The sequence below is a fragment of the Euprymna scolopes genome, chromosome 11 (genome assembly GCF_053919585.1).
Source record: "Euprymna scolopes isolate OS-2025 chromosome 11, ASM5391958v1, whole genome shotgun sequence".
NCBI lineage: Eukaryota > Metazoa > Mollusca > Cephalopoda > Sepiida > Sepiolidae > Euprymna > Euprymna scolopes.
This window is the reverse complement of record NC_136492.1, coordinates 115,344,426-115,416,514: the sequence shown is the minus strand read 5'-3', so window position 1 is coordinate 115,416,514 and position 72,089 is coordinate 115,344,426.

Genomic DNA, 72,089 nt, shown 5'->3' with positions numbered 1-72,089 from the left:
ATCCATGAAGATCAGGAAAATTTGTGGCAAAGAAATCTGCAGAGATACAGAGTTTCGCTGACCAAGGTGCTCAGAGAGGTTTCTATACAATGGAAATATTCGGCCCCACACGATCATAAGTGGACGCTCTAAAGTACTCGGGTTGGGCCACGACCACCACAGACAGCAAGGAAAACCGAGACAGGTAGAGGCCTCACATTGAAAACATCTTCACCGATGACGCCGACACTCCAGATGGTCTTCTGCTAATGACCCTGCAGTACCCCGACACTATGTGGTACTATCACCTTCCATCCAGGATTTCAACCTGGTGCTGAAGCGAATAAGTTCAGATCTTCAACAAGCCATTAAGCGAAAGCAAAGCTGCTAAAGCCCAGGGGTAGGTAATAGCAAAACGGAACACCTGATTTACGGTGACTCCGATTTGAGGAATCTTTTGAGGCTTGTCATATGAGAAATATATGAGACTAAGCTCTTCCCTAGTGACTTCCGCCAACACCATTACCTCTTTAAGAAATGGGACAGGTAGAAGTCAAACGACTACCGGGGAATATCCCTATTAAGCATCGCCTGGATTCTCTTTGATCGTTTCGTCATCTTCGCAGATGTGATACCATAGTCTTAGTTTGGCTTTCGACCTTCATACGAGACAATATATATACTATTCTGTGCACGACAAAAAGAGAGGTTTCTTGAACAACGACACCCCACCATGCTTTTCTGGGATCTGGTAAAAGCTTTCGGCAAAATACTGCAACCTGCGTCGAAAGGTCTAGTTGTCCACCAGATTTCGGCAAAATCGTGTGGGCCTTCCATGAGGAAATGGTTGGGAGAGTCTCCAACAGAACTCTCTCTTTCTCTCTCTTCCCAATTCCTCATTAACGGCGACCTGAAGCACGGTTGTATTCTGGCTCAAACCTCTTAACTGATCTAAACGGCAGCAATTAAATTCCCTTAGACACACTCTTGATTGACCTAGGATTCCGAATGAATGCAGGCGTTTTTAACCACGCCTACCTTCGTGCCAGAACCAATACTCTCTTGTATACAGTAAGTGAACTGCAGTATACAGACGACAATTCTACCAGAGGTCAAGTAGCAGAAGACCTTCACTAGTGGGCAGACCCATAAACTCTGCCTACGAAGTTTGGAATGCAGTTCAACACGGAAAAGGCCAGAACACTCGTCCAACACCTACTAGTGCTGATCATTAAAAATTTTTAAACAACAGAAAGCAACTGACCATTAGATGACGTGAAATAATTAACCAAATCTGGGAGCATCCTAACATCTTGTTTTACAAGCAAGAAGGACGAACCCGAACAGCCTCCCCCCGCTTTGTTCAACTCAACGGCTGTCTAACCACCAACACCGCACTGACAATTGCCCCAAAATAATAATATCCCGGAGAATATTCTTCTCCAGTTTCCTTTACTTGAGACGATACGATCTATAATAGCGATATGCAACATCTGGAACGCATCCAGCAAAGTAAACAAGGTATATTTTGAGAAAAACTGAAAGAGACTCGACACAAATATTTAAGCCCTAAAAATATCTCAGTGACCAGCGTTTAGGCCATCATTATCAACCACCACTTTACTGGTTAGGTCACGTTTAAAGTAATAAGAATTCAAGGCTCTCCAAGAAAATACTATGTGAGGAAATGGTCCAGGGTACGAGAACGCCAGGAGCTTCGAAATTACGCAACAAAAACCATCTCAAGCTGGCTCTAACAAACATGGACCCGTTCTCGCGTGAAGAAACTTCCAACGGCAGAAAGACGTGGAGACGTGCAGAATTCAATGGACCAATGGGCATTGAGAAGACCAGAGAGAATTAAGAGGCTAGGGGGTAAAAGAAGAATGACGAGAATAACCTCACCCTCCAAAATGCGGTTAAGTGTTAAATTCGCCATGTTGTTTCGAAAACTCGCTACCCCAAATCTCGACACTCTGCTATCAAAACCTCCACTCCAAATCTTAGCACTCTACTTTTATAACACTAATCTAGAACACACCGCACTTGCTACTCTGATATCCACATGCAAAATAAACCCTGTTTCTAACAAATTAAATTTTTATATCCAACTAGAAACAACTTATGGACAAGTTATGTGATAATATTACAAGTATTAAAGACAAGAGGCGGCCATTTTTTTCTTCACTCATTTTTCTCCACAGAACTCTATGGACTGCCCTCAATCAGGTTTGTACTATTTTTTAATCACACTACACCCCTTGCAAACATTGCCCACGATTGTTCCTCTATAGACGCAGACTTTTCAGTCACATCACACATAAACATCCATCCCAAAAATAGGAGACTCGTGACAGACATCGGGACCCAATACTCGGACAGGAGTGAAAGTCGACAACAATAAACATTGTTATATTCATGAATATACAGTTTTTGTAACGTTCATTTATTTTCGGCAAATCCAGCAGCCTCTGACTCTCGCTTCCATAATTCAGGCTTTTAGAATACCTTTTTCGCGTAGGATGTTTCTGACGAGGTTAAATTCATTAGTGTTTTGTCAGTCGAAACCGATGAATCAAACACTTAAATTTTGCTCGTTTCTTAGCTTGAAGTAATATTGTTTATCCTTACGTAAACTGGCTTCCTTGGAGTGATTTTTATTAAATGAATAAACAAACAAGCATCCCCTGATGTGCATGTATATAAATGCTAGGAAACAGGAACGACAACAGTAACAGCAAAATAACACAAGATAGTGTTAAGATATATATATATATATATATATATATATATATATATATATATATATATATATAAGCATACGCACAATTTCATAGCAAGTTCAAATCAACAATAACACGGGTTTACTGAAATATAAATGTACTTTTATATCAAAAGTCATTTCATGCAAATATTGTATTAGATTTTTAAAAAGAATAATGCATAGTATTAACACGGATATCACTTACGTTTCAGTATACGTTTGCCAACCGAACAAATATGTGATTAAATATACAGAGTAGACAGCTGCATAAGAATATTTTTAAAAGTGTGTTTTATCAGCAAATAATGTAAAAAAGATATATAATAAAATAACTTAGTATATTTTAATTGAACAAAGATTTATGAATTTATTCAGACGTTATATATATATAAAAAAAAAACAACAACAACACAGAAACATACTTCGGATAAAAATATAAAAAAATGTAAAAAAGTATATACCACATTAAATCAGACAAAAAATAAAAGTGATGAAAATATACACAAACAAGTGCCTAATCATAAAAGTGATGCTTATAGATTTTTGTATATCGATTTCACCTGATTTGGATTTCTTTTAGAAAATATTGAAAAAAAATGTTTAAGTACTCTACTGACCTGTTTAAACAGACACTTGGAGAATATCAATCAATGTTTGATTGTATAACGTGTACGGTTATCGTATATATTAAAAATTAAATATATTTAAATACATATAACTACTCTCTATGTAAAAATAACACACACATATAGATATATATATATATATTTACATATATATGTGTGTATGTGTGCGTTATCTTGATATATATATTTTTGTATATGTTTACTTTTTTATCTAAGATAAGCGTACACATTATATATATATATATATATATATATATATATATATATATATATATATCGGATGAAGGCGCCCGGCTCTGCCTGGTCGTAACCATCACTGCCCGTTTCTGTCCGGTCGTAAAATACGCTTAAATATCATATTTTAATTTATGCAGATTTTAAATATATCGTTATAGAGTCGTGATTTCAAAAGTTATATGGGCGCAATTAGCTAAAAGTGAAACCGAAAGAAACACTGCAGCATTACACGCTGGGTGCGTTAACACTGTACACACGTTAGTCGTATGTGAATTGATTAAAAATAAATTAATGTGAATGTCCAACATGGGTAATATTATTTTTTCAGTTTTTGACTTCCCTTTAATCTCTTAAAAACTATTTCATCCATGAAATAACGGTCAATATAAATCTAATCATTTGAGGTCCCTAGCGCCGCTTTGAGATTTTTGTTTCGGAATAGATATAGTTTTAAAATATAAAGACAGACAGACTGGCTGACAGCCATAGTAAGTTTTGTAAATTAGACTAGCAGACATTAGACAGCCGTTACATTCGCATAAATATTACATTTTTAGTCTTCCTGAGATTGGTCTGTAAATATGGGGACAGAAAGACAGACATAGCGAATTTTATAAATTAGATATATGAAATCGGTACCAATAAAAATGATATTTCTTTTATGTTATTTTTGAAATCAGTACTCTATATTAATATATACGGAATCTGGACGAATGAAAATATCATGTTGAAGCGTATTTTAGAGCCCGGTAATATAATGCATGTAAATCGTCGTGGGATAGAATAATATGTATATATGCATATAGTTCCATAGATAAGCATATAAACATAGGGAATATTCATATATATATATATATATATATATATATATATATATAATCTGTGGAAATATGATTTGTTTTTACTTGCTTTAACTAATGAAGTACAATGTAAATACAGGGCATATTGAAACAATTGAAAAAAAAATTATATTCTGAATTAAATAATGTCGACCATCTTACAATTTACCCCTTTAATTACGTCGACATTTACAATTCTTAACAGAAACTCTTTCGTAGGGCAAAAACAGTCACTTAATTATTATATCAACCGATAAATATATTCTGCCTTTGACTTGTTAGAACAAATAGCTTCTATTAATTATTTAAAAAAAATGGAATAATAAACCACAACATACGTGTTTATTGGGAGTTCCATTCCCATTTTTGGATGTTTTAATGATGCCCAAATGTATTTTCTTTTCTTTTAAGAAGGGCAGATAAAGACAGATAGAGGTTTATTGATTTATATAATTATAAAATGAATGGCTTACGCTACGAAACATTTGCTGTAAATTATTCTTACACGGGTGATTTGTGATATAGTCAACATCCTGAAATATGTAATATACACTTGTGTCATATTTTGGTATATATATATATATATATATATATATAAATATATATATATATATATATATATATATATATATATATATATATATATATATATATATATATACATTCTTTTAAATAGCCTAGATATCAAACTCCATATAATGGATGTCAAATGATAAATTACATTCGATAATAAACATACATCAAAAGTTTGAATATTTGGGACTAGATTTTGAAAATGGCTGCATTATTAGACCGATGTTGTTTTTCTTTTTTTCTTTTTTTTTCAAAATAACGTAAAATTTTAGTGTCTGCTTTTGAAACTAGAAATGCTGTGTGTTTAAAATAAAGAAGTGGGCGTTCCAAGTGAATTTATTATTAAGTTTAAATGCATAGTGTTTAAAAACACGTATATTAATATTGTTTAACAGATCTGTGAAACTGAACGCATAAGCCATTAAAATAGTTGAAATTAAAATACAAAATCGGCAAATATTGTGAATTAATTATTTCTATTTTGGATCTACCGAACATGATACTCTTTTGACCTTAAAAAAATATACAAAAGAAAAAATATTTTCAAAATCGAAAAGCAATTATTCGTAGGTCGTCGGAATTTCGAATGCCATTTGAAGGATTTAATCTTTTAATTTGAATTTTAGTTTTTCACCAACTCCTAGTGTATTAAATGATTGATCAGCCTGTAATATTTAATATATATATATATATATATATATATATATATATATATATATATATATATATATATATATAAGAAATACTTACGAAAAATTCAATAAGTGAAACATAGAATGAAGGAAAGTTCAGTTTTTACTCTCCCATCCTCTCTCTCCTTTACACGCACGCACACACACACACACACACAGGCACACACACACATCTATGTATACTACATTAAAATATTTGTTAATTATTATTATACAAAAAAAAAAGATGATTCATTCACATAAAATTTTGGAAGGTTATATGATATACACAATACGGAGTGAATAGCATTTTAAAGCAGATGCTGGCATTTATTCAGTATTGTCGTGCCAATATTCACAATAAAAATTCATTTTCTGATTTTTTGACCCCCATCTTCCTCAGTGGCCACCTTCCAATGAAAGCAATATCTAGAAAAAAAAAACACTTAGTTGTTTTTCATGGATTATTTCCAATTTCTTATTGGGGAAATTTCTGCATATTTTTTGGACGTGCTTTGTATCCAAATTTTCTTGTCGTACTTCCATATAACTGAGAACTCATGTGCTCTTCATTTAAAAAATGAATCAATAGTTCACCCTCCACTTTAATCAAATGAGATCGATGAAAAAGAAGAACAAGAAATAGTAGGAAGTAAGAATTGTATATATATATATATATATATATATATATATATATATATATATATATATATATATATATATTAGTATATTTAGGCAGCATTTTTTCTTTTATGCACATTTCATTAAATAGCACAGATAACTCTTGCTTTTTTTTGTAATCCCCCTTTTCTCTTTGTCGGACTATTTCGCGAACGTTTTTTTCCGAGTGAAAAAAGAAATTCCCCATAATCGCGAACGTTTTCGACCTCCATTGGTCATCCACAGGCAGTAAAAAAAAAAAAAAAATTAAAAAATGAAATTGAAAGATGAAATTAAAAGACAATTAAAATATGATTAAAAGGCGATTAAAATCGCTTAAAATCATTAAAATACACAAAGGCACTTGAGCATGCCCTCCGTTTCGTTTTGAGTCCGGTTAATCGTTGTTTTTTTTATGTGGATTAACAATACCTCAAAGATCGGGAGGCGCACCTCGCAATACGAGACAGATAAAATGGCCGTGTTATTTACTAATATGTCTCTAAACTCATTTTCAGGGGTGTGGTAGGATATGCGGTGCTGATAGGTTGATCTATTCGGGAAAGACAGGTTACATGTTAAACGACGGGAGATGCTGGTTCTAGTCATGCAAATGTAGGAATTATTTTTAGAGACGCATTCTCCAATGGGATATTTAAACATGTACACGGCATATATATATATATATATATATATATATATATATATATATATATATATATATATATGCATATATATGTATGCATATATATGTATGCATATATATGTATGTATATATATGTATGTATATATATATATATGTATATATATGTATATATATATATGTATATATATATGTATATATATGTATATATATGTATATATATATATGTATATATATACGGATATATATGTATATATATGTATATATATATGTATATATATATATATATGTATATATATATGTATATATATATATGTATATATATATGTATATATATATGTACATATATATGTATATATATATGTATATATGTATATATATATATATATATATATATATGTATATATATATATGATCGAGGTAAATACTGATTACAAATCAGATGAAAATCCCTCATAGATATTACTTGACGTAATAATTGCAGGGCGAACCTAGCCAAAAGGCAGAAGTGCAATATTTAAGAATAGAGCAATATAAAAGTTTAGTGGTTATATTAAAATTCTGAAAAAATATGTATGTGTCTATGTGTTGTTTTTCAGAATTTAATTATTACTAATAAATTATATATATATATATATGTAATAAAAATAACAATTTGGGATTTTAGCGTCACTGGATTATTTATCTTCCACCAGACTATCCATTCATGTGTAATCACCTTTTTCTTCCGCTTTTTTGTTTTCAAGTAAGATCTTTGACTAACTTGTTGTTTCATCAAATACTTTTGCATGCAAAATCCGATCCTGCATTTTGCTAATTCCTACCCTCTGATGAGAAGGAAAGTATTTCTTCGAAACTCCGCGGATTAAGGACTATCCATTTATCTAGTGTTTCCTTTTCAGATTATATATATATATATATATATATATATATATATATATATATATATAGGCACCGCCAAAACTGGGGGGGGGGCAGGTCAGTACTTTTTGACGGACCGTCTTTTTAAAAATCTACCAAAAATCAGGTAATTATCCGATCAATACGATTTCAGCGATTATTAGGAGAAGAATAAACTTTATAACAGTGTACTTATTTTTCACAAACGATATTTATATATATATATATTTTTGCTTACAAAACCCACCCTTGTTTTGAAGTGGGAACAAATATGCTTAAAATAATCATCTGAAACTGAACAAAACATATTGTGTTGTTGTAAGGGACAGAATTATAGATTCAAAAAAAAAATTGTTTGCATACCTTATTTTGACGTCTGAATATCAGAACTTCGATTGTGTTTAATTATCCCGCTTTTGAGTTTTGAAGCGTGAAATTCGGTGAATATGTTAAGTAAAATAATTAATTTAAGTTAAGCAAAACAATTTTTTTTTTTAATATTTATACGAAAAAAGCCATTTTAAAATTTTTGATATGAAAATTAACAATTTCTTTTTAGCAAGCCGAATAATGCATGGCCATTATTAAACAGGGCATGCTTTGAATAATCGATACAAAAAAGAATTCGATAAATATTGTGCCCTTTGTGTTAAAAATAGCATCATTTTTTTCGATCCCGTTTGAAAACGTTTGCCGCCTTTCGGCTACGGTTGACCAAACGCGCTGAAATAATTTTTTTTATTCTGCTTTAAATCCCCCCCCCCATTTTGGGGAGCCTGGTCCCCACACACATACACATTAAAAACAAAAATCATACAAATGGTCACCCATCTGGTACTGCCCAGCCTCAGCTTAATAATACATTGAAATTTTCGTCATTGAAAAATAAGTTTTTTTGGCCTGTTTGGTCTTCCATAGTTTTCTCCTTATCCAACGAAAACGTAAACAGAGTCGATCTGAACTCTACGTCCACGCGAAATATCTAGTTACCTATATGAATAAGTGGAATTATTTGAAATTCAGGTACTTATATTTATAATATTAAATCTTAGTTAGACAATAAATAAATTAATTAATTATTTCAAAAACCCTTTTTTTATAAATATTTAAGTACGTTTTTTTGTGCAAGACAAAAAATGTCAATTGTTAACTTTTTGGGAAAATTTAACATTTAAAATTGAATTAAAAATAGTAGAGTTTTAAATTATTCTGTTTTCTATATGATAAAATTCAGGGTTTTATCTTTCTGGAAAAAAAAAGTTACTCAGAAATAATGGATTTTAATAAATGTAACTTAGTTTTAAAAAAACAAAAAACAACTTGATTTTTCGGCCATTTTTGGCGGTGCCTAATATATATATATATATAATTATTATCAATAGAAATCGTTACGGGGAAATAACTAGAAATATCAAAGATATGCATAAACTTCTTCATTGGCTTATAAAAAATGCGTATTAAAATACAGACAATCGCAATATTATGAGTATTGCAAAAGCAATTACTTGAGCGATAATTCAAACAAGCGCATATCATCATATAGATCCTTGTTTGAGAAGGATGGGAGGTTTGAAAGTGCATACCTATATTAACCAATTTGCCCCCAACAACGTATTTTAACAATCGAATCACATCAACCGTATTTAATAGCTTGATTTTTATTAACACCAAAACTTTTGTCTACCATTGCCTTCGTGGAAGGCGCCCATATAGTCTTACATATGCAAACTACCCCATTGTAATAGGTTAGAGTATATGTTTAGTTATCCATTCCCTTTTAATGATTAACTTGTAGAAACAAGTGAGAAAAGAAAATATTAGCTCACTTAAATAAATATCTTCATTGCTGAAGTGTTTAAGAATAAAACAGTTACGTAAACGATTATAGTACTTAGAAATACTAATATTTACTACAATAATACGAACAAAAAGTTTTAAGTACTTAGATAAAGCAATTGATAATTGATAACCCTTCACGTACTTGTCACTTTCAGACGAACTCCTAATGCCCTATCGGTTAAAACAACAGGCGGTAAAATTGTAGCCGCCATGATCTTTAAAATCTTTTTTTTATTCATTTTCTATGAGTTGTTTAATTTGTTTTTTTTTTATTTTGGATTTTATTTTCATGCTTTATAATTTTATTTCAATTTTTATTTATTTATTTATTTGCTACTCGGGCAGATTTAATTAACTTAACCACTGCACAACATCTCCACCTGTATTTACCTACAGCTTAGGCGCTTAAGCTTTTTCTATCTCTAGGGAAGACCAGATGGTTCAGGCATACTTACAAACATGCGTTGCTATCATCACTTACGCCTTACCCCCTTTCTTGTCTACTCACCCTCAACACGAGTCACGAAACTTTTTTTTAGACGGCGTATGAAGTAGATTCTGGTAAGGGCTGGGTGGATAGGTAATTGAAACAGTCGACAGAGAGTTGAAGAATACATACAGAGAGTGAATGAGAGCGAAAGAGAGCGACAGAGAAAATGGAAGACGTAGAATAAAGGCAAACAGAAAAGACAATGTAAGAAAGAAAGAGATCTTACAATTAAATCATCAGCTACATAAGAAGAGCCGTTAAATAAAAGTACAGAAGGCAGATAAAATAGAGCAGGAAATATATCAGACTATAGTACATATTTCAAAGAGGAAAGGAAGTAAAATGAGTGAGCCATATAGTAAGAGAATCTAGAAAAGTAAAGCATAAAAGCGCGAGCTAAATCAGAAAGAGTGGTCGCAAAAAAGAAACAAAAAATGGCAGTTTAGAATGAAAATGATATAGACAATTAACAAGGGAGAGATTAGAGATACACTACGAGAAAGAAGTTGATTGAATGTGAGGGGGGTGATTCGAGAAAAAAGATTATCTAAAAAAAGAGAGAGACGCGGGAGATAGGTGGACAGCCAAAAATATGAAGTGAAATTTAGAGATGAAAATAGAAAGATCATGAATAGGCGGGAAATTAATATTCAAATAGAGAAAAGAAATGGGAGATATTCAAAGTTAAAAGTAGGAAGGAATAATTAAGGAACCGCATTGATATGAATCAAAAAGCGGTACCTAGTAAATATCTTAACTCGAGAGAACGTTGACGGAACGATGGAACAACAACAAAAAAATGAAATATGAAAAAAAGCATGATTAATGAATGAAAAAATCGCGACATGACACAGTAAAGTAAAACACAAAGACAGAAAAAAGCGCAATAGAAACAAAGAGAGTAAAATATGACATCAATTTATATTAACAACACAAATACGTACAGCGCGAAATATTGTAGAAAAGGAAATACATGTACAAGGAAACATTTTATACAGAAATGGAAATACGATAAAAGAATCAAGCAATATATATGGAACTATTAGTTAGGTATAACAAATAAACCAAGTAACGCGTGCATGGTCTCCCGTAAGTTCACAGTGTACGAGGCATAAAATGACCAAGTTCAGCATTGTAACCCCTCCCCCAATTTATCCCCAATACTTCCGAAGGGACGTACAAATCCTGGGGAAAATGAACAAACAGTGCAGTTTTAGGCCTTAACATATGTAAATTTGAGTTATGAACTATGCAAAAAAAAAAAATGACTAAGCCCATTAATCCCGCGATTTAGGTCCAAAAGTCTCAAAGGCCTAAACATATTACAATTTAATTTCAGTTCTATGCATATCTGGTAAATAGCCATACACAGTAAATTTTGGAGAAATATGGCAAAATATTCCCAAACCTGGCAAATTTTTATTTGCCTTAAAAGAGTATCTGGGGCGCACCCATGAGTTATCGCGAAGTATAGACGAACAAAATTATATAGAAATCAGTTAGTTAAAAATTTTGAGAAAGTTTTATAAAAATTCATGGCGTCAATTTTTTTTATAAGCATAAAAGTATAAATTTTAGCCATTTTTACCACCAGGCACACTTAGCGGGCAACCGCAGTTTTCTCAGAAAAAAAAACGTTCTGTTTCTTTGTTAAAAATAACATGTATAATGTCTGTGCACTTTTCTAAAAATGTCATGGTGTAGTTATTTAGAAAAGTGCGGACAGACGAACGGATGAACGGACAAGGTTGAATTTACAGATCAACCCTCCGTTTGTCTGGGGAACAAAACATTTGGATATATATCAAATATAACAAATATAGCATCAAAACTCTACATTGTGGTGTGCAAAGGTTTTTTCTGAAAATTCGAAATAATAAAATAACGAGAAGTACAAAAAAGAAAAGAAAAATATCAATTGAATGTAAGAGAACTTTTAAATTAGATATTGTAGTAATAGTAGCATTAGAATAGACCATGGTTGGAGTGCAAGGAAAAGTTGAAAAGAAAGTAGAAAGAGTAAAACTAAGTAATTTACAATAACGCAGAAGAATAATAAAATATATAAGAAAGAGATAAAAATAAATATGAAACAAGGGAATTTTGTAGAAATATTAGTAGGGAGAATTTAGAGAAGAGAAGATACAAAGTAAAAACTGCTGGTAAAAAGAGAGGTATATCAACTTTAATTATAGAAAAAATACCCAAGACATATAAAACAAATCATAAATAACGAATGATAGGTAATGACTAAAATACTGTCATCTAAGATATTTCCCATGATAAACTGTAAAATAAAGTGAAGTAAGTAAGACAGCGGTGGGATGTCACAAAATGAGGGTAAGAAAGGTACGTAATTGGATGACAGCTTGGCCGTAAATTACAATAGATTCTATCATTACAGAATATTATTAAATTGAGATAAAGAGAATGAAATGAAAGCTGACCGAATTTGACTAAATGTCAAATCCGACAGAGGAAATCAACTATATAATAACATCGATACAACACCTGAGTAAAAGAAAAAGTACAGTTAAAAATGTCCGTGAAAGAAACAATCTCATATTTATTATGACTATGCAAAAACAAAGCAACATGGACAAGCATCCTTAGAGACAAGGCCTCATACATTAAGATAATACATTCACAAATTAATCAATATATATATATATATATATATATATATATATATATACATATGTATATATATATATATGTGTGTGGGGGTGCGTGTGTATGTATGTGTGTGCGTGTTTGTATTTGTGTGTGATTGTGTGTGGGAAATCCACTGCTGTAAAAGCATTAGTACGAGCAAGGTTATCTATCGGTGAAAATGCAAAAAGTTCTTTCACTAACCCGGAAGTAAATAAAAACCTACCTCGACGCCTAACACTGCACAACGTCGGCTCTTTTGCAATCTTTAAACATTTACAAAAGTACAATTGTTCCTTACCTGACGCAGACGAGATAGTCCAAAACACAAAAACAATAGGCACCGAAACAAACACATATAAAAAAGAGGAAGTACTCAAAACCACCTACAATAACCTTAAAATTATACAAGTAAAATAGTTGATTTTGACAGTAATAGTTTAAATCGCTTGTTGTATCATATCATGCGACCCAGTACCTAGGCCCTTCGGCCTAGTTCGCTAATGGCCTACCATACGAAAACTTAGCATTATCCAGAGACAAAATGCTACTAAAAAAGTTAACCATTGCTCCCGTTAATTCCTAGAATAATATGCATACTTCCTGTTTACGCATAAATATAAATATAAACTATATATATAGTATATATATATCATATATATATATGTATATACATATACATGTATATATATACATAAATATACATATCTACATATAAATTATACATATACATATATAATATATATACAATATATATATATATATATATATATATATATATACTATATATATCTATATACATGCAATATATCTATCTATATATACAATATATATGCATCTATTCTATATATACACCTATCTATATACTATTTATATACTATAGATATATATATATACTATATATATATCTTTATATATATACTACATACTAAATATATACTACATATATATAATATATATACTATATACATATATATATTATAGATATACTATATACATATATATATATATTATATATATACTTGATATATACATATATGCTATACATAATATATACACATATATATATATACTATATACATATATGAATACATATATAGTATATGCATATATACTATATATATATAAATACAATATACACTATATACTATATATATATACTATATATACTATGTATATCCACACTATATGTATACTACCTATATCTGTAATCCCTATAGATATATATTCTCTCTCTATATATATCTATATATACTATACATATACTATATATATATCTATATATACACTATATATATGTCTATATATACTATATTTATGCATATATACTATATATATACTCTATATATAAAATATATATAATATATTTACAATATATACTATACATAAACTATATATATATATATATATATATATATATATACTATATCCATATCTTCTATCTATATATAATACATACTATATACTATATATATAATATATACCATATCTATATATACTACATATAATAAATATACTCTTTCTATATATAATATATGCACACTATATGTATATATACTATATGTATATTATATGGATATATATGCTATATATATATTATATCTATATATATTTATATACTATATCTTTACCTTATATACTATATATACTATATATACTTTATATATTATACTATATATATAGTATGTATACTATATATACTATATATACTATATATATACTATATATACTATATATATATATTATATATACTATATATACACCATACATATTATATATATACACACTCTTTAGATACACTTTACAAAATATATACACTATATATACATATATATATATATATACACTATATATACACTATAAAACACTATATATACAGACAATATATACACATAATATATACACACACATACATATATATATTTATATATATACATGTATATAAATATATATATATATATATATATATATATATATATATATATATATATATATATACTCACTTACTAAATAGCGCAACCTACATAATGATCACTTCTGAAGTAAATAAATTTACGCATAAATTCATACTTTCGTATATTAATTTTATGTGAGTAAATGAAGTATATATATATATATATATATATATATATATATATATATATATATATATATATATATAGGTAAATATTTACATGTATCTACTATATATATACCATATATCCACTATATATTTATATATGTATGTAAATATATACTATATATACACTATATATATGCACTATATATACATACACTATATATACACTATATATATTTACACTATATATACATACATTATATATACATACATTATATATATACATACATTATATGTACATACACTATATATATACACACACTGTATATACACACACTATATGTACACTATACAAACTATATATACACATATATACACTATATATACCCTATATATACACTATATATATCCACTATATATACACACTATATATACACACTATAAATATACACTATATGTATACACTATATATATATACACACCATATATATATATACACTATATATAGACTATATATATATACACTATACATATATGTATATACATCTAGTAACTTACTAACTAGCTCTGCCTACATACTGAGCACCTTTTAAATAAATACTTAAATCTGACGCATAAATTTATCTTTTCGTATATTAATTTATCTGAGTAAATGAAGTAGTTGTATATACATATATATAAAATATATTTTAGTCATCGACATACAGACCTGTTTCGTTGTATCACAACTCATCAGTGCCGCTAGACTAACACCTCTCCCAAGCCGAGGATCGAACCTAGAACCGTCGTGATGACAGTCGGCAGTCCTACCCACATGACTACGGAATCGGTGGCCGAAATTAACCTATCCGAACGATTATTTAAATAAACATTCGTCCGCTACTCGTAGAGGGCTCAAACGTTTGTTTGTAAACAAATCGCGAGCTTCGCATTATTTCAGCTAAATTAAGCAGCGAGTAAGATAATTTACAAGAGTGCTCTACCAAAGAGGGGAGCTTTATAAAATATATTTTAGTCATCGACATACAGACCTGTTTCGTTGTATCACAACTCATCAGTGCCGCTAGACTAACACCTCTCCCAAGCCGAGGATCGAACCTAGAACCGTCGTGATGACAGTCGGCAGTCCTACCCACATGACTACGGAATCGGTGGCCGAAATTAACCTATCCGAACGATTATTTAAATAAACATTCGTCCGCTACTCGTAGAGGGCTCAAACGTTTGTTTGTAAACAAATCGCGAGCTTCGCATTATTTCAGCTAAATTAAGCAGCGAGTAAGATAATTTACAAGAGTGCTCTACCAAAGAGGGGAGCTTTATAAAATATATTTTAGTCATCGACATACAGACCTGTTTCGTTGTATCACAACTCATCAGTGCCGCTAGACTAACACCTCTCCCAAGCCGAGGATCGAACCTAGAACCGTCGTGATGACAGTCGGCAGTCCTACCCACATGACTACGGAATCGGTGGCCGAAATTAACCTATCCGAACGATTATTTAAATAAACATTCGTCCGCTACTCGTAGAGGGCTCAAACGTTTGTTTGTAAACAAATCGCGAGCTTCGCATTATTTCAGCTAAATTAAGCAGCGAGTAAGATAATTTACAAGAGTGCTCTAACTACTATATATAGTGTTTATATTTACAAATTGATATACTATATATATGCTATATATACACTGTATATACTATATATATATACTATATATACAATATATACACACATTATATACACACTATATATACAATATATATACACACTATATATACACTATATATATACACACTGTAGAGATATACGCTATATACACTATATATATATATATATATATATATATATATATATATATATATATATATATATATATATATATAAATATATATTTAATAATAACTTACCACCATTAATGTTCATCATAGCCATGATACCCCTGAACAATATACTGTGAAAGTGGCAAGCCGGATACACGTTCTCTAACACGGAGGACAAAACTGAATCACCTGATGTACATGGACGATCTTAAACTCTTCACGAGGACCAAAAATGAACTTGAGACATTAATACATACCACCAAGATTTTCAGCCAGGATATCCAAATGGAGTTTGGTACGGAAAAATCTGCACTACTTGTTATAAGAAAGGGCAAACTAGAGATGACAAAAAGCATTGAACTATCCAACCAAACGTAGATGAGACCGCTGGAGGAGGGGGTAAATAAACCTATAAATATATAGTAGTACTGGAAGCAGACACCATCAAAGAAACAGAAATGAAAGATCAAATTGGAAATGAATAACTCAGGAGAACAAGAAAACTCCCCGAAACCAAATTATATAGCAGAAACAATAATATGCATAAATACATGCGCAGTATCACTAGTAAGATACTCTTGACCGTTCATAGTGTGGACTAAATAAGAACTGAGACAACTCTATCAGAAGACCATGAGATTCATGATCATGCACAATTCACTACATTCGAGGGACGGTGTTTACCGACTCTGCGTAAAAGGAAAAGACGGTTGCAGGTGACTGGCTTATATATAAGACTGTGTGAATAACAGAAAAATAGGATTAGAACAATACTTAATGAATACTTTACATCATCAACATTCTAATCCACATCTGGCATCAATTGAAATGAATGGCTCTCGTCTTCAGGAGGCCTCAAGTTTTGACAAGCTTCTGGGCTTGACCATTACTCCTGATCTTAAATGGAACACGTACATCAAATCTGTTACCAAGGTCGCCGGAAAAATGGTGGGGTCTTCCTATCGATCCGGTAAATATCTCACTGCTTATTCTATTCTCTATCTATATAAGAGCCAGGTACGTCCAAGGATGGAATACTGTTGCCACATCTGGGCAGGAGCTGCTAGAAAGGACTTGTCCTGCCTTGATAGAGCTCAAAATAGACTTCGTAGCCTCGTAGGAGATGTCCTTCTCTCCTCCTTGCAACCTCTATCTCACAGAAGAGATGTTGAGAGTTTGTCTCTGATGTATCGTTATTTTCATGGAAAGTGTTCGACTGAGCTTCAATCTATGGTTCCTCCTGCAAAACTTTCACAAGAAACACTCGTCTAGCTGTAAACACTATCAATAATTCCCGTCCCACTCTTTATCTGTGCCTAAACCTAAACGTAGATTCCATGAACAAAGCTTCTTTCTTAGAACTGCACGCCTGTGGAATTGTCTTCCGTTTTCCTGCTTTCCGGCTGACTACAATATGGTTGTCTTCAAGTCTAACGTAAATAGGTTCTTGATGAGCCGTTCCATATAAGTTATCAAATTTACCAAATTTTCATTACTAATGATTACTATATTGTCCAATTTCTACTGTACACTCTTTAACCCCTTATCCTTCAGTGACCTCTTGGCCTTGATAATGTGGTGATGCCTATGTAAAAGAAACACCGAAAGAATAATCATAGCAGCGAGAAACACGGAAAAAATCAATAAAACAGAAAACAGACAAACAAAGGATGAGACAAAAAAGAAAAGTGGCAAGACAAACAACAACACAGAAGATTCATAAGGAATGCAAAGGTGAAAATAGCGAAAATACTTCGACAAGGATGTGAAAATGAAACATAACTGCAACACAAGACAACTCGATAAGAACCAACACATCAAATGCAAGGATCGAGAAAGCACAAGAAAACAGCAAATGCAGATTCTGTGGACAAAGAGACCAGACGATAAACCATATTATAAGTAAATGCAGCAAACTTGCCCAAAAAGAGTACAAAGACAGACACGACCATGTGGGAATTGTAGTTTACTGGGAATTATGCAAACAACTGAATTTCGAACGAGCATACAAGTGGTAAAAAAATAAGCTGGCAACAGTACTTGGAAACGAAACTTACAAATTTCGATGGCCATGGACATACAAACTGATGAACTCATCCCAGCAAAAACCGGATGTCTTAATACTAAACATAAAAGAAAAATCCTGTCAAATCATATACTTGTTGTTCTAGCTTACCACAGGGTGGATATAAAAAAAGAAGAAACGAAGCCGATACACAGAGCTCCCCAGAGAGCTGATAGTGATATGGAAGATGAAAAAAAAAATCAAAATAATACCTATAATATGAGTAGAAACAGGAACACCCCCAAACAATTTTGAAAGTAGAATAGGAGAATTTGTAATCAAAGGAATGGCTGATAAAATTCAACGAACAACAATAATGAAAACAGCTGAAATATTAAGAAAAACTCTGGAATGTGGAAACAGGAGAAACAAGTGCGGGCAAGACAAAATTCTGCAAATAAAAACATGAAACACTACATAGAACCAAGAACACTAAACCCGCTTATCTATAAGTTCTCTTAACTTTACCCCATTTCCCCATCACTACTACTACTACTACTACTACTACTACTACTACTACTACTACTACTACTACTACTACTAATAATAATAATAATAATAATAATAATAAAGCGGCTTAAATCTACATTTGTATAATAAAACTAGCCTTACTTCTCGGGTAACTCATGATCCCATACTATCTAGTTTAGTCAAAAGTGTCTACGAAAACGTAATTGAACCTTATGTTTGAACAAAAGCTTGTTTAATAGTAATAAAATATATATGTTCTAAATCCAATTAAAAAGAAACATCTAAATCCTCAAAACTATATTAAAATCTTACACGCTTCAATGCAGAGAATTACATGTTGTACCAGTAACATTATTTCATGATATTTAACGTCAATTAGCTGTATAATTTGTCCTATATATATCTGGCGGAGCTGATTCTAAATTGTTAAAGTCCTTACACGGAACGCTGTGAACGTTTCCTTGGGGTTCAATCAGTTTTTTTGTTCGCAGCAATCATGAAATTACTCTGTTTTCCGCGCTCTTTTTTCTCTTCTATTTCCTATCCAATGATGCTTCGATTCCGAAACTAATACATTATTATTACTCATGAGCATATAGTTTTATCACAAAAAAATTAATAAAAACTGTAAAAATAAAATGACAAGGGTATTGTCTTATTTTAACAATGTGTATTTAGAGGGAAAATGCTGCTTAAATACGCATGATTCTTTATATACAGTCAACGCGTGCCATAGATTTACCTTCTGTGTGTAACTCTTATCTCATTAAGTATTATCATCATAACTTTTGTGGCATTACTACAAGGAGCTAACGATGAATTACAAATACTTGAGATATTTTAATATATTGATTGTTAAACATATACGTGTATAATAAAACTAGTAAGAATCAAATTATTTTCAGTATTTGATGTAATTTCCAATATTATACATTTCTAAATTAACTTATATTTAAAAACAAGTTTTCGTTAAATATATAAGATAAAACATATTTAAGGTGTCTCCACCTCCCACCCGAATATATTGTTACGAACGCCAAACAAAATAAATTAACGTTTAATTTGGAACATCTTATAAAACAGTCATGTACAGGCTTCTGCATGATTTCTGTCCAGTTAATTACAGCATGGTACCTTTATCTTCCAATGTAAACAAATTAATTTTTGAGCCGTCCTCATTATACATAGCATATCTAATTTACGATTACTACACTACACCCGTACATTATTAAAACTTATTCTCGAGGATCTTCGGGCCTTGATATGTTGAAAAACTCAAACAGAAAAAGCTAATATGCGGGATCAGATTTGGATTCTCTACGAAATAATTAGAAAATACGGTACTTTTTTTCTCTATTATTTAAACTTCTGATGCGATTGAGCAAAATAAAATGTTGGAAATATATCTCTGCATGTTGTTTCCAAGCTGCTGTTGGATGTATTGCTTACAATATTAGGCAGATTTTGAAAGTAACGTGACAGCAATAAGGTTTTTCCCGTACCTACTCCACGAATTTTTTTTAAATTTACTGTTTAGAAAATGTTGTGCGCAGAATCGCAACGTCTTGCCACGCTGAATTTTGCTTAAGCAGGCAACTCAGACGGGAATGTCTGATACTCTCATCCACAAAAAAGAAGTCCGACACATCAAATAAGAAAATTCAATTGTGAAATTAAACAATCAGGTAATAAAAAAGGCGATGCTAATCCATTTTTGTGTTTTACATATGTTATCTTCAAATTCACCGCGGATATACGGTGTTGTTCTCTTTACTAAAAGAAACTCGACTTTCAGGGACAGAGTATAAAAGAACGTGCAGTATTTGTTATAAAATGTAATATCTTAATTTTACAATCTCTGGCAGTGTTATTCGTTGTTCCTACGCTTTATATATTCAGGCAATATTTATCTCCGGAAGAAAACCTTCATATCCCAGCCAGCATGCAATCAGATTAGTCGGGGGATTGCTAAGCACTTACTTGCGGCGATATTTCTCGTGTCAATCAGGCTGCCTGGTTTCTATGCTATCTTATTTCTATCTTTACCTTCATATTAGCCATCGCCATATCAACCAGCGTATCACATGTTGATACCCTCCGCACACACATCTCGTATTTACAGAAACTATCAGTAAAGAATCGACCCTTGACTATCATCCCGGCATGTTTGGGGCCAGGAACTTTCCCCGTATCTGTATGTTGCCTGATTATAACCTAAAATGGCGCACTCTCCCAGGATTTGTTACCTTACTTTTTCTGCTCAAAGATTTAGCGTCGTAACAATATGTATAAGTAATTTTATGTACACTATTAGTCCTCAGATTTTCTGCTAATTTCCTTCACGTAAAATAAACCAGATATAACATTCTCCGCCTTTTCCTGTTACATCGCCGCTTGAGTTCCTCATAACTATATAGCTCAATTAGCTTCATATTGCCAGTGTGAACCCATTACAGATTTCCCTACAGCTAATCCAAATTACAAATGACAGCATACTAGTTTTCATCGGATACAAACGTAACCTCTATCTGGCCAAATTTACACTCCCTGGGGATTATAGTGCAGTAGACCCCTGGATAAGGGTCAATTTGTTGAGAGTTCTCTTTCACATTTGATTTTTCTCTTTTCCTGGGAAAATATTTATTCATCCTACTCATATGATGGACTTCCGGTTTCAAATTAAACGTGTCTCTGAATTGTATACATAGAATTCTATTTATTTTATTTTTTCTTGAAAAATACTAAGTAGTCTGGTATGTTTTTGTCGTCCCCAACGTATACACCTCGGCTGGTTTTAATATTCAATTTGATTTTATTATATATAACTCCGACGCAAGTTGAACTAAATACATGTATTCTGCTTAAATTTGATTTTCTATCACAGAAAGCTTTATGTGGGATTCTGGATAGAATTTCGTTGAAGAACCAATTGCTTGAATATGCAGCATTTATTAGTGAATACACTTATAGTTTTTTTTTTTTAGTTTCGATTTAATGAGTAGCATCTTGCCATTTCAAAAGTGTATGTCATGATATTTGAGCTGTTCGGTTTTGGTTTGAGTTAAGAGTCGATTTTTGATGTTTGATAAGATCCTTAATTAATAAAAGTTAAAGTAAAATCAGTGGATTCTGCACGATTGTCAGGGCGGATACACTACGTCATATTAGCAGGCCATGTCAGCTAGGTATTTTTGTTGCTGGCAAAGTGTCAAATTTGTTATTTAAAAAGAATATAGTGTTCCATTTTATTTAATAGCTAATAGAGTTCCATTCTGATACACTAGTTTGGATTGCAATTTGCATCTTCTTTAGTAACAGCTTTTATAAAATATATATTTTTTTTTAATTTGGAGATTAGAAGAGCCTTGCCCAGAATACTTAAACAAAGTTCACCTTTGTTATTCCATAGCGAGATTTTAGTATTGCCTCTCTTATAGACGATACAGTTTACTTTACGGCCGTCGGCTAGCTCTACAAAGTAACATTGAGTGTTAAAGTGTGAATTAAAACAGATAACATCCGATTCCTTCCTAATTACATGTGCCGTTCCCTAACAATCGACAGAAAAGTCGTTAGTGTTTGTTGAAATGTCAAACGTGCATATAAATAAGTATGTATGTCCACTAAGGAATTTCTCCACATGTCTAATGGAGTCTCCTTCAATAATCTTCCTTTTACATTGAAAACACTTGTGATTGGGTCATCCACAATTATAGCATATGATGTTTGTCGTTTTCTTAAGAGAAAAAAGGTTTTGGAAAAATTGTTGTGCTTATCAGAGTTATTGCGGTTGTAAATGGCTTAAACTTACAACGCAATCCATCATGGACCAGGAAGATTAATAGACTGTCGGTAATAACGTCGCCAGGCATTTTTAATGAATTTGCTGTTGTTTCGCCCTTAAAATGTAACCTGTAATTGGCTCGGTTTACTTATGTTTAAGAGATGTTAGTCAATTTATTCATATATAATTTTGGATTTAACTTTCGATAAATAATGCTCTCTTAATATGATTAATATATTGCAGTCATCGTCCAAGGCTTCTCACATTACCAGGAATGCACTTCGGTCATCATAGCACTGTTTTAATTCCGCCAGAACAGTTTCATTGTTTTCAATAACATTCGCGTTGCTTCTGTTTTTAGGATATGCCCGAATTTACTTGTGTCACTTTTGGATTTGTAAATATTATAAAACTGTACTTGCCACAATTACAATTTTGATTCTGATTCATCGAAGTAAAGAGGCTTGGCCTAGACCCTCTTGAACTGAAAGCCAAGTTTTACTTCAGAAATGTGTCCAATGGGCAGCTATTTTATACAAGTTCTGAATATTAATAATTTATAGTGGGTAGCTGTTCTGTACAGTCAATGTATTTTATAATTTTGCAAGCTAAGACCAAAATATCCTTCTCTTGCTAGCAAAAAGTTAAAATGCTAAAATATTCAATTTTTATGAAGCAGTTCTTGTTTCTGATTGGTTCCTAGAAGAAAGCTAATTAATTTTATTCGTCAGTCCTTATCGACAGCGTTTGTAAATATAATCTCTCACATTCCAGGGGCCATATCCCCATTATGCATACAATATAAATATTGCAACATTTACCCTTCGAATCATCTGAGCAAAAATCATATGCTTCTCTTTCAAGATAGTTTTATAATAGTTCTGGTATGGTTTTAGCAATTCGTTGTAGAATAATCGTGGGGAAGATTATGACGTGAAATTACATATCATAGTGAATGTCACTTCTGGCATGTAATGGCGACAAATTAGCATACCAATTTTCTAGGTAACCTTTTGTCAAGTACAACACTCAAATTCGCAAAGAAGAGCCGAAGTGCTTATCGTTCATGTTGCAGTAAAGTATTTAACTGAAATGGTCATGTTTTTATATTAAATATTTATCCCTCGTATCACATAGTTAATATTTACGATCTCTTAGCCGTAACCAGTCTTGAAGGGAGCATATCCTCTTGGTCATACACTGCCTCATTTTGTATAGCAAATAATTCGGTCAAGTTGTTAGCCAGGACATGCAACTCAGAATATGATGGTTATCCTTAACTATCTGTACATATGAGTGTAAAATATCCATAACATGTTTTAAAATACACAATTGGGGCATCTTACCGCCTCAGGAGACCAGTCCTGTAGCTCCGCAGATTACAAACGCCGTCATATGACTGATCAGCACGCCATGCAACTCAGACAAGTAGTACTTTTTTCCAAATATCTCGTGAGTCTTATCGAGCCTTACGTGACTGGTCTTCTCATGTCACTGCTTATAAAACTGAACCGTAATCTTTCGAGGCAGAGAAAATTTGGGTTTTTTTAAGTCATTTTACTGGAATAACACTAACCTGTTTACTAAACAACGAACCAGGATGTCTTGCCTGATTTACACCCCTATATACACTCACACACACATATGCATATATATATGAAGACTTATTCACATAAATACAGAAAGGTATAATTTTATATGTAAGTTCATCAGTATTTGCTATAACAGTGCTACAAAAATTAGGTATAGTTAGATAGTATGCTATGAAATATATATTGCTCACGAGAATTCTCACGAGAATGTAAAGTGGAATATTCAATGTAGCTTAATTGGAATTTATATTTTAATAATTAACTATATATGTATATATATATATATATGCATATATATATGTATGTGTATGTTTCTCTATAAAAACCTTTCAAGTAAAAAGAGTATTAAATTAATTCACCTTCACATTGTTTCATTCAAAACTTTCGAAAAGCCATAAGAAAGATATAAAAACTAAACACTTAAAAAAAACTGATAGATTTAGTTTTTTTATTTATTTTATTCACGTATTTTTCCGAAAAGTTTTAATTTATTTTCTTTTCAATCCAAAAACTGTATATTTTTGCATCATGGTTAATTGTTTGGCAAATTTATATAATTGAATGAAACACGTGTAAGACGCAACAATAAAACAATATAAATGTGAAATTGGTTAATATTTCTGTGATTTTAGAATGTTTAATAAACCTATATCAGTTCTGTTAGTGTTAATTTATTTCTACCGAGCTTAATTAATTGTGGTAATTTCGAATAGCTTTATTGAATATATACATTGTAATATATATATATATATATATATATATATATATATATATATATATATATATATATATATATATATAAATTTACAAACGTTCGTACATATGTGTGTGCGTGCTTGTCTACGTGCGTACTCATATCTATATATATCGTGGTATTTGATTTGTGAGGAACAATTTTACATGTAATTCACTTCCAAATACATTTCGGCTGCTGTAAACGGACTCGTTGTCTAATTAAAAAGCAAATATTGCTATTAAATTTCTTTTCGTGAACCCTAAAATGATATGCTTCTTCATATATGTGAAAACTTATTAATATCTTTTTACGTATGTGAACAAATAAGTTTTACTTGGCTAATATGATGCAATTTCTTACATAGTTAAGGACTGAAAAGCTTTGAAGTTCTGATGTATAAACACGTATATATAATCAGTTATTGTTTTCACGAGGAAAAGCAGGGTAAGAAAGTGTTTTTTTCCCTGAGCAACAAATGGACTTCTTTACTTTTATCAAATAAATTATAAGACATAAAGAAAGAAGTAAATATTGAAAACATACAGGAAAATTATGAAAGACAATAGAGAAACAAAAGACGAAAATATTAATAATGGCGGTAAAGAAAGAGAGAAAAAGAGAATCAAACAGTGACTGAGGCCAAAAAAGACGGATATATAGACGGAAGGAGACTTATAATAACCTTATATATATATATATATATATATATATATATATATATATATATATACATATCTATATATACATATATAGATAGAGAGGAGTTGGAGAGTGAGAGTAAGAGAAAAAAAGAAATTTCGAGAAAGAAATGTAGATCTATATAAAGATAGAGAGTACAAATGCGTGAAAAAACAAAAAAAAACGAATAGAAATGCGAGGGAAAGTAAATTTTTACCTGTCAGTTTATGGTTATTAACCCAGTTTCTTTGAAGTCGGTCATGTTGACAGTTATGTCGCGATACGGGCGTCATGACTCGGCCGCTTCTAGTCCAGGAAATGGTCATGAAGTAAAAAAGTAACAAAAGAAAGAAAATAAATATGAGAAAATATTTTTTTAATATGAATATAAAATGTTTAAAATATAACAAACTTAAAAAAAGAGCTGGAAAAAAGAACAATCACTGGATTCGTTGAGGACGATGGGAAGAAACGGAAAAGAAAACGGATATATATACTAATCAAAGCACACATTTACAACTGCCAATTAATCTTATTATTACTACTACTATTATTATTATTATTGTTATTATTATTAATATTACAAATAGTAGTAGTATTAAGAGTTGTAGTATTTATAAAATTAAGAGTTGTAGCAAAAGAAGGAATAGTTGTTGTTCATTAGTAGTAGTAGTAGTAGTAGTAAGAGGGAGAATAATGGTAGTAATATTACATATTCTGGTGTATTTCCCACATTTTTTTAATAATACAAATTTGGTATCTGACCCTGTGATGGTAAGATATACTATTTCTTCCATTAATTACGTCATAATTTTTGACTGATGGATATTTGGAATCTATCTGTTTGGAAACATCAATTGGAATCTATCTGTTTGGAATTAATTAATTAATCAATTAATGCAATACAGAATTACGTTTCAATATTATATTGAAGTTGATAGCACCGTACATATTTAATTAACGTCAATTACACCCGTGTCTGAAGTACCTTTTGGGGGGGGGTGTTTGGGTTTGGCACATTCGTGCATTATGATATTATCAACACGGTTATTACATTAGAATTTTCGGTGGTTATGTTTAATGTTTGCTGTTTTCCTGAAGACATTCAAGCCTCAAATATCATCATATACGGAATATTTTTATTATTATTATTATTATTATTATTATTATTATTATTATTATTATTATTATTATTTGCTTACAAAGAGTAGTCATACAGGCCATCATTAAATATTAATCATTGAGAACAACTTATCGAACATTCTGGAGTTGAGTTACATCAAGTCTCCCGAGATTTCCAGTATTCTTTACCTCTTTCAATAACCATTGCAGATTAATGTGCGTTTGGGAAACACTTGTCTACCAATGATTTCTCGTTGGTAGCTCCAATTGGTCTTCACGGCAACAAGCCTCCCGAAAGTCCCAGTTCATTTTTGCACTCATGCATGGAAGTTTTGTCTAGTGCATTACCTTTCGATATTCCCATTATTATTATTGGCTCACATGGAACTTTCATACAGGTCATCCTAGGTCTGATTGAACACCTGTAGTGTTCCTTAGAACTTTAGTGACAAGTTTCCCGAGACGCCCAGCACTCTCCACCTCCTTCGATACCGTTACCAAATAGATTTGCGTTATCTAACAGCTTATCAGCATTGATTACTCGCTGGCATCGGCCATTGGTCTGTACTGGAATTTGAGTGGCACTATGCCTCCCAAAGGTCCCAGCTCTCTTCGCGCTCCTACAGGCGAGGGTTGGTCAGACCTCTCTCCTCGGTCTTTCTCTCATCCTTGACCCTTATCGGCTATTTGGTCTCACACATTTTAGGGGGGGCGTGATGGGGCAATGGGAGGGTATTCGTGATGGGAATGTAGAACTTGTTGATATACAGCTTCAGTGTTTTTCATGTTTTGCCTCTGCAACAGTTTGTCTGGCTCACGCATGTGTTTCACGTGTATAATTCTCCGCATACAAGGATTTTCCTTTATATTTCATTATTGTTAGTCGTTGTATTCGTGCAGCCATTCCCCTGATTCCAATTTCTCCCAGTCTTTTTTCAAAGGTTTTCTGAATTGTTCCTAGTGTTCCTACTATTATAGGTGTTATTTTGATTTTCTTTATCCAAATCACTTTTAACTCTCGGGCTAGCTCTGTGTATTTGCTCCGATTCTCCTTTTCCTTCATACTGACATAGTGGTCAGCTGGGAGAGCAAAATCTACAACTTGACAGAATTTTTCTATCTTGCTAATTATTACATCTGGTCTTCTTGCTGGGATGGGGTTGTCTGTCTGTATATCCATTATGTCCATGTCCCATAGGATGTTGTGTTTCTCATTTTCGAGTACTGTTGTGGTTTACGCTTATATCATTTGCCTGTACGTTCAAAATGCAGCCGTTTGCACAGGTCCCAGTGCAACGCCCTCCCCACTTGATCGTGCTTGTTTTTGTATTTGGGGTGGGGCAGTTTGCTGCATTCACTTACTATATGGGTTATCCTTTCGTTTCTTTGTCCACAGAGTATGCATTTGCTGGTGCTACAGTTATTACAGATTCCGGTTCTCGGTTTATAAGTCCTTTTCGCATCCATTCCCAGGTGTTTGCGTTATTCTTATCTTTTGTAATCCTTAGGAATCTTCCGTGGAGTTATTTCGCTTCCCATTTTTCTTTTCTCGTTTTTTCATTTGTCTCTCTGTTTTCTGTTTTGTTGTTTTTACAATGTCTTGCTAATATAATTATCCTTTCAGTATTTTGTATTATGTATTTTTCTAGTTCTTTTTTGTGTCATTCACACAGTCTTCTATGGAGATCAGTTTTCTCCCACCGTCTTTCCTTTTCCCGTAGAGTTTGCCAATAACGTTCTTTGGGTGTAGTGCATGATGCATGGTAAAGAGTTTCCTGGTCTTCTGGTCAAGCTGTCTCAGTTCTTCTTTTGTCCACCCTATAAACGATCCAGAGTATCTTACTAATGATACTGCCCATGTATTTATACTTTTTCTTAGGTTTTTGCTCTATAATTTCGTTCAGGAGTTTTCTTGATCCCCTGAGATATTCCTTTCCAATTCTCTATTTCATTTCTGTTGCTTTCATAGTTTCCGCTTCCAGAATTCCCAAGTATTTATAGTCGTCTTGTTCCCATAGTGCCCTAATCTCCGTTTAGTTAAGTAGTTCCATGCCTTCTGTCGTTTTCAGTTGCCCCTTCCTTAAAACCAGTAGTGCGCACTTTTCCATTCCAAATTCCATTTGAATATGTTGGCTAAACATCCTGATAGTGTTAAATAGTGTCTCTAGCTTCTTTTCGGTCCTTGCAAAATGTTTCAAGTCATCCATGTACATCACGTGGCTAATTTTCCCCTCTGTATTTGAGAACTTATATCCAGCTGGGCACTTTTCAGAATACTATTCAGGGGCATCATGGCAATGATGAACAGTAATGGTGATAGTTAGTCTTCTTGCAAGACGCCTCTTTGCATGTTAATTTCTGTTATGTGTTGTCCATCAGTTGTCAATTTCAGTCTCCATATTTTCATTGCATTTTCTATTACGTTTATGATTCCGCTTGGTGTTTTATACATTATTATCCATGCTTGACGGATGCTGTCGTATAATTTTTTTCTAGTGGATCAATGTCACGGCTAAGTTCTTTCTCAAACGGTTCCCCTATTTTAGGATCTTTTGATCTATATATAGCAGATCATGTGCTCCTCCGTCTCTCTTTTTGAAATTCTTTTTGTTCCTCGGAGTATTTTTATTATTATTATTTTTATTATTATTATTATTATTATTATTATTATTATTATTATTATTATTATTATTATTATTATAATAATTTTTATTACTATTATTATTATTTTATTATTATTATTATTATTTTTATTATTATTATTATTTTTTATTATTATTATTTTTATTATTATTATTATTATTATTTTTATTATTACTAAATCGGACATAACTGCAAGGAACCCAATTAGGGAGTTTAGCACAAGATGAATTCACATTACACTTAACATTCTGCATGTCAGTACAGTCGGGGAAACATCCACCCGTAAGTGAACTCCAAATTCTGGATATTCTGAGAAAGAAACTATTAATGTAGAAGGCTTTCGGGCATCTCTTCTGTGAAGGGTGGGACTTTTCTGATTGTCAGGTTTGTCGGGTATGTTCATGCCGAGGAGATACAAGGCGAAGTTCAATGGATCATCTATCATTAAAATACTTGTAAACAGGCAGAAAGGTGCAACATTTCGTTGATGGGGCAGACTAAAATCTACCTGATAGTCTAGGACCAATTAGGTTGACGACTCTCTTTGAAATCTTGGCCAAGAGTGAGAGACTAGTAGCAGGTGCACTAGCCTAAATGTGACAACAATACTCCATACATAGCGAATGATTTCCTTGTAGAGGTACATGGTACTTTCAGCCGTAAGTAAAATTCTAACACGGTATGGAGACACCAACTTCTTTGCAGCAGTGACAGCAAAGCAATCGGTTGTATTTTTTCCAACTGATGTTCCCTGTTATCATTAAGCCGAGGAGTTTTAACGAAGTATTTCAGGTAATATATCATTTGCCATAGCTATTTGTGACTAAGACGGTCTTATAAAAGGGCAGAAGCTGAGGGTTATCAGCAAACGTATCTCTGAGACTATTTTATCAGGGGTTTATTTATGAATATCAGAAATCATAACAGTTCAAGAATATGCCCACATTATATACTATTGTTTAGATATACGATCAGCGGGGACAACATGGTTTCTCCTTTTTTAAGACGGAATTAATTATGTGTAGTATTTAAACATCTGATTTTCATAAGAAGACCATCGTGTCATACCAAAAACCTTCTCAAAAGCCTTAGATGTATCTGGGGTTACTGCCATACACTTCCTTGCTTTCTCCACAGTATGATATATACGTTCAGAGATTAAATTTTAGATATCTGCAGTAGAACGTGCTTGTCTAAATCCATATGTTTACTCGGACAAAAGTTTAGCAGCTCTAAGGTAAAGGAGTGGAGCTTCTTAATTATGGACTCAAGTATTTTGGCGAGGAGGAAAGAGACTAAGGCAGCGATAATTTAATACGTAAATTCTTTAAACAGAACTTTTGCACACTTGTATCACAGAAGAATCTTCCAGTAGTCAGGAAATTAAGATTCGTTAAGGTATTTGTTGAAAAGTTTAGAGAAACTGAGCAGCTCAGCGGAGCGTTTTTCAAATAATACAACCAGAACATGTGCTTCAATTGGCACTTTTAGCCACTCAGTGGTCTCAAAAGTGCACTGTTCTGAGAAAATATATTTCACATAGGGCATTTCTGATGAGATCGCTGATTGATTCGCAGTCGGCCTTCTCATCATACCTTGCCTTTTTGAGCAATGGATCTTCAGCTTTGGGTCGAGAGCTAAGAGTGATTTCTACCATTGTCACATCGTGAGTATCATTCCCGAGTGGGCTATCGGCATTCGTTACAAAACCATCGGGGAATGTCTTCAGAAATGCATCTAAAAATGGGGCTTCTTGATCTTGCTTACCTGGGAAACGTGTCGGAAACGTAACTGTCCGTTATAGGGACTGTGATATAGAAAAGCTATGTATTTTGCTACCTGCTACTTCTGTGTCAGTAGAGAAACCAAGCAGATTACTGTGGTCAATAGTTGAGTCACGAAATACATGTACTTGCGCGCTAGTAGCGAGGTAGAGTGATGTATCTATATTGACAGAGACTTGGATGATTAAGTCCAATCAGGAGCCGAGTGAGAACAGTAGAGAAAATATAAGTAGCAAACGCTATGTTGCAGGTTAATTCTAAAGGGCATAACGGCCTGATAATCTGATTCTACAGATTCTCTAGTTAAAAATAGGGAATTTCGAATATATATTTTAAGTCCATGCATATAGTTGCCTGAGTCCTTACGGCAGAATAAAATATAACCAGCATGTTAGCCAGTTTGAGGTGATGATGATGATGATTATTATTATTATTATTATTATTATTGTTGTTGTTGTTGTTGTTCTTCTTCTTCTTCTTCTTCTTCTTCTTCTTCTTCACTCACTAGAAATGATGAAGGGAGTAATAACCAGCAGTATATCACGTGCAAAAACCTGTTTTATTTTCGGGAATCTTATTGCCAACAAGTATTTCCAAATTTCCAGTGCACTTCGCCTTTCTCGACAATCACCGCATATTACCTTGCGTTACATACAATTAATTAATCGCTAGGAACGCCCATTCGAAGTCCGTGAAGTTTGCGTGCCTAAATGTCTCCCTCAACGTTTTAGTGTTATCCGAACTTTTCAACTGGAGGTTTTGTTTGTGCTGTCCTATATCGGTCTTTATATCTTCCTTGACACTTCACGACTCTTAATGACGCGAACACATGACATGGTAATAATTCTGGAGGGGCGAAGGGGGCGTTATTTTACATTTTTGGCGCAGTCAGTTTTCAACATGTTCTTAATCTTTTTTCTTTCGATTAAGACTCCGCATTCTATTTTTGTCATTAAGATTTCAGCTCTTTTCATTATTGCTATCCTTAGTATCATAACATTGTTCCCTGATTCCAATTTCTTCCATTTTCAAAAATGTCTCTGATGATTTCCTGATTATTGACATAATTTTGACCTTGTTCATTTCACATATCTCTTTCAGATTTTGGCCCGTCCGATGTTTTGCATCACCGCTTCCTTAATAGGAAGTCTGTAACTTGCGTGACGGCGAAAATCACAATCTGGAGAGATTTCTCCTCATTGTTTAATGTTTTGATATTCTTTCTCTTTGTTTCAGTGAGTTTTATTTTAAATCCATGCCCGGGAAGATTTTATGATTTTCGTTTTCAAGTACTGCTATCGGCTTGTGTTTAATTTATTTGTATGTGTGATGTCAATGCAGTTGTTTACATGACTAGTAGTGTACTGCCCTCCCCACCTATTCATAGGTTTTCTTAGTTTGCTTTTTCTGCAAGTCCCTTGCATTTATTACTTTATGTTGTAAACCGTTTCATCACTTTATCTACATAACTTATATAATTTTACCCCCGTTTTTTTTTGTTTGTTTTCAGTTTGGCTTAATATAATTCGTTCTTATCGCTCTGTTTTGGCGATTTATAGTAGTGATTGAGTTTTCATGTTTGAGTGTCGGACAGTGTGCATATCGAGTATCGGTCTGTACTTTTAATTTTATGAAGGAGTAGCCAATAAATTATGGAGTGTGGTCTCTATTAGAAATATTATAATTATTTTATTCACACTATATATATGATAATATATCCTGTGTGCATAGGGTTTCATCGTTACTGGAACGGGTTTACTGAATGAAAAGTGTTTTATAATCAGCAGCAAAACGTAATCGCCACAAGGAGCTCAATGAAATTGAGAGGAAATGATAAAATAAACACGGTAATGATGTATATAGCATAAATAAAGGTTTTATGAAACAGTGCATATTTTTGGAAAAAATTTTGCATTTATAAAGAGCTATTTTGTTTGATTATTTCACAATACTTATCGTTTTTTCAATGTTTATTTTTGATACATTTTATCTATTTAATCTTTTAATATTATTCTCGCTATCTCTATTTTTTTTCCGGACCGTGCTCCTGTTTCTCTCTCCAGCTATATATATATATATATATATATATATATATATATATATAGAGAGAGAGAGAGAGAGAGAAAGAGACATGTACATATATATATTTACCCACATATACATATATATATACATACATATACATACATATATATATAAATATATATATACGTATATATATATAAATATATATATAAATATATATATGCATATATATATATAAATATATCTGCATATAAATATAAATATGTATGCATATATATATATATATATATATATATATATATATATATATATATATATATATATATACATGCATACAAATATATAGGGTGTTCCAAAAGTCTTGGGCACATTTCAAGTCCTCATATCTTCATAACTCTGAATAGTAGCAAGATGAAAGTGGTACCATTTTAAAGCTAAATGCATTAAGTTTTTTTGTAAGGCTTTTGATATTTTTCATTTCTTTTTAGATCAAATATCAAAATAGTTCTTACGATATTCAATGTCAAAATGTGCCCAAGACACTTGGAATACCCTGTATATATATATATGCATACAAATATATATATATATATATATATATGACTACAAATATATATGTGCATACAAATATATATGCATATATACATATATACATATATATACACATATATATACACATATATATACATATATATACATATACATGCATATTTATACATACATATACATACATATATACACATATATACATATATACACACATATATACACACATATATACGTATCTATATACAAATATATACATACACATATATATAAACATATATTTTTACATATATCCACATATATATATACATATATACACACACATATATATACATGCATATACATATATATATATACATGCATACACATATATACATACATATACATATACAAACATACATATGTAAATATACATACACAAACATATATACATATACATACATATACATATATACATATACATATACATATATGCATATATATACATATGCACATACATACTTATATGTATATATATACAAATATATACATGTATATATATATATATACATATATATAAATATGTGCGTGTTTGTGTTTGTGTCTGTGTTTAAATGAGTTACAAATATAATGTGTTTATTAACACGTACACTCAGTAATATTTAGAAATACGTTATTTCGATTACTATTAGTTTTGTTGCAAACTGAACTTTCATCTTAAAAATTAGATTGTAATTATTACAATTAATTTATTATGGACATTTTAGAAGTGAGTATTACACCCTCTGACTCATATTTTTTTTATTTAGTAAGGTTGCCTTCCGTAGTTATTCTGAACAAGAATCAATTTTTCTATTTGTCTGGTTGAAAATCTGATTTCCTGCCAGAAAAAGTCTGAAAATAATCTCTTGTATATTTACCGGCTCAGCGAACGTCGCCTTAGACAGTAAAGACCGACTTATCTCGTAAATCATATAGTTCCCTATTGTAGATTGCTGGGTAGATGACCTAAAATGACATACTTGTATATTTACGCTTACACAGATCTGATCATATATCACTTCAAGTAAGATATTCAAGATAGACTGACCAGTAAATCATGTCTTTGGCTGACGTTCAGGAAAAAAAGCCAGCAAATGCCATAATATAAGTGTATGTTTCATGTAGTGGATCACCCACTCTGGATAACAATGCTACATGAAAATTTCCATGTAGATACATATAATTATATAATTTAAATTAACATGTATATTACGAAATAGATTGCCAATTAGAATAAAATATAATAACATTGGCCTTTTACATTTACCGTTATAGCTTTCGAATTACGGAAAAATCGGTCTAATAGTCAAGACAAATGTTGATGCTGATTAAGATATATCTGCTGGATTAATTCTCTCTGAATAGAATTATTTGCATAGAATATGTAAACTAATTTAAAACTAGTCGTCATTCACATGATTGTATATTAACGGCGATAGTTATTAACTAGAATAATGTATTGGCAAAATTGCTCTTTGTCTTTTTTTCATAGAAAATATTTTCTCCATCATCTATGCTATATTAAACTTTTTACTTATAGAAGGTTCTTAGGAATCAGTCGAGATTTTCACATGTGTGCTGACTATTAATTATGTATAACTTGTAAAGATTATTTTCAATTTGCGGAATAAAAGTATAACGCCACTATATTCATAATATAATTGTACTTATTTTCTTTTGTATATTACTTATAGGAAACCTAGTTACTCATGTGTATATATGTTATCTTGCTATTGCCAATTTACGCCGTGTAGTCCCTAACACGGAGACAGCATTATTCCGAAATACAAACTGTCTGAATATACAAACTAATAACAGGCCACAGCGATTTTCTAATGTCTGACACCCAGAAACGTTAAAAATACGTGATTACCTTAAATAACCTAAGTTTATGATAATTTCTTGGTCTTGATTTATGTGACAACTTATGTTTGCAAGGTGTAATCGCGAAAAATATTGGTTTCCTTTCTATAACACTAGCATTTCAGCCCGGCGATGGAGGAATCGAACGGGGTGAAACCTAACGTTTATGCTGTTACGACCACCGCCAAACCGGAAGCGACATTTTTTTTTTAAATTAAGGCTAGACAATCTAAACTTTCACAAATATCGGCCAAAAAAGTGATGCCCGCTGTACAAAATTGCCTAGTTGAAGGGGAAGATATTAACATTTTTAGCCAATTTTTCGATATTTGTCGTTTGAAAGGTCGACCTTTTAAACGATACTGATCTTGGTAAAATCCGTCGCCCCTATTGAAAGTTTAAGGTAGACCTGAAAACATACATACATACATTTATATATTGGTAACTAAAAATTGTCGATCCAAACTGATGAAAAATGTTGCACTATCTCTGAATACCCTTTATGTAAAATTCCAAATATTTAGCCCAGAAATTTTCTGAGTAATTTGGAAGTGACCGTAGAGGTCAATTTTTTTAAAGCTTTGACCCCTACTATTACCTCTTAAAATTTATTGTTTTTGGGTGCAAATCAAGCTATTAAGTTAGATCCATGTCCAAGGAATCTATATCTTAAATTTAAAGTGCGAAGCCCCACAATTGTCGGAGGAGTTTGGTAGAGTTCTAAAAGGTCAAACCGTTGAACTTTGTCCTCTTAATCGCCAAAGTTCTGGCCAAAAACCAATCACATCGATTTTCCGAAAGCTCAGTACCATATATATCGAATTTAGAGTGAGTAGACTAAAAATTGACAGAGTTATTGCGTAGGGAAATGTACACAGACACACAGCTACACATACACCTTCACTTTTATAGATATACAAGCATGGACACCCGACGTTGCCCGGGTGTCTGGATGTGTAGGTTGAGCAAAAAAAAAACAAAGTGGTAGTAAGGAGGCAGGCTCGAACCCGTACCGCTAAGGAGGAAAAGAACGGGGTAAAACCTAACGTTTATTCTGTTACGACCACCGCCAAACCGGAAGCAACCTTTTTTTAAATTAAGGCTAGAGGATGACTTCAAAAAATATCGGCGACAAAAGTGACCCCCCCACTGTAGAAAAGTGCCTAGTTGAAAGGGAAGATGTTTCAAATTTCGAGTCTGTAGACTAAACATTGACAGAGTTATTGCGTAGGGAAATATACACAGACAAACAGACACACAGATACACATACACTTTCACTTATATATATATATATATATATATATATATATATATATATATATATATATATATATATATATATATGTAGATAATGGTGAGTAAGAAATTATTTAAGAGATATGATGAAACATATTAAAGATTAATATGCTTCATGACTGCACTACGACTATTGAAAAACATTCAAAAGTCCCCTTTCTTATTATAATTGTTATCTTATGTCAGTTACTAGATAATAAATATATTAGAAAAGTCTATGTGAAACCTTGAAAAAATCATCTCTTTAATTTGAATTAGAAACTGCTATTCACGAGAACAAAGCGTGTTTTAACATTCATGGATTACCGGTAGGCACTTATGCTCATAAATTTGTTTTTTTTAAGAACTAACGATGGGTTAATGGATCTATATTAAAGTTGGCTCAAGCGTTTTTTATAGATCATTTAGAAATAATATCTCCTAGTATTTTATTGATTTTACTGTTTATTTTACTGCCAATTAAAGCCTAAATGCGAAAACTAGGATGTATCGAAATATACTCCCACTTATATCAAACATGAGAACTTATACATCTGGAGAATGTCGGTGGTTACATCGACCGACATAGTATACAAATAATGCACAAGAAACATTACTCCGATTTATCGAAACGAAAATACATATATGTTTGTTCCAATCCAGATGTATTCTTGTTATGTGTTGCTGTTGTGTTCGTGAAAGATCATGTAAATAGTTACTTTAATAATACATTTTAATGCGATTTATTTGCATGCAACTACCTTCTATTGAACATAAGTTTTTGATCCCATTCGTTATCTTTTTTCTCCTTGACATAACCATAGTCGTTTACAATTTACGATTTTTATTTATAAGACAAAATTATTGCCATTTTAATGATAACAAGTTCGATGAAAATTTCGATTAGCTAAACATTTTTAAATATATTCATTTCTCAACACGTCATTCTTATGAAGCACCTAGTTATATTTATTAGATCCGCCGGTCTGTAACGAACCTACCACATCATAAATATAAACAGACTACTGTTACATAGGGGGTTCATTGAGAGAGTTTTATTATTAAGAGGGATGTTGATGTACTCAGAGGGAGAGAGAAGATCATTTTATTGTAAGAGACTTTGTTCGTTTTATGAAGATTCATATTTATATTAAAACTGTTCATTCCTTAGATGTGTAGAAGAAGACAGGGAAGAATAAAGCTCTTAGAATGATGAGATAGTGTTCACTGTTCGGACATTGTGTAGACATGATGATGTTGAGACGTGTATGTAAAGACATTTTATAACACACATATATAATACAATTTCACTTTACCTTCTTGTAAGAATCATAAGAAAAGACGAGCTTTACAAAACACATGATGGTTTATTTCGCCACGTCCGGCCGTAGTTGTTTCCATCATCAAGAATTCAAAGTCTCACATTTTAGTTTCAAAGTGACGTCTCGCTTCCTAGACGACAGACTCTCTCTGAGTTTTCTCATTGACTGTTTTCTAACTAAAGTTTTTTCTCTCCCTAGAACTTTCTATTTTCCGTGACGTCATACACATGTTTAAACATGTGTCTTCTTTCACGTGTTCTGGACATACATGTCCAAAATTTCTCCTATACTCAGTAACCTATTTTTCCAATATGTTAAAAACATTATCTTATAAGCTGCATTCTTTCAATTTAAAATTTCATAAGAAACTTGACTGTTCACATTCTTTTCTTGAAATATTTTATCTATTTCGAAACAAACGTTTATTTTACATTTTTACATCCTCACACGTAATCTATTTCTAAACCTAAATTCGAATTCGAGGTTCGAATTTGGCCTATGCTATTTCATTTTCATGTTAACTAAATCTCTCTATTTTTATACTTACATGAAAAGGGGGACAGCCCTTATAATGTAACACTACCATCTTAAGTCTAGAATCATATATTTTTGCCATCACGTTTCCAGTATTAATCCATATCTCTCAGAAATGTTTCTTACGGTACATGTAACTTGCCTTCGCTAAGAATTTGCGTTTGTCACATGACAGATACCTATGATATATTGTTTATCCCCAAAACATCACCACGTAAAGTTTACTTATCAGTTAAGTATAGGAAAACGACGGATAAGAAAAGCAAATATATTTATACTAGCATTTAAGACAGGCGTTGCCCGGGTGTTTCGATGTGTATGTTTAGCAAAAAAAAAAAAGTGATAATAGTGAGGCAGGCTCGAACCCGTACCACAAAGGAGGAAAAGAACGGGGTAAAACCTAACGTTTATGCTGTTACGACCACCGCCACACCGGAAGCGACACCTTTTTAAATTAAGGCTAGACAATCTAAAGGAGAAGATAACTTTCCTAAATATCGGCGAAAAAAAGTGATCCCCCTCTGTACAAAATGGCGTAGTTGAAGCGGAAGAAATTAATGTTTTTAGCCAATTTTTCGATATTTGTCGTATGAAAGATCGAGTTTTAAAACGATACTGATCTTGGTATAATCTGTCGCCCCTATTGAAAGTTTAAGGCAGACATGCACACAGAACTACATGCATACATTTATATATTAGTAACTAAAAATTTTCGAGCCAAGCTGATGAAAAAGTTTGCCCTATCCCTGAAAAACTTTTATATAAAATTTCAAATATTTAGACCAGAAATTGTCCGAGTAATTTGGAAGTGACCGCAGAGGTCAATTTTTCTTTAACTGTGACCCTTATTATGACCCTTAAAATTTATTGTTTTGGGCTCAAATCAAGTTATTACGTGAGATGCATGTCCAAGGAACCTATATCTAAAATTTCAAGTGCGTAAATCCAAAATTGTCGGAGGCGTTTGGTAGAGTTCTCAAAGGTCAAATCCTATAACTTTGACCCCTTAATCGCCTAATTTCTGGTCAAAAACCTATCACATCGATTTTCCCAAATCTCAGTGGCATGTATAAAAAATTTCGACTCGAAATTTTTTATACAGTGTATTGAGATTTGGGAAAATCTATGTGATTTTTTTCAGCCTTTAATTTGGCTGTTAAGTGCTCAAAGTTGAACGATTTGCCCATTGAGAACTCTACCGAACTCCTCCGACAATTTTAAGTCTAAACACTTAAAATTGTAGATGTAGGTTCCTTGAATATTGCCTTAACTTAATAACTTGATTCAAGCCCAAAACAATAAATGTTAAGGGATTATAATAGAGGTCAGATTAAAAATTACCGTTTTTTTTTGTTCAGCATACACCTCCAAACAACCGGGCAACGCCGGGAAGCCATGCAGGTGAGTATATAAAATTAAATACACATTTATTAGTAAAGTAAACGACGTTACAAAAAATGTCCTTGAAGGATAAAAATGAATAAAACATTAGAAAAATAGGTACCAGAAAATGAATGGAAAAAGAAACTAACATTGCCATTGAATTTGTTAAATAAAACTTTCATATTTTTAACAAAAATATTTAGACACATAACATGGTAGCTTATAAGTCGAATGACGAAAAAGTATATAATTCGAAAATAATTCTTTTAAAGTAAACGTTTGTCAGTGTGGTTAAAACAATTCGAGAAAAACTGTGGCTGCGATGATATATGTTTCTATATGGGATAGTCCCTTTTTAATAAAACAATTCTAATCAAGTGCTAGTTTACGTAGATATACATATATGCCATCATTGACAAGATTAGAATTGGGATTTTCATGAAGTGATCTGCAAAGTTTTGTCGAAAGTCGTTTATAAAGAAGTTTATAATTTCTACATGGCTATCTGGATAATTGACAGTCGCTAGGAGGAGAAAGGGACAAGTAATTTATATTATAACATATATATGGCGATTAAGCTACACTGAATATTCCGCTTTTCATCCACTCTAGGACTTTTCATGCTTATGCATAAGCCTGAAGAGTCCTAGAGTGGATGAAACGCGGAATATTCAGTGTAGCTTAATCGGCATATATATTTCATCAACTCTTATATATATATATATATATATATATATATATATATATATATATATATATATATATATATATATATATATATATGTTTCATTTCCGTAAAGATTCACACATAGGATAATTTCAACACATTCTTACTGGATAAAATCTGAAAACTCCAATTAACGTTTTTATTATTGAATTATTAAGTTGATAATTTGTAATGTATAGATTTTTTTGAATGATTTTATCATCTTTAATAATATAAGCACAATATTTTTTCCTGTCTTCGACAGAAAGTTTGCTAAGGTCGATATGATAGACTTGAAAGAAGTCGGAGGTTAAAACGGCCGAATGATGTGAATAATAACATATTAGTCTCATCTAACCAATTCAAATGTATAGGAACTTTATGTTAAAAACATTAAATAAATCGGTAGTTCGTCAAACGAATTAAAAAATCAATTCAATATAGAATAACGAAATGTTTATTCTTTTAAAAGAAAATGTGACTAAAATACTCCTCAATAAACGTACAGTTGATTCGAACTTAACTCTTGACTACTGAAATGTTAACATACTCAACGACATACGTGTGTCTTTTTCCTGTACTGAATGTCCCTGTTTGCTGAAAAAATGCGAAGTAAGGAAATGTTATTTAATGGTAGAGAGGTGGTGGCCGACCATTTCGCAAATCACAGGTTGTTGGTTCTGATCTTGCAAAAGTGCCAAGTCGGGAAAATGGACGACTGGAGATTCAACCAGGACAACAAGTCTAAGACTGTTAATTTACACAAATGTCAATTTAGCACTTTGCTCGACATTTTCTGCTATGCTGTTCACATCACCGTTATAAATAGACTCATAGGCACACGTTTCTCCCTCTCTCTCTCTCTCTATATATATATATATATGTATATATGCATATATATATGTGTATATATATATGATTATATAATATATATATATATATGTATACATATGTATATATATATATATATATATATATATATATATATATATATATATATATATATATATATATATATATATATGGGTGTGTGTCCGTGTCCGTGTGCGTGTATACCTCTCTCTGCCTCTCTCTTTATATAATATTTAATGAACGATATGAAATACATTTTCAAGAAACTTTATTATATCAGAACAATGAAGAAAAATTAAGAGGAAATTAAATAAAAACATAGCATTTCGAAGCCAAATGCTTCTCATCAGAAGAAAGAAAAGATATAATTATACTAAAGGCAAATATAGAAAAAAAGTCTTTATGGAATTTAGAGATTAAATGAGACCGGAGGAAAAGTATAAACTGGTAAATAGTAATTAAAAGTAGGTATTTAATAGAAGCTTAACTGAAAGTGTAGTATATGTGTAGGTGATATTTGAAAAGATTAAGCAACTATGAAATAATTGGGAGCATTAAAAAAAGTGACAATAATAAAAGAAGAATAGGAAAATAGAGAAGATAGAAGAGAAAGTGGAGAAAGAAGGGGGCAAGTAGAAAGAGTAAATCAATTGATAGAATATTAAAAAAACGGTCTGAAATTGATTGGTTGGTTGGTTGTTTTTGTTTTACGTCATATCAACCCTTTTCAGGTTATTTAATGCCGAATCCGGTGATTTTTAAGCATTTTTTTTTAAATAGAATATATTTGTTTTTTGCAAGTCAGTTTCTATTTAACTCATAGTTGGGACCCTAACAGGTACTACCACTCCGGGGAGGAATGGCAATTAAAGGGTGGCTCAACACTCCGCAGAGCCCGCAAGATGGGGCCTCTCCATCGGACATAGTTTAAGGTCATATCCAGGACCCCCATTGAGGGACTTTTACCCTTTGCAGGAGGACAGTCGGCGTATTCTAATGCCCCGCCGACAGGGCCGGGTCTGAAATTGAGAAAACAGGAATTACAATAATGTTCCAAGAGGTTTTTAAAATAAGTTAAAAAAATAAAATAATACACTATAAGATAAAATAATACGATGCAAGTTCTACTGATTTTTTCAGCCCAAGGCTGCAAAGCAGAGAATATGGAAATTGTTCCAAAATTTAAAAAATTGTAAAACTTGCAGAGCGTCGAATCTCTGTATGATACTCGTAAATCCATAATGTATCTGTAGAGTGCTACACAACCAAGAATACTGAAATAATTTCGTGATCCGATCCGAAAACCAAATTCCGACAGGTATTTTCGAATAACAAGAAGGTAACGAAAAGAATTTAAAGAAACCAAGAAAAAGATTTATATTAGGGTATGATATTTGCTGTATAGGACAAGAGGCATCTACCAAACCGCCTTAAAAAGGTTGGGAGTCAGTAAAATAATTTAAAAAGCAGGAAAGTCACGCACCTGTCAAACAGAATCCAAGATGTGAAATCAGTTTGACGATTGAGTACGTTAATTCATGGAAGTATGTTTGTAGTTATTACATATCGCTTATTAGACTCAAAAGACGTTGCTATTCCGATCATCACAATGTTACAGTCACGCGTTACCCATCACTGGTCACAAACCGGATACATTTATTGCATCTGGAAAATTCGTCCACTCTGTTCCAGACATCGTATTAGTTCAGCAGTACTTCAAAAATACTTTATAAGCTATATGATAATAACACAATTTTAATATCCGACATTTTGGGACTTATCTTAACCATAAATTTACAAAATATTATAACTGCTTGTAATTTGGAGAGTTAAGTTCAATACAACTCTGAAATTCCAAACTTGTATCGCTTGTTGTCACTTGGATCTGATGCCCTGCTAATTATTTGAGGCTAATCATTTACTGACAACTCTGCATGGCGTGGATTCTTCGTTTTCGAAACAACAATATTGATTAAGCTCCATCCGCCTCCATTAAATAAAATCTTCTAAGAGATTTTACAACTTCGTCAATTTTCATAGCCCTACTACCTAGTTTTAGACCTAGTAGACTTAGTACCTAGTTTTATGCGTAGTACATAATTGTCTCTGAAAAGAGTAAATAAGAAAAATCATTCAGTAAGTACGTAACAAGATATTTCCCAATTATTAATTTTATTTTTGACCTGTGCTGAACTAATACATCGTTTAAGGTGCTTCAAAAGTTTTCAATCGAGATAACGCAGTGGGTATTTTTTCTGATTATTATTATCATGTGACATTAGATCTTAAAATATCCGAAGACATCATGAGAACGGACATATCAAAATAGTGAGTCCTGGTTAATTCCTACTGATTAAGCACTTCAGGAAGCTGAGCAGTAGGTCAGTCCTCTTTGAATATCTGTAACATCAACTCATGTGAGCTACAGAATTACGAGAAAAAATATCATACCCGCTGTGACTTTTTTCTTACATTCAAATGTGTCAATTATTCACAAATAAAAATTTGGAAAATCTAGCAAATGCATTGCTGGCGTTGAGCTGTCGTCTTTAAAAAAGCGCGTGCTAGTCGTGGAACTGAAATATGCACTAACATATCAAATTGGAACACGAATCTCAAGTAAATTCAGCAACAATAAAAAAAGCAATCAATATAGCTGGGAATCGTTTGTTCTTTTTGGTGTTTTTTTTTTAATTACGTGAAGAACAATTAACATCTGTAGAACCTACACTGAACATTTCAATTTATATGAAAAGGGATATCATGGAGCTATATTTGGCGACATAATGTACTGTTTACCCGAAATAACTTGGAAACTCTGATCAATTTCATCAAGAAGAACTAAGAATCAATTATTAAAATACATAAACTTGTGTTGTGTATTTGGGATGCGCAGGCATTAAAATACAGTATTGTCTCAAACTTTAGAGAAATATAGTATATACTGATGAACAAAATCTGTTTAAAATAGAAAAAATAGTACAGTTTGTTATGTTTGTGTAGCAAATATTAATGCATAGTTATATCTAATTTTATTTACCTCCATATGATAATGATTGCAATAGTGTCAAACAAAGGCACAACTAGATGTTTACTTAGAACACTAATGTGTTTAATTTTTGTTGCAAACTATTTGCCACCAGCCATATTTTATTTATATTATATAATTTATATATAAATTGTCCTGCATTTTGCGGAGTATAATATGAAAATGATATGGAGCACAATTCTACGCATGCCACCCCAGAATATTTTACTGTACAATGGGCTTATTGAACTCAGCAGTGCATCAAAACTACTTCCTGTTAATTAAATACATATCTGACGGTATAATATTTGGATTAATTGTAAAGTTCATTATTGTGTATAAACAGGGAAGATAGATCAGTATTTCTCGATCAGAATGTCTTAGTTAAATTCAAGACATTATATTGTAACATTTTTTTTTAATTTATAATTGACGAGATCTAACACGTATTAAACTAATATGTGTTATATATATGTTCTACTATAATCTCTCTCTCTCTCTCTCTCTCTCTATATATATATATATATATATATATATATATATATATGAGAAGAAAGAATATGTATGAGGCAGTGTAAGTTGTACTTATTTTAAATTGCAACTATTATATATACTGAATATTTTAAAATTGCATTAAAAGTGCATCTTTTAATATATACTGAACAATAGTATCTTGTTCTGTAGCATCGTATACTGGCGATTACACTACGAAAATACAGCCTTGAAAGTATTCGCTGTTATAATCAACAGGAAATCTCCACTAGTTGTGTCCGCTACGTGGGAGCTTAATCCAACTAATAGTTGCGTAAGTGCCAGTTGATTTGTGTGTTTATGAATGATTTAGTATGTTGCCATAGCGGTTAATCACTATATATGTCGATTAGGTGAGTACACGTGTTCTTGTCTGCGATTTGTTCGTTTGTGTCGTTTACCTCTTTGATTATTTAGGCGTGTAATTTTCGCGACGATATTACATTTTTTTTAGTTTTCGATTATTTTTACTGAGACAATAAATTCTCCTACACTTAGGGCAGTGTTCCTGCGACCATGTTACATAGGACGGACTGGATGTGTGTGCAATACCGGTTGAGAGTTTTGCGTTGAGGTTATATCAGACGTAATTCGCTGCCGACTACATAATTACATCTGAAACTGTTGCCATAGCCTACTTCTGTGATTATCTCTTTAATTGAACATTTGAGGGCAGCGGAAGAAAACAACGTCACATGAAATAAGCTAGTTCATTTTAATGAATGGACTTAATAAAATGTTATAAAACCAATGACAAAAAAGTAAAAATCTTGAATTAAATAAACATAACTCATTAAAAATGTTTTAAAGACAAATAACGGTGGAATATCAAAGAATATTTTATCTGAAAAAAAAAGTAAATTATTTATATGTTGTTTCCAAATGCAAGTTCATATAAATTCGCTTAATTTTGTGTCTCTTCCACAAGTCAACATTATGCAGTTGTTAAATTAAATCTTAATAAACACTAGTTCAAATATTAATCCTCCTAAACAGGAAACACTTAATTGGAATAAAAATTCGAAAGCTTTCTATGACGAAAATATGCGGTCTACAAATCGTTATTTATGCTACTTAAGCACACTACCGTTTCAATTTTAGAAACGCGTTCCAAACTGAGTATATACCACGTAAGTCTGGCTTCAATATTCTTATAACATGCTAGAAAAACATCGAATAGCCGCTGATTAATTAGGCTTACATTAATGATATATATAATATACATTTATATTTTTTTTTAAATTATACGCACTAATATAAACAATTAACAAAAATAACTCATTTTAAATCCCACTGTATTCTTATAATTACTGATTAAGAGATATAATTTGAAATAGAAACACCTTCAGACATTATATGACTATGCGTTATGGTATATTTTTCGAACAATTATCTCATAAATAACACTACTTTTGCACATTAGAAAACTAGATTAGCATTTGAGTTTGTATGACTATTTACCTTAACATTCGCGGGATGATGAAATGCTTAGCAACAGAGAATGCGGAGAAAAAGTAAATTGGTAGATTAAATATTAAGTTTTTTTTTTTACATGGGGGTCACAACTTAGCAAGGCCCGGAGGCTACTCATGGATAAGGGTTATTGCGTGTACAGTAACCAATGACATAGTAGTGTGGTAATCATTAGTATTGGAGATTTGATAGAGTGTCTTACTTAAGGAGGCGGTTTGTCAGGAATTTGTTTATGTTGGATTTGAAGACATCCAAGTTGTAGTCAGGTGGGAAAAAGGCGAACGGAAAAGAGTTCCACAATCGTGCACTTCTGAGAAAGAAGCTCTGCTCATGGAATCTACGTTTGGATTTAGGCACAGATAACTAGTGGGGAAATTATTGACAGTAGTTTCAGTCAGACAGGTGTTTCTCGTGAAAGATTGGCGAGGGCGGACGACAGATTGGAGTTCAGACGAGCACTTGCCATGGAAAAAACGATAAAACAAAGACAGGCTACCTAAGTCTCTTATGTGGGAGAGAGGCTGCAGGGAAGAGAAAAGGGCATCCTACACCAAACCACGAAGTCTATTTTGTACACTGTCACGGAAGGATGGGCTGTTTTTAGCAGCTCCTGCCCAGATGTGGCAGTAGTATTCCATCCTTGGACGTACTTGGCTTTTATATAGATAGATAATTGCATCAGTAGTGAGAAATCTTCTGGAGCGGTAGAATGATCCCACCATTTTCCCACCGCCCCTGGCAACAGATTAGATGTATGTGTTCCATTTCAGATCAGGAGTAAAGGTCAACCCCAGATGCATGTCAAAACATGGAGCCTCTCCAAGACGAGAGCCATCCATTTCAATTGATGGCAGATAGGAATGAGAGCGTTGATGATGTAAAAATGGAAGCTTGGTTTTGGATGCATTAAAAGTGACAAGTCACATGTTCCCTCATTATACCACGCGCTCAAGATCAGAGGAGAGAGAATTAGAGAGAACTTTGTCATTAAAGTCCTTTAATGTGTGGCCATAGATAGTCATGTCATCAGCATAGATGTCAACGAATGATTTAAGTATGGATTTTTGAAGATCATTGATGTAGATCAGGAAGAGAGTTGGGACCAGGATGGACCCCGAGGGGACTCCAGCATTAATACTGTGGGCCTCTGATTTCTGCCCATCAACCCCTACTCTTATTAACCTATCAGAGAGAAATGATTTAATGATTGAGAAAACATTTCCAGTAATACCGTAGCTGGAAATCTTGTGAAGTAGGCCCTTATGCCAATACCTTATCGAAGGCCTTCGATATGTCAAGAGCATATGCGCTGGAAAGGAAACCTTTGTCAAGAGATTAACTAATCCTATATGATATAACCGTTAGCACATCTGTTGTAGATCTTGCAGAGCGGAAACCATATTGCCTGTCACTAAAAATGTTATTTCTGTTGAGGTGGTTGACTACTTCTTTGTTTAATGTGGATTCAAGCAACTTACTCATGACACACTCGAGACTTATTGGTCTGTACTGAGTGGGAGATGAGTTTTCACCTGAATTTTTAAATACAGGCTATACTGGTGAGGTTTTCCAGGGTGTTGGAAAGCACTGTCCTTAAGGCACCGCTTAAACAGTTTTGTAAGTATGGGGGGAAATTCTGGTTGGAGCTGTTTCAGCACTATAACTGGAATGCCATCAGGGGCAGTTGCTTTACTGGAATCAAGGTTCTTGATTAGCTTGGCGACCTCACGCACAGATATTTGTATGTTGCATGTTGTCTGTTATAGGGGGAAATACAGAGAGTTGATGGTCATTGTCGCATAGGTTAGAATTAGCTGCAAAGTTCTTGGTAAATAGTCTGTCCTTGTCTGATGCTGAGGAGATTACCTCAGGCCCATTGAGGATAGTTAAGATAGAACGCGCGCTTCTGTTCAAGATCCTGTTTGTGTGGAACAGGTGGGAACCAAGCCGCTGCTCAGCTACTTTGAATTTAAGAGACTGAGCATATAACTCTCTTGCATTTTTTATTACTATTTTGCAATGATTGCTGGCTGTCCTGAAATCAACTTTAGTCTCAGTTCATCTATTACGTTGGTAGCTATGGAAAAAGTGTTTTCTGTGCGCGATGGCAGTAGCACATTCAGGGAAGAACCATGTCTGGCTGCTAGGTTTTTGTTGGATGTTTTTTGGATGGTATGAATCGGTCTATGCCAACAATTAACCATTCGGTCAGGTCTGATATTACAGAGGGTACATCCTTTTTAATCATGGAATGCAGAGGTAGGTCAGATATGAATGTACGGAAGCTGTCTCAGTCAGCCATATAGTATCGATATACAGGACGGTGGAGAGGTACGTCTGAAGACTTATTACATTTCATTTTTTTTCTTAACTGCTACAACAGTGTGGTCAGAGGATCCCAGAGGATATAGAACGGAACATGAACACAGCTCAGGGGAAGTTGTGAGGAAAATGTCTAGAAGGCTTGCATATTGACCGGGTGTATCGGGCACACGGGGTAGTTCGTGAACAATCTGAGTGAGGTCATGCTCTGGGGGCGAAAGAGGGCAAATATAAATGCAGTGGTGTAAGCTAGTGCAACCCGGAAACACATATAAGGTAAATTAGGGTCTTCTCTGGAGATATCCTTACCACAGGAAAGCTATCTTTGACGTAGGCACATATTCCATGCCCATGGCGATGTTGGGGGTCAGATTTTGATGTTTGAGTGTCAAGCATTTCCAACGGATGAGTTTAGGCCATGAATAAAAGCAAATAACTGCTACAAAACCCGGAACAAAAATAAAGTGTTAGTCTCAAAATAAATTAGCTTCCCTTTCCTTCAAACACTTGACTACAATATGAGAAAAATAATATTTAATTTTCTCATATACAAATTATAATTTTGTAAATAATATTTTATTGTCAATTTCATTTCTGTTGTCATTACATTTGATTCATGACAGCTTATTAAATTATCATTTTGTTCTTTGTGTTATTTTTGTTTTTATGTTGATCAGGTTGTATACTTGTTATTCTTTTTTAATGAAACAATTTTATATTTTATTATTATTTAATAATCTTATGTGCAGTTTTGCAACAACTGTAAAGCGTTATATATTTTGGAGAAGAAATTATTTGAGATGAGGTCTTCATAATTTATTAATTCATAATTTTCCTGCGAACTGTTATCCCTACCTCTCTATTTGTTATAGTTTCACCACATATTTTATTAATAAGTAAAATAATATATAAACATTATCAAAATAAAAATATCATAATACCATTTGACACAGACCAGTCAATAGAAGACCACAAAAAGTCTTAAAGTATTATATATAAGACCATAAAATCCGATTTTAATCTCGCTTTCGGGGGCTTTCAATGTCCGTGACGCAGTCCATAGTGCCGTTGTATGCCAACGGTCCAAGCATAACATTTTCTGAAGATTCTATCCCATCGAAAGCAGGCTAGATTATTACTTGATCAGAAACACACTGAGACAACAACAGCGATGAGGAGCAGTAATTTTTAAGGATGCAGTTACAAGGATAAACATTATTATCCCCTCAGGGTTAACCTCCTTAGGAAGGCCAAAGTACATTTTTGCTGAAACTCGGTTAGTCCCCCCCACGTCCAAATATTATGAAGATGAGGATAACTATATTCAAAAAATAAATACATAAATATTAAAACCTTATTTAAAAGAATTCTAGAAAATAATATATAATATATTCGGTACCACCCCGACAATGAAAAACCAGATAAGATCTCAAAATTGGATTTATAATTCGATACATCCAAACATGATCATCCTTCGTGGCCTATTTTCCAATGGATAAATGCATTGAATGTCTACTATTTCAGGTGAGTATTTTTGAAGATAGCAGTTTATGTCCTACCCAAAGCAATCTGGAAGGTTATTTAGCCAAAAGAGACAACAATAACTATGGAAGGAAGTAATCACTGGGGATACACTTACAAGACTCAGCATTCCTATGCAGTTGCGATTAACCAACTGAAGATTATCAGATTTTAATAGTCGAAACGAGGTGAAACCACAATTATCAAGATGATGATAGCAGTATGCAAGAAGAAAATTAATACATAACTTTAAAACATTTTACACTTACACTAAATGTATTGTGTAAGGGACTTATAACAGGAAAATATTGATATTTGAGACTTAACATTTTTTCTAATAGAGTTTTTACTATATTACAATAAGGGGGTTTATACCGATCTCTATTTGTTAGTTGTTATATTAAGTAGAATTATAATTACTAGTGAGTAGTTGTTCGTACTTATGCTCGATATTACAGCACCCATTATTTGAAGAATTTTATTGTACAAGTTGCTTGTCACCTTTAATAAGCTTTCCTCGTATAGACTATCTTTCGCCTCTTTATGATAGAGTAATGATATTTTTTTTTTCTGATTGAGGTACAATTATTAGCATGTGAGTTAATTTTATATTGTATATTTATATCTAAAGTATGACTAGAAAATCTGTTTTATTCATGTAGAGAATTATATCGAAAACATTTTTAACGTTAGCTTTATATCTACTACATAAGTCTGATCAGCTCTTGCGGATTTGTGAATAATTATTGAGAATTCATATATAAGGTTTTATGTATATTTAAGACATTTTATATATATATATATATATATATATATATATACATATATGTATATATATGCATATATATGCATATATATGCATATATATATATATATATATATATATATATACATATGAATGTGTGGGTGTGTTTGTGTGGAATTAGACAGCATATTTTAAACATACAACAACCATTATTAAAAAAAAATAAACTTGTGTCTGGGTAAATCAACGATATTAATATATGTCTGATATGTATTAAATTGTTTTCGCTCCATTTCTCCTATAATCCGTAATTTTGTTTCATAGGAATGGAAATGTGGCCCAGAGGTTACGACAGACATTTAAAATTGCGTTGTTTCAAATTCGACGTGGTTTATTGTAAGATTTGGAGTTTTGATCTGGATTGCCTTTGAAAATTTTTGTTAGAATATATTAGTTTTGTGTCACTGACTAATACCTTTTGCAACATCGTAGAAGGTGGATTTATTTATCGGATAACTGCACTAGAATCGGCATAATGCATTATAAGGCGACCAGATAAGATGGGGCTCTTGTCAGTAACATAACTATCTGTTTCAAGATTAATATACGGGTTACACTCTCCCAAAGTGTAATAAACTTATAAATGACATTGTTTTTGTTTGTAATGATGTTATAGTTGGAAAGCGTTGGCTTTTCCGCACAAGGTTTGGGGTCTTACTTTTTACAATAAAAACTGAGTCTTATTGTATTATTGTTGCCAGTAAAAAATACGTATATCTGTCCGATAGTGTTATGACCTTTTCTTTTAATTCAACGTTTGATTGCATTTAATTACAGAGGAATGGTAATGGAATTCGAGTTGTGATACTTCGTGGTGCTTTAATCTTTCGTGTTATCTTTATGTTCTGAGGAATTGACTTCTTTTTTGTCGACAATGTAATAAGTATATCCTTTCTAAATAATTACTTGCTTAATTTTTTTTGTTTTACGACAAGTCTATTTCAGTGTACTAGATTATTTCTTTGCCCTTAGGTACGTATTTGTCGATGCCTGTTTTTAATGCTTTTAAAACATGGAAGAGGAATATTCAGGTTAGTTTCTTTGTAGTTGGATGAGATTAATTTATTGTTAGGTGTGTAATAGAAGATGTACTCGTGGTCTATATATTCGGCTTTTACAGATCGCTTATGTGGAATTTGCTAAAGATCGGTGAGAGAATCGATTTTATAGAAACCTAATCTATTTGGGAGAAGATGTTGTCTTTGCCTTTAAAATAGTATTTCAGAGTGCAGTAAAGAGAGTTGTATTTTGCTTTGATTTATAATACACTGCCGGTGTTCTATGAAATTTTGAGTACCAAAACTTTGTAGTAATTCCCAATGCGTCTTCAACTTTGAATAATTAGAAAAAACAACGATATCTATAAACTTGAGGCGATGTAGCATGTACATACTGAACATTGATGCTGCTACCAACTTTTCGGTCTCGATATTAGTTTTCTTAGCAAAGTATCTGCCTCCAAGCACAAAACCCCCGTGAACAGGTGCGAAATATTCGTAAAATATTGGAAATATATGAACATTTTTTATTTTAATTGAAAAGAAACAGTTTATTAGACACATCGAAAAATATAGAAAAACATTTTTTTTTACATGGAGGTAACCACTTATCAAGTCCCGGAAGCCACTCGGGGGTAAGGGTTGTTGCGTGTACAGTAATCAATGAGATAGTATCATAGTTCTCATTAGTATTTTATATTTGATAGTGTGTCTTAAGAGAGCGGTTTGTCAGGTATTTGTTTATGTTGGACTTGAAGACATCCAAGTTGTAGTCAGGTTGGAAACAGGCCAACGTAAGAGAGTTCCACAGTAGAGCACCGTTAAGAAAGAAGCTCTGCTTATGGAATCCACGTTTGGATTTAGGCACAGATAAAGAGTGGGGAAAATTAATGACAGTAGTTTGGAATAGACGGGTGTTTTCGTAAATTAAACAGACGTTATCGGTTGTGATATATATACATATATAATATATCATATATATTATATATATATATATTATATATTATGTATATATATATATATATATATATATATATATATATATAACAACAGTTAGCTTCTGTTTAATTTTGCTTTCATTTATTTTAGAGGGATTTTCATTGGCCCCAAATTAGAGCCTGTGTATGTGTACAGTGTAACCCGGGCATGAGAATCCCGGATATACATTTAAGCCGCCCATAAAAGAGAGGTAGGTTCCGTAGAAGAACTCCCTTTAACCCGGCTGTATTGTAGATATACTATTGGTATTAATTTGAAGATAAACACACGTCGGGAACACCATTAAAGGGCTATGAATACGACAACATAATTTCTACCGTCAGGTCATGTATGATAAGTAAGAAGTTCATTAAGGAATGTTAAAGAACATCATTCCCAGCTGTATGTTTCTGATTGGAAGTTGACGATATAAATGAGGTGAAAACTAGGTCGAGATGATATTAAAACTGTTATGTGTTGCGCTAAACACAATAGCAGACATGTGATTGGATGAAGTCCTTTCCCTCGTCTCTTATGCCGATTTCTTGCTGTTTATCCGTTGTTCGAACACCTAAACATTTTTAATTTATCATTTTCAAAGTCGCCTAATATAAAAACACATTTTTTCATTAGTATTAGAAATGTTACCTATATATTGATTAAATCTACAGAAACAGAAAATAAAATTAGAGTAAACTGCTCTGTTCAGTAAATAGATTTATTTAACTCCATCCATAAATAGCGTTCAAGTAGCCATTAACGTAAACACATTAAAATGTATCAATTAGTCTAGCCTTAATTGAATATGTGTAAAAGATAAGATTAAGTTATCGCACATTCTGTGGTTGAGGAGTTAAAACATAGAAATTCACTACTAAATAAAAAAAAATCCCTGTTTGCACATCGACGTTTGAATCCTGTTACTATTAGTCTTTCGTAAAGTTAACTTCTTTATATCGAATCAATTCAAACACATTAAATTTAAACCTGTTGAATAGGAGAGATCATTCCGTATTTAATTGTTTAGAGATAATTGTACTGAAATAATTAAGCCATAAATAGTATATGTTAATCCAAGTGAACACACTTAAAAACACGACCGACATATCGCCGTGTGCAGATTACGCAACGGTAATCGTCACACCGATTGAACATCTATTATGTTAGAATCGTATTATCGTTTTCATTTTCCGAGACTTGATTAGCTTTGTCTGTTCTTATTTATTTATATGTTTTACACAATGTAATCTCTTTCAAATTATGAAGTTCTAAACATGATAAAATGTTGCATCTTGCCCCTTTTAGAACATATATAATTGTCCGGGAGCAATTAGTGTTGATAAATAATGTAAATGTAACATTCTGCATTAAACAGCATTAAGAAAAACATGCGTAAAGTATAAAATGCTTTGCTAAAAATGTTTTACCTCATATTTATTTGAAATTGACTACTAAATAATAATAATTCTCTTTGTACATACTGTTACAATTGGTCAAACAATCGACGATTTGTTAAGATTCACTTGCTTTCATCGAATCCAGTAAAACACATCCAATTTAGACATGTTTTTATAAGACAAGATCATTCAATATTTAATTGTTTAAAGATAAATGTCGTCGAATACTTCAGACATAAGTTGTCTTAGTAGTTAAAATGTCCGACCGAAGGAGTGCCTTGTGCGATTACACAATGATAATCGTTACATCAAGGGAATATATATTAGGTCAGTCGTATTGTTTTCTTTTTCCAATGATAGATTACGTTTTTTTTACGCAATGTAATCTCTTTAAGATGATTAAATCTGAACACATGATAAAATGGCGAATCTCGTTTGTTTTATAAATACAAAACTTGTCTGGGATTAATAAATGTTGATAAATAATACCAGTAATTAGTCGTGCATTTTAGGGCATGCAATATGTGTCAAGTATTAAATGCTGAACTTAATTTATGTAAATCAATATCGAGATCGAACAAGCAAACTTTACTCGGTTTGAAAGCATATTAACAACAATTCTAAAACCCCATACCTTCACAAAAACACACACAAATAACAGACAAACACTGGTAGAAAGAACTAAAATGCCTAATTGACACTGTTCGTGACTGTCTAAAGTATCTCTGTACAGTGTGTGTTTTTTTTTCAGAAAAGCCTTGCATAGACATACTTTTCTGTAGATATAAACCTGACCAAATATTCGAATCACATAATATTCACAGCCCAAACAGGATCTTTTTATCGCTACCCTAAGATTTTACGATGAAAGATGCACCTTCTTCAAATGATGTTACCTCAAGTTAAATATTCCACCAGACTAGATAAATATTTGTCCTGGTATCTAATAAAAATTAGAGGCCATCACGAAAAATATACAACATATGAAAATGGTTAACTTGAGAAAGGAAAATGATGTTCTCAATTTATTTACTAAGTGTTTAAGAGATACTGACTTTCAATGGAAGATTTGAATATGTATTTATCTCATATAGTTGAAGTTTTTGCACCAGTTAGTGGGACCCTTTGTTTCTAAGAACTAGACTGAAGTAAAATAAAACCAAAAAAGAGACAGAGAAACAGGCGGTAGATACATAAAAGACAAGGATATCACAGCAAACATTGCACTATTGAACACACACGAATGAACTGCGCTCGTTATTGATGTCACGGTCTTAGATGACTATGACATTTATAGAGCTGACCCGGAACAGGTAACTATATATCAAATATGAATATGAAAATAACCTAAAAACGGTTCTGGTAGAAATAACTTGCCTAATAGTAGGCATCTTCAGAAGTACTGCGAAGCACTCCCTAGGAGACTGAGCTGTAACGAAATAGAGATAGCAGCCATTAAAGGAAACAACGTCCCTTCTTCAGAGAATATTCGGATAGTTATTAAACTGTAATGGGGCCAATTGTAAGCTCCATGTGAGCTGACATTATCTCTTAAAACTAACTTTAGTAGAATATTTAAAAGTTATATACCATTTGAAGTGTATTAATTTGTTTATTGTGGACTATTATTCTCATCTGTTTATTAAAAAATGATAACGATAATAGTCCGAAATAAATAAATTAATAAATAATGCTCATCTCCCTAATGAATTCGAAATAAAACAATATAGATGTTAAACGTGTTGCTCATAATTGTCTAGAAACTTACCTTTAATATACGTGTGTTACGGTTTCCAGTTTTTTTTTTTTATTCAATTTTCACCCCAAACAAGGCACAGTGCCACTTTGAAGCAGGGGGCTACTATTAGGGAATTAATTAGCGGGGTCATTATGAGGGGAGAAGAGTAGAAAGATGTTTGTTAACATTACACTTGAACTTCTGCATATCATTGCAGTTGGGAAAGCAGAATCCCGGAAGGGAGTTCCAAAGACCCGCAGTTCTGGGGAGGAAACTATTGGAGTAAAAGGCTTTCTTGCACCTAGGGATCTCTACTGTAAAGGGATGAGACTTAGTAGCTTGTCGGGTTTGTCGGGGGTAGTTACGTCGGGGAGGAACAAGTGTTTGCAGTTCGTCAGAGCATTCACCATTAAAGTATTTGTAGAACAGGCAGAGGGATGCAACATCTCGTCGATGGGACAGAGGTTGAAGCCTAGATGACAGTTCATGACCTATCAGGTTGGCGACTCTTTTTTGAACCCTGTCCAGGAGCGAGAGACAAGCAGCAGATGCACCAGCCCAGATGTGACAACAGTACTCCATACATGGGCGAATGGTTGCCTTATAGAGGTATAGGATACTGGCAGGCGTAAGTAGTTTTCTAGCACGGTAGAGGGAGCCAACCTTCCTTGCAGCAACCTTGGCAATGCTCTCAATGTATCTATTCCAGTTCATATTCCCTGTAAACGTTAGGCCGAGGAGTTTAAAAGAAGGACTTTCAGGCAATGTGTTCTTGGCCATTGCTATTGGTGGTAGAGAAGGTTTCTTGTAGTTATTGAAGGAAACAAACTTAGTGTTAGCAGCATTGAATGTGACCAACCATTTTTGTCCCCATTCCACTACGGATTGGAGGTCGTCCTCTTGTGTTTCTGCCATTTTCTTGGATATGTGTTCATTTGTTTTCCCCTCATATCTGTTATAGAGAGTGGTGTCATCGGCAAATATACCCATCTCCGAAACAATATTATCAGGGAGGTCGTTTATGAATATCAGGAATAATAGAGGTCCAAGGATAGACCGCTGAGGCACTCCCGCATTTATGTCATATTGTTTGGATGTATGTCCGTCGAGGACAACTTTGATTTTTCTATTACTTAAGAAAGATTTAATTACATTATGAATTCTTCCAGTGATTCCATATGATCTAATTTTCCTTAGAAAACCATCGTGCCATACCCTGTCAAAAGCCTTAGATATATCAAGGGCCACCGCTCTACCCTCCCCTGTTTTATCCAATGAACGGTATATACGTTTAGAAACTACAGTTAAGATATCTGCTGTTGAACGGGCTTGCCTGAATCCATATTGTTTGTCAGTCAGGAGTTTAGCAGCTGTTAGGTTCTGGACTAGGGCTTGATTAACTAAGGGCTCAAATATTTTGGCGAAAAGCGGGAGGAGGCTAATGGGGCGATAATTTAGTGGGGCAGTTCTTTCACCAGAATTCTTGAAGACTGGTACCACAGAAGCGGTTTTCCAGCAGTCGGGAAAACAAGATTCGTTAAGGCATTTATTGTAAAGTTTGGACAGAACTGGAGCAACCTCGGCAGAGCATTTTTTTAATAGCACAGCCGGGATGAGATCTGGTCCACATGCTTTTGATGTGTTTAGGTTTTTTATAATAGCATGTACCTAAGAAGGGGTGATTTTCAAATCGTCAAGTGTGGCGTCTGTTCGCAGAGGAAAATCAGGGAGTGAGTGGTGTACCGAGTTCAGTGTGGAGTTTGAGGCAAACCGACTGGTAAGCAGATTAGCCTTGTCAGTTGCCGTGCAAGCAACCTCATGATTGTTTGTTAGTGGGGGAATAATTGACTGCCCATTATTAACTACGCTGTTGTAGATTTTCCAAAAATCCCGGGTTCCTAATTTATGTGCTTCGATGCGCTTTCTGGTGGTTTCAGAGTAAGCTGTCTTAGCTGTGTCTATTACTCTCTTACAATTATTTCTAGCTTCTATAAACTTCTGTTTATTTGAGCTGGACTTATGTCGGTTGAATCTGCGGAACGCTGCTGCCTTTGACAAATGGCAGCTGCACAAGCAGAAGTAAACACTTGGGGAGAGTGGGGCTTGCTATAGTATTTCTGTGCGGGAACATGTGCTTCAATAGCAGTTTTGAACCATTCAGTTGTCTCATTTACACACTGTTCCGCTAGAAGAGTAAAGATATTTTGCCATGGGGCATCTCTGATGAGCTCCCTGGTGGCTTCCCAATCAGCCTTTTTGTAATACCTCGTTGTTTTGAGAAGTGAGTCTTCAGTTTTAGGGCGAGAATTTAGGCTGATTTCTACCATTATCACAGCGTGATCAGCATTCCCGAGTGGGCTGTGGGCATTTGTTGTACAGTCATTGGAAACCGTTGTCAGAAAGAGATCTAGAAGTGAGGCATGTTGATCGTGCTGGTCTGGGAAACGTGTCGGAAATGTAACCAACTGAGATAGGGAATGAGATATAGAGAAGCTATGAGTTGCGCTACCAGCTACGTCTGTGTGATTTGAGAATCCTAGCCAGTTACTCTGGTGGACATTGAAGTCACAGAATACATGTATTTGTGCGCTAGTATCGAGGGAGAGTGCTATATCCATGCTGTCTGAGACTTTGTTTATTAGGGTACAGTCTTGGTTTGAGGGAGAGCGGTAGAGAAAATACAAGTAGCTAATATTGTGTTGCATATTTAGTCTGAAGCACATAAAGGCCTGGCCCTCTGATTCTAGTTTTATTTCTCTAGTAAGGGGGAGGGTGTTTCGAACATAGACTCCAAGTCCATGCATATGTCTGTCCGAGTCCTTGCGGTAGAGAAAAAAAAAACAAAGTTAAGTAAAATCTTTAACTGTCTCGCATGAAATTAAAACAAATATTCTTTACATTTCCAGGCATATTGTAACTGATATTTTTCTCCACTTAAGTAGACCATTTTGCAGTTTACAATCCCATCTCACTTAAGTAAGTCAATGCTATAGTAAAGACAAATTCGGTAAAAAAAAAGAAGAAATTATGCTAATTTATTTAGAGGATATGAAAATTTTATTTCAAATCATTTCCACCGTGTTATGAATCCAGACTTATTACATGTCCAATTATTGCATATATTTAAACAAAAAACATATAAAAATTTTGATTTATTGAGCTAAACCTAAAACTCTACCATTCGTTAATTTATTGATGGTTTTTCTTTTGCGGCGGTTATACTTATTTCAACAAATCCTTACGGTGAATATGACTTAAATTCCTTTCCAAAGCTGTACTCAAAACTGCACATTTCCTTTTCAGTTTTTCCGCTTTTCACCTTGTACGTTATATATGCTATTATAGGTTAGAAATTATTCGATCGGGAGGCCCTATTTATGAAAAAGGAGGACAGAAAGTAATAGCTTAATACAAGTGATGCCTATATAAAAAAAAAACATTAAATTATATAGATAGATAATTTAATGGCCGTCGTGTATTATCACCTTCTAACCTACATATTAATAATAAGATATCCCAACCACAGAATGCGCAATTTTAAAATAAATACGTGAATAAACCAAATGATGTCGCGTTGAGTCGGTGTGTAAAACTAAAATATATCCTCTGAGTTTTTTGCTAGAATCCATGAGGAGTATGTATTGTATCTAAAAATTGTACAATAATATCCTATGGTATAAATATGTCACAGACTCCAACAAGGATGTTGGAGATTTACCGTTAAACCAGATATATTTTGACACTACATTAATAATATTACTTAGATAAAAATTTTACAGTTTTAACACAAGGGTAACACTAATATCGTTGGATCTGCATTCACGCAAAACCTGCACAGCTTGCCAAGCAGCAATATATTGCATATTAGCGGGGAGTGCCCGGCGTTCCCCGGGTGTTTGTAGGTGTGTGTTGAGCAGAAAAATAGTGGTAGTAGGTAGGCAGATTCGAACCCGTAACGCGCAGGCGGAAAATAAGTGAAAGAAAACCTGACGCCTTAACCCTACATCATTATGCGACAGGAAGTGTAAAGCGTAAAATCTAACGTAGTCAATCCAAAAGATGACTTGCGGAAATTGTCTCGTCTTTAATGTGGAGAAAAAGCATCTCCCTCAAAAGGGGGCACTTTGGCAGCATCCAAATAAATTAGTTTTCTCCTACAATGACAAAAGATCAATTACAGAACATACTCTCCCTGGGCGAAGGCCGGAAGTTGTTGGTATTTATTTGGTTCTCTACGAGCGCAAATTAGACAAAAATATCGTTTTTAACGTAGGAGAACACCAGCTCCTCCAAGCGGACACTTTCGCAGTCTCCCAATAAATAGTAATTGTTATATATGAAAGGTTTCCTTCACATTGACTAAATCTAATCAACTTCAAAAGTAATTGCCTGATGAACAAACATAATCACTTTAAGCGCGGCATTTGAAGAACAGATACTTTGATTTTTGCTCCCATGCCAGAAAGGCTGGGAGTTGGCGATTGCCTTCGATTATTTTCGCTTTATTTATACGAAAACAGAACAAAAAAACACTCGAAACGAGGGAATTTATTAAAATTCGATAAAAACAAAATGATAGAGACGATGTCTGTTTGCGAAGCTGAGATATTATGATCTAGGAAGTTTATTTTTTTAATTTTTTTTTATTCAATTTTCACCCCAAACAAGGCACAGTGCCACTTTGAAGCAGGGGGCTACTATTAGGGAATTAATTAGCGGGGTAATTATGAAGGGAGAAGAGTAGAAAGATGTTTGTTAACAGTATAATAATGTACGGATGTATATGTGCCCAATTTTCTAATGAAATTATTGACAACTGAATGTGCATAAACTCTTATTGCACGTGTTATGATAAGCCAATTAAAAAATATGCTTTCATTGTAAACATACGATCCTGGTTAAAATTGCTTTAAGGCTGGTTAGTGTTAAATAAACTTATCATGCCTATAAATCATTAGCCTATTTTCACCCAAATGTAAATACGTAGTTTTTAAATGGCCGATATGTTTATGTGTATCTACCATGTGTACTTGGTAATGTTACGACTAGCGGAACATGTAGAAATTCCACAGCGGCAAATGCTTTCTAATATACAAAAGGCAAAATGGACGCGTTCGTTTAACATTCTCCCGGAATTTAACCGACGCGAGAACCCCGACGCAAAAAATGTCTTTCGTAGTCATACATAAACGAACGCGTCCATTTTGCCTTTTGTATATTAGAAAGCATTTGCCGCTGTGGAATTTCTACATGTTCCGCTAGTCGTAACATTACCAAGTACACATGGTAGACACACATAAACATATCGGCCATTTAAAAACTACGTATTTACATTTGGGTGAAAATAGGCTAATGATTTATAGGCATGATAAGTTCATTTAACACTAACCAGCCTTAAAGCAATTTTAACCAGGATAGTATGTTTACAATGAAAGCATATTTTTTAATTGGCTAATCATAACACGTGCAATAAGAGTTTATGCACATTCAGTTGTCAATAATTTCATTAGAAAATTGGGCACATATACATCCATACATTATTCGAAATCTCCGTTTAAATTTGAAATTGGAAGATATTTCTGTGGATCCAGTATTCATATAATTAATGTTTAAGTATGTAGAGTTCCTCGTGGTTTTTAAAAACGTTTATTATTAAATAGTTTCTTTATTAACTGTCTAACTCGAATGAAATAAGTTGCATTTGGTTCACTTCCTATAAGTCAAGAATTGCAAAACGTTTAGACACATCCAACCCTTACCATAGTGAGAAAAAAGATTATTAAGCCATAGTCTCCGGCGACACGATATAAATAATGTGGCATATTTACTGTTTCGGCTAAGCACATTCGCTTCGACTTCAGCCTTACGTTTTTCTACTTGCACTTTTTCTCTTTTGATTTTTCAATTACTCTCTTGTAGTTTTTAAAACTATCTCATGAAATATTACGGGTTCCTAATAATTTGACGCAATGTCACAGACCAGGGTAAGAAGGCTGCATCTGTTCTCAAGTTAAGTTGTCCTTAGTTAATCGAGATGAAAATTTTCTATAATAAAGCAATGTTCGTTTTGCTTGCTCCCAAGTGTCCCCATTTACGGACATGAAAATTAAATTGTGTCACATTTTGCATTCATGCGGAATCATATATATATATATATATATATATATATATATATATATATATATATATATATGTGTGTGTGTGTGTGTGTGTGTGTATATATGTGTGTGTGCGTGTGCAAGTGTGTGTCTGTACATATATATATATATATATATATATATATATATATATAAATATATATATATATGTATATGCACACATACACTCATATACAGCCCCCCACACACACACACATATATATATATATATATATATATATATATATATATATATATATATATATATATATATATATATATATATATTTATTTATAAAATATCTTCGAAGTTTTAGGACCTGGAAATCAATAATAACAAATAATAAAATAACTTTAAGGGTTTACATATATATATATATATATATATATATATATATATATATATATATATATATATATATATATGTATATATATGTGTGTGTATGTGTGTGTGCGTGTTTATGTATGTATATTACAATTAAATAATTACGAGCATGAAAATAATATGAGTAAACTTGAACATGGGAAAGTAAAGGGTTATTTGTAAATCAGGAAAATAAAAAGAAAAATATACTAGTAAAAATAAAATAAATTTTAACTTTAAATATTGCAGAATTAGGAATTGCTTATATAATGTTTATTTAAATTTTTTAAAAAAGTATTATATCTATATACGTGCGTATGTCTTGATTTAAAACCAATATGCAAAATTATATATATATATATATATATATATATATATATATATATATATATATATATATATATATATATATTATTGTATTGTATTGCCTATTCTCTCAGAAATAATTACGAAATACATTGTATTACATAAATACTAAATTGTATGCAACTGGTGATTTATTCATTTTAATTATACATTTGTATATATATATATATATATATATATATATATATATATATATGCATATATATAAATATATATGCATATGTATACATATATTACATGGGGGTCACCACTTATCAAGGCCGCAAGGCCTCTCAGGGATAAGAGTTATTGCGTGTACAGTAATCAATGAGATTGTATGGAAGAAATCATTAGTATTGGGGGTTTTGATAGAGTGGCTTACTTAAGGGGACGTCTTTTCAGGAGTGTGTTTATGTTGGACTTGAAGAAGGCCAAGTTGTAGTCAGGTGGGAAACAGACACGCGGCAGATAGTTCCACTGGCGTGCAGTTCTAAGAAAGAAGCTTTGCTGATGGAATCTACGTTTGGATTTAGCCACAGATTAATAGTGGGGAAAATTATTGACAGTAGTTTCAGCCAGACGGGTGTTTCTCGTGAAAGATTAGCGAGGGGAGACGAGGGATTGGAGCTCAGACGACCACCTGCCATGGAAATATCGATAAAACAAAGACAAGCTTACAAAGGCTCTTCTGTGGGACAAAGGTTGCAGGGGAGAGAAAAGGGAATCCCCCACTAAACTACGAAGTCTATTTTGTACTCTGTCAATGCAGGATAGGCTGTTTTTAGCAGCTCCTGCCCAGATGTGGCAGTAGTACTCCATCCTTGCATGTACTTGGTTTTTTATACAGATAGAGAATTGCAGCAGTAGTGAGATAGCTTCTGGGGCGGTAGAAGGATCCCAACATTTTCCCAGTGTCCCTGGCAACAGATTAAATGTACGTGTTCTATTTTAGATCAGGACTAAAGGTCAGCTCCAGAAGCTTGTTAAAACATGGAACCTCTCCAAGACGAGAGCCATCCCTTTCAGTTGATGCCAGATGGGGATCAGAGCGTTGATGATGTAAATATAGAAGCTTGGTTTGGGATGCATTAAAAGTGACCATCCACCTCTTCCCCAAGTGTGCCACGTGCTCAATATCAGAGGAGAGAGAATTAGAGAGAACTGTGTCATTTACGGCCTTTGATGTGTTGCCATAGATTATCATGTCATCAGCATAAATGTCAACGAATGATTTAAGTATGTGTTTTTGAAGATCATGGATGTAGATCATGAAGAGAGTTGGACCCAGGATGGACCCCTGAGAGACTCCAGTATTAATACAGTGGGCCTCTGATTTCTGCCCATTAAGAACAACTGTTATGAACCTATCGGAGAGAAATGATTTAATGATTGAAAAAACATTTCCAGTAATACCGTAGCTGGAAATCTTGTGAAGTAGCCCCTTATGCCATACCTTATCGAAGGTCTTTGTTATGTCAAGAGAAATTGTCCTGGAACGGAAACCTTTGTCAAGAGATTAACTAATCCTGTGTGAATAACCGTTAGCACATCTGCTGTAGATCTTGCAGAGCGGAAAGCATATTGCATGTCAGTAAGAAGGTTGATTCTGTTGAGGTGGTTGACTACTTCTTTATTTAATATGGATTCAAACAACTTACTCATGACACACTGGAGACTTATTGGTCTGTACTGAGATGGATATGACCTTTTCACCTGAATTCTTAAATACAGGGCATACTGATGAGGTTTTCCAGGGTGTTGGAAAGCACATCTCCTTCAGGCAACGCTTAAACAGTTTTGTAAGTATGGGGACAAGTTCTGGTTGGAGCTTTTTCAGCACTATAACTGGAATGCCATCAGGGCCAGTTGCTTTACTGGAATCAAGGTTCTTGATTAGCTTGGCGACCTCACGCCCAGATATTTGTATGTTGCATAGTGTGTTGTCTCTTATAGGATGAAATACAGGGAGTTGATGGTCATTGTCGCATAGGCTAGAATTAGCTGCAAATTCACTGGCAAATCGTCTGTCCTTGTCTGATGCTGACGAGATGATCTCATGTCCTTTGATGATAGTTGGGATAAAACGCACGCTTCTGTTCAAGACCCCTTTTGCTATTTGCCAGAACTGGTGGGAACCAAGCCGCTGCTCAGCTACTTTTAATTTTTCAGACTGAGCATATAGCTCACTTGCATGTTTTATAGTGGCTTGTGGCAGTCGTGAAAGCAGCTTTTGTCCCAGTGCTGTGGTAGCTATGGAAAAAAGTGATTTCTGTGCGCGATGGTAGCAGCACATTCAGGGGAGAACCATGACTGGCTGTTAGGTTTGGTTGGAATTTTTTCGATGGGGGTGAATCGGTCTATGCTTCTAATGAACTATTCGGTCAGGTCTGATGCTATAGAGGACACATCCTTTTTAAACATGGAATGCAAAGGTAGGGCAGATATGAATGTACGGAAGCTATCCCAGTCAGCCATAGAGTATCGATATACAGTACGGTGGAGAGGTACGTCTGGAGACTTATTACATTTCATTTTTATCTTAACTGCTACAACAGAGTGGCCAGAGGATCCCAGAGGAGATTAAACGGAACACGAACACAGTTCAGGGGATTTGTGAGGAAAAGGTCTGGAAGGCTTGCATATTGACCGGGTGTATCTGGCACACGGGTGCGTTCGTGAACAATCTGAGTGAGGTCATAGGCAATAGTAAAATCGTGACAAAACCTCCCCTCGTCATCGGTTTTATTTGAGTGGATCAGCCATTCCACATTATGGACATTGAAGTCACCGCAAATGTGAATGTAAGCCGAAGGATGAGCAGAAAAGATGTGGTCAATTTTCTACGAAATGCTCTTAAAGATAGTAACTCCACTGTTGTTGGGGCGACAGAGGGCAAATATAAATGCAGTGGTGTAAGCTAGTGCAACCCGAAACACATATAAGGTAAATTAGGGTATTCTCTGGAGATATCCTAACCACATGGAAAGCCATCTTTCATGTAGGCACATATTCCATGCCCATGGCGATGTTGGGGGTCAGATTTAGATGTTAAGTTTGAATAGCCTTTAATTATGAATTCGTCTAGAGAAGTTGTTGGCCCTATGCCAGTTTCACTTAGAAAGAATATATCCGGTTTCGTCTCCTGTAATTGTGTTTCAACCTCTGGAAGGTTGGAACGTAGACCCCTGATGTTGGAGAAGGAGACCTGGTAGTAGGGATCTACGTTGGTTGATGGGGTTCTAGGTGTATTTTATTATGTATATGTGCGTGCGTGTGTGTATAGATAATCGATATTTAACATACTATATTTTCGCCATATTTTCCTGAATATGTCTGTGACACGTCCATTACATTTTCGTTAAGTATATACAATATCTTCACGGTTTCTGTCCTTTGATTTTTTTTCTTCATTTTTCCTTCACATTTATTAATCAACATTTTAAACCTTAACTTTTGACATATTTCCACATCTTGTTTCCAATTTTCTGTGTTGTATCCATATTTTATTTGCTACATTCATTCTATTTTTCATCGCAACCTTTTTATCGCCACCTTTCCACTCAATGCGTTTCCCACCATTTTCTTCCCGTAAGCGACATAAAAATAAAGATTTTTTCGCCTCAATTTTTTTAATTGCCTTCATTGTTTATATTTGTTCGACACTTAATTTCATGTTACACACGTACCACTTTTTTCTATTAATACAGCCACAATTTGGAGACTTGATTTTGTTTTTTACGCCTGACCATATCCAATTTTTTATAAGCAGACAAGCAGGTGGTTATGGTTTCTGTGGCTGAATACTTGTCAAATAATTAGAATATGGGATTCTGAGTTAATTAGAAACTTTCCGTAGGGTATGAAGAGTTGATTAGTTGGTTCTTAAACAGATAGAAAGAACAGAAAAAACATGAAAGAGAAAGACGGACAGAGAAAGAAAGAGAGTTCTGAAGTGAAAAGAGTTCTAGCGAGAGAAAGAGAGTTCTACAAAATGGATAAAAACAAACAAACAAAAAAAAAAGAAAAAAAACGTAATAAATTAATGAAGGCGATCTTATCGAATAATTGCCGTCGCAGTTTATAATAAGGTTTTCATTATTATCGCAGTAGCGGTAGTTGGATTATACGAATGATTTTTTTATGAATGTATTGGCCTTGTGGTTGTGTCAGTCGTTGCGGTTTCCAGGGAAAAATCTCGTAACAGGTGGGGTTCGTACACCTCCGGAGTTCTTTAGGATTTTCAGAAGTAAAATATGAAACTCCAATTTGTAAAAATCAAGATGGTTTTACGATAAAAAAATGCTATATTCATAACCGGTACAACTATGTACACAGATAAAAAAAACGACACACATACATAAATATATACTTAAGCACATACATACATGCATGCCCCCCACACACACACGTATATTAATAATCGTGATCATTAACGTTATCATTTATATCACTATTCTTTGAATTATTTTCTTCACTGTTCTATTTTCTGTTACTTATTCTTTTTCTTTTACCATTAGTATGAATGTTAATATTGACGTGTTTTTACACATGTGTCTTTTTGTTAAACTATAATAAATTGTTATATATTTTAGCACAAAATAATTCAATGTTGACTTCTGTTGCTTTCCTTCTGTGATCATATCTGAAAAGCATCGAAGAAGTAAAGGCATTGAATCAATTTTACAAAATTAAAAATGGACTATTTTAGTTTTCTCTTAAATAATTGCAAGGTAATTTCATTGGTAATCTATAATTCTTGAAAATGAAAGAGATGTTGTAAACTTAGTTAAATCTATTTCAATTCAGAAAAATTACTGTATGATATTTTTTTACAAAGGAGTAACAAATTATAAAGTCCCGAAGCCCACCCGAGGATAAGTATTAATGAGAGTGCAGTGGCCAATGGGAGCATGTAGTCATCGTTAGAAATGGAAATTTGGTAGATTTGAGTACTTAAGAGGATACCTCATTAATAATTAATTAACGTGTGACAAGAAGGCGACCATATTGTGATCAGTTCGAAAAACACTGAAAGAAGAATAATGTTCCACAGGTGTTCACTTCAATTAAAGAAGATTTGTTCATGGAAATTACGTTTATGTTTAGGCAGATAAATGGTGGGGAGAATTGTTGTGAGTGGTTTCAGCTAGACTAGTCTTTTTTGTGTGAAAGTAAGGATATGGGGGAACAAATGATTTGAGCGCAGACATATACTTGCCACGAAAAAAAAACGATAAAGCAGAGATATCCTGGCAACGTCTTTTCTGCGGGAAATAGGTTGGAGAGTAGAGAAAAAGGGTATCCCCCAATAGGCCATGAATCTATTCTGAAGTCTGGCAAGGCAGGATGAAGTGTTTTTAGCAGCGCCTTCCTAGATGTGGCAACAGTACTCCGTCCTTGATCGTACTGGGCTCTTATACAGGTAGGGAATTGCCTCGGCGGTGAGATATCTACTGGAGCGGAACAATGATCCTATCATCTTACCAACAGCTCTGGCAACGGATTTGATGTACGTGTTCAATATCAGATCAGAAGTAAAAGCCAGGCCTAGAAGTTTGTCTAAATTGAAGCCTTCATTTCGACTGATCCCAGCCGTGGACCAGAACTTTGATGAGAGCAAGGTAGAAGCGTGTTCTTTGATGCATAAAAATTAGCAAAACACCTCTTTCCACATTGCAGCACGTGATCAAGGTCAGAGGAGAGAGAATCAGAGCAAACTTGATCGTTTCTCTCTCGCTTCTTTTTATGTGTTTCTCTTCCTCTCTCTCTCTCTCTCTTATGAATAGCATTTGATATAAAGTAAAATAAGTATAGTATATATGATTTTTTTACAGTTCAATATGGAAAACATCATAAAGAAAAAGCGGGAATAAATGATATTTATACCGTGGCATTTCGAGGGCTAATGCTTCTACTAAAAAAAGGCAGGAAAAAAGCTACAGTATCGATATAGAATAATGCCATATCTAGCATAGAGCACATTAAAGCAAAAAGACAAAATTAGTAGACAAGTCTAAAGCAAATATAGAACACAAAATAGAATGGTTGTATTTCATTTATGTAACTTGGAGTAACGCTTAATGATAACGATGGAGTTTAAAAAATTCTGAGCGAATTCTTCAGTGTAGCAGTGGAATATCACCCCAGAGTTAAAGGTATAACACACGCAATTTTGAGATTTTAAAAATGTAAATAAAAGAAGTAACACATATACGGTGGTAGCCAAAAATAGCCCGCGTAAACAATCAGTTTTGAGTCAACATTAGATATGTGAACTTCGGTCCGAACCGATCGGCCGTAAGAAAAAGGCATTAAGCGAACAAATATTTCGCTTCATATTAAAACTACGTTTGCGAAATTGTAAAAATCAGCGTAAAGTGATGTAATTTCTTTCTTCTGTAAAAAGCAAAACAAAGAAAATATATTGAAAGTCATGTTGAAAGCAGGAACGTTACATTTCTGAGAGAGATCGACAGCAAATATGAGCAACATTTTCGTAGAGTTCGTGTCTGCCAAAGAGGGCAGGATGTAGTGTTAGGTTATCATTTGAGTAGAAATTATTCTATATATTACTTCAGCATCGTGAATTTCATTGATTCAAGAAATCCCCAAAGTTATATCATCCGAGCGTTTAGAAATTGATTTATTCAAAAGTGGCACTAATCTATATTATTCGAGGTCTGTGAATTTTACGCATAGAGGAAAGGCAACGTGCAGTTATGTAGTTATGCAATCGAGCACCCCAGAACTTATATCATACTAAAAGCATATTAAGAGAAAATCTACAAACTTAACCAGTGTAGTTACATACCATCATGAATCATGGTAGGCATACATGTATAAATACCATTAATAATAACACATATACTAACAAGGATCGTCGCCTAATATAGAATATTACAGCTAATTAAATTTATCAAAAAAACTTTAAAAAAACATGTTATAATATATGGTATAAAATCCTTTACGAAAATGAAGTAATAATTATTTCTAAGAACGCATTTAAAATTATTTAAGCTTTTCAACTTTCACATAGTTACAGCATAATATTGAACACACATTCTATAAAAATATTTATTTCATAGTCCCAAGATACTGCATGCAAAATCAAATATTACTAATTATAATAAAACAGAAAATCTCAGAGAAAATTGAAATAAGCTAATGATCCAATAATTACTTAATTGTTGCCAAGGCTCTAAGTAAAAATAACACCACCACAAAAATGTTATCCTTACTTTACTAAGTAACTCTCAGAGTAACCGTTCCCTTATATAAAATAGAGAACCTAACCCATCCCTCTAGTAATATTAAGCCACCATCTAATTTGTAAGTATCCTTTTGAATATGCACCCACATTTGATCGTGACTTTTTCCCATTAAATTAACGCTACTGTAAGAACCATTTCCAAAGGGGGACTTCTCCACACACATCTTTATAAAGAAACCTCTGTACTAGTAACGCCGTAAAATAATCTTAAAGAAACAGATGCATCTTATCAACATTTTTCAATCTTACAAGGCTTATGCCACCGCTAGCATCAAATCAGCTACTAGGCTAAATGCCAGAGATTCAAAAAATGGCATTTCGCAGATTGTAAGCACAAAAGAGATTTTAATATGGACACTTTCATTTTTAACTTCCTGTAAACCACTTTTTACATATTAAAACATTCGAAACGCCCGTATATATGAATTACTGATCCCTTATATTCCTTGAAAACTTACGTATACATTAAGCTAAGTAGACTCTATTTAAGTTTATCATTAACAACATAATACTTAATATTCGGATCTTGTCTTGAAATAAATCTGGACATGCCTTCTCTGTATATTATTTTGAATGATCTTTTTTAATATTCTAATATCTTAGCTTTTATCGAGTGATCAGAATATATTCACCTTAATTTTAAATAAATTTAACTTCAATTGTAGAATAAAAAAAGTTATCAACGCTATCCATTTGCATAACAACTATTACTTTTTATCCCTTTTTTTTTTCGATACAGAGAAATGAATTTGTCTAGAAAACCCTCACAGCAGATACCGATGTCAAAATTTCTAGGTATTGCTCCGCTATATATGTGTAATTCAATATCACACCTATCTTACAAAATATTTCAGATAACTACTTGTCTGAGTTAAAACTTAACGCTTATAAAACTGCAGTTAATACTGCAACACGTACTTAGCTTATTTTAGTGTCGTTCTATATCGGTATAGCTGAAGATTTTAGATTAACACTGCATGAGGTCACTTATCGTAAGAATGCAATTTTTAATCCTCTCTAATCAATT